The sequence below is a fragment of the Gossypium raimondii genome, chromosome 11 (assembly GCF_025698545.1).
Source record: "Gossypium raimondii isolate GPD5lz chromosome 11, ASM2569854v1, whole genome shotgun sequence".
Taxonomy (NCBI): Eukaryota; Viridiplantae; Streptophyta; class Magnoliopsida; order Malvales; family Malvaceae; genus Gossypium; species Gossypium raimondii.
This window is the reverse complement of record NC_068575.1, coordinates 1,361,894-1,417,458: the sequence shown is the minus strand read 5'-3', so window position 1 is coordinate 1,417,458 and position 55,565 is coordinate 1,361,894. Positions and strand designations below refer to the sequence as shown.

At 31.3% G+C, this 55,565-nt stretch overlaps 3 protein-coding genes across 3 annotated transcripts; 1 reads left to right on the top strand and 2 right to left on the bottom strand.

The window, feature by feature from the left end:
- Positions 1–3,045: 3,045 nt before the first annotated feature.
- LOC105761683 (uncharacterized) lies at positions 3,046–6,272 on the top strand. The gene is made up of 4 exons (XM_012579561.2): positions 3,046–3,664; positions 4,035–4,193; positions 4,285–4,953; positions 5,039–6,272. The coding sequence occupies exons 1-4, from the start codon at positions 3,329–3,331 to the stop codon at positions 6,137–6,139; spliced, it is 2,265 nt and encodes a 754-aa protein (XP_012435015.1). The 5' UTR covers positions 3,046–3,328; the 3' UTR covers positions 6,140–6,272.
- A 20,154-nt stretch (positions 6,273–26,426) lies between these two features.
- LOC105761684 (uncharacterized protein At3g28850) lies at positions 26,427–27,666 on the bottom strand. The gene has a single exon (XM_012579562.2). It carries the CDS (start codon positions 27,623–27,625, stop codon positions 26,681–26,683), a length of 945 nt encoding a protein of 314 aa, XP_012435016.1. The 5' UTR covers positions 27,626–27,666; the 3' UTR covers positions 26,427–26,680.
- A 6,412-nt stretch (positions 27,667–34,078) lies between these two features.
- LOC105801658 (RING-H2 finger protein ATL70) lies at positions 34,079–34,858 on the bottom strand. Its single transcript, XM_012632869.2, has one exon. It carries the CDS (start codon positions 34,782–34,784, stop codon positions 34,272–34,274), a length of 513 nt encoding a protein of 170 aa, XP_012488323.1. The 5' UTR covers positions 34,785–34,858; the 3' UTR covers positions 34,079–34,271.
- Positions 34,859–55,565: the final 20,707 nt, after the last annotated feature.

The window sequence follows — 55,565 nt, the reverse complement described above, 5'->3', positions numbered from 1 at the left end:
TCGTGATTAGAGTGAAGTAAAAAAAAATATTTAAGGGGGTGAAATTAAATTATGTATTTTTATAAGAGTTAAAATATAATTTCACCATTGTATTAATTAATATCTTTATAATTTTTAAAAGATTAAATTAAAATGTTATCATTTTTTGAGGGGCCAAAGTGCAATTTGCATATACTAACCTATAATTTTATACATTATAGGGAGTAAAAATTATAATTTTCTTATTTTAAGGGGCACCAAGGCTCTTGCCTGCATCCTTTGGTACTGTTACTGTTCATAGTTGTACTTCTTAATTATGTGTCTTACTATTACACCCAACCACTTGTTGGTATTACATTTATTATTCATAAAATTAAGTTTTTAAATTTAATATTATTATGCTATTTTTGTAGTAACTTGATTAATAAATAAAATCTGAACCGATAATCAAAGTATATCTTAAATGAGTTTACATGTGGTGAAATTTAAATCAAAATAAAATTTAAAAAAGAAAACCACATATGCATAAATACACATAATAATCAGGGGTAAGCCAAATTTTTTTTTAGAGGGGCCGAATTTAAATTGTATATTTTTATGATAGTAAAAATGTAAATTCACCATTTTAAAAGTCTACATTTTTATAATTTTTAAAGGATTAAATCAAATTTTTATCATTTTAGAGGATAAAAATATAATTTTACCTTTATTAATTTAAAATTTATAAATTTTAAAGGAAACTAAATATAAAAAATAATTATAGGAGGAGCAGGACTCTACCAGCCCCCGGGCTCCGCTTTGATAATAATACTCGAACTTCAGGGATCAAAATCCGAAAAATTTGATTTTTGTTGATATTACCAAAGTCTTATGCGCATTCAAAGAAGCATAATTTGAATAACTTATTTACTATTATTTTATTGTTTTCTAACGTAACGATTGATTAAAAATAAATAGAGTAATTAACATCATTCTAAAAGATTTTATATTTAAAAAAATATTATTTGGTATTTTTAAAAAAATTACAAGTAAGATTAAAAATCATTATACATCTTAGTTATTTTTTATTTATTTTAAAATATCAAACCTTAAATCAAATAATAATAAATAGAGAGAATTCAACTTAAATATAAAATCATAAATAATCTAAAAATTTACCCATACCATGTAATGCCACTTTAATTCAACAAAATAACAATTTTTTCTTTGAGAAAATGGAGAAGGATGAAATTATGCCAACCCACCCTATGAAGCAAAATAAATAAATAAATAAATAAACCCCATAGTGCCAATGAAAGTCAAAGGATGAAATTAAAAAAAATAATATTAATTTGAATAGTACTTTGTGGTGTGAAAGAGGCAAAAATTGGGTGCATCAACTTCAAACGTTGACTTGTAATTAAATAATACAAATATCCATATACTAAATACTATATGATCTTTTTGAATAATAGAGATATTTAGCCAATAGCTAACCACCCTCACATATTTAAATACTTATTGTTTATGCAATGTGATATATTTTCAAAGTTTGAAATATTTTAAAAAATATTTAAATTCAATTAAAATATTAATTAAAAATTACCTCGTCCACAATTGTGTATCAGTTCGATTGGCATAAGCATCGTTGCTAATATAAGAAAACATAGATTTGAGTGCGTTGAAACGCATTATCTGCCTATTTATGAGTTGGGATGAGCCTATGGATAATTAATCAAAATCTATAATAAGATTCCAATTTATTTTTTAAATCAAAGAATATTCTTTAATTAAAATATAAATTTACATGCAAATATTTTAAGGATATAAATAGTGTGATAATATGATGAAAATATTATGCAAAGTGCATGAACATTACATTAAGAAAATATAAAAAAATGGTATAGATAATAAATAAATATAATTTATCCAAAATTAATTGATTAGACAATGATGCAATGCCATCCATGTTCACATTTAGGATCAAAGTGTCCTCTTCAATAAATTTATGTTATACTATATGCATATAGTTCTATAATATTAGGCATACATATGTAACAAACAATATTAGGTGTATCTTTCCCTTTTTTTAAAAAGAAATATATGTATAATTCAAAAAAATTATATTTATGCTGATTGAGTATTAACTCGTTTGGTGTTGATATTGTTGTCAATGCAAGAGGATGTGGGTTCGAGCACGCTAAAGCGTATTTATCCTCTTATTTAAGGGTTGAGAGGGATTATGCGTATTTCTAAGTATTGTATAAAAAAATTATATATGTATAGTTGAGGATGGTTTCTTTTGATTCAAATTAGACTAAACCTGAAAATTAATTTCTAAAATTACTAAATAATTAAGTTGACTCATTAAAGTTATATATAGAAAATTATAAATTATTTTCAAAAGAGTGAGCGTGTTATGTATGTAACCACTTTCAAGAAAATTTAAAATAATATTTTGTTTCTTATTTAATAAATTATTTTCATGCAATTTACATCAACATAAAATATTAATTAGTTTAAGATTTTAAAATATTTTTTACTTTAATATTAAAATTAAGAGCTATTGTGAGTAAAAATCATAGGTTAAGGGCTTTAATTAAAAAATTGTACGGACTTATTTAAATAAAGTATAATAGTTTAAGGGCTTTTTAATATATTAACTTAAAAATATTATTTTAATTGCAAAACACTTTTAAAAAATTAATGATAATTAATAAATGCTTTAATGATGGAAACTATTAATTAATTATAAAGTCTTACTCAGGTACGAATTTGATATGGAGGCTTAATTGATTTTTTGTATTTTCTTAAGGGTTTTTTAGCAAATTAATTTTATCAGTGATTACAGTTCAACTTGAAATTTGAAATTGGACCGAAAAGTAAAAGGAGTTAATTCCTAAAAATAAAAATATAAATATAGGGACTAAATTTCAAAATTATGAAATATACATGGACTTAGGACAAATTTTAACCCACAATAAAAATATTAAAATTTATATAAAATGTAGTAAAACTCTCTCTTTCTTTGGATTATTTTCCCTTCCCCTTTTTGTTCCCTTGGAGTAGTTGTTAACCATTTAACCCCTATGGTCCCTTTTTTCTCTCCTTTTATTCTTCCATTTTTGTTCATCTTTCCAACGTTCACTCTGTTTTCTTCTTTCTCTCTCCCTTTATTCTATAAAAACATCCGTTCTTTTCTCTTTCACCAACTGGTTTTTCTTTAGCTCTTCAAAAATCAAATCAATTCCCTTCCTATCTGTTAAAAGAAATCTCCAATTTTGATCCTTTTTTAAACTACCCTCTTTGATTCAATAATCCCAAGTTGTTCTTTTGTAACCAATTCGAAAATTTTAAGTTTTTTTTTTAAATGGTGGTGAAGATGATGAGGTGGCGACCATGGCCGCCTCTATCATCGAAAAAATACGAGGTTAAGTTAATTGTAAGGAGGCTAGAAGGGTGGGATCCGGTGAGGGAAAGTACAGATAAGCCGGAGAAATTAACGGTGGAGATTCGATGGAAAGGTCCAAAGGCTTCCCTTAGTTCTTTAAGACGAACGGTCAAGAGGAATTTCACGAAAGAAGCCGACGCCGGTGACCAAAACGGCGTCGTTCTATGGGATGAAGAGTTCCAAACCCTTTGTAGCTTATCGGCTTATAAAGAAAACGTTTTTCATCCATGGGAGATCACTTTCTCTGTCTTGAATGTAAGTCCCAAAATTTAATATTCAAGAATTTTTGGTTATTTTTTTGGCATTTTCTTGTGTTTCTTTGATTGGTCTGAATGTTCTGTAAGAATTTCATCAGATTGGGTTTACTTTTAGATTTTAGAATCATTTTATACTGTTAAAACTGGTTGAATTGAATGAATCTTTTTTCAAGCTAATTAGATTGGTTTGTTGGAATTATTGCTAATTTTATTACATGTTTGTTGGACTAATTGTGTTCTGTCTTAGCTTTACATAAACATGACTATGTGTAGAAACTGGGGTTCATTAACTGATCATTTGAGGGATTAGGAATTAGGACATGGATGAAGCTTTTTCGAGCTAATAGGAACTGGTTTTCATGGTGCAGGGCTTGAATCAGGGAGCTAAGAACAAGTTTCCTTTGATCATCGGGACAGCATCGATGAATCTCGGTGAATATGCTTCTTCTTCGGAACAGAAAGGGTTCGAGTTAAATTTCCCACTCACAGTCTCCGCTGGTGCTACCAAGCCTGGTCTGCAACTTTGTGTATGTGTCTTTTGTGCGGAACTATGATTGATTCATCATTCTTTTGGTTTTTATGTTTTGTTCTAATTTTAGGGTCTTGTTGATTGTTTAGATATCGCTTAGTTTGTTGGAATTACGAGCTGCTCAAGAAACTGTTGAGCCGGTACAAAGAGCATTAGTACCCATTGTTGCATCGCCTCTCCCGGTCTCGATGGAAAAGGATGAGGTTTCGGCAATTAAAGCTGGTCTTAGAAAAGTGAAAATTTTTACAGAGTATGTTTCTACAAGGACAGCAAAAAAGGCTTGTCGTGACGATGAGGGAAGTGATGGAAGGTGTTCTGCTAGGAGTGATGATGGTGAGTATCCGTTGGACACAGATTCACTTGATGAATTCGACGAAGGAGAATCGGATGAGGGAAAGGATGATTCGGTTGTTCGGAAGTCATTTAGTTACGGTACTTTGGCGTATGCAAATTTTGCTGGAGGATCGTTTTACTCCAGTTTGAAGATCGAGGAAGGTGAGGATTGGGTTTACTACAGCAATTGTAAATCCGATGTTGGCTGCTCAAATGTTGAGGATTCTGCTACATCAGTGTTGGAGCCTTCATTGCTGCAGAGTTCGAAACGCAGCATTTTGCCTTGGAGAAAAAGGAAACTGAGTTTCAGATCCCCGAAAGCCAAAGGGGAGCCATTGTTGAAGAAATCATATGGAGAAGAAGGTGGAGATGACATCGATTTTGACCGCCGTCAACTTAGCTCGGATGAATCTCTTGCACTCGGGGTAAGAATCATTTTTCGATTTTTTTTCTCGTAAAGTTTAAATTGCATGTGTTTGTGTATCTGATTTGGGATTTTGATATTGGCAGTGGCACAAAGATGAAGATTCATCTGCTAATCGTTCTTCGGTTTCTGAATTCGGGGATGATAATTTTGCTGTTGGGACTTGGGAACAAAAAGAAGTGGTAAGCCGTGATGGACACATGAAGCTTCGAGCGCAAGTCTTCTTTGCTTCTATTGATCAACGAAACGAGCGAGCTGCCGGTGAAAGTGCATGTACGGCCCTTGTTGCTGTTATTGCCGATTGGTTTCAGAAGAATCGTGATCTGATGCCAATTAAGTCTCAACTTGATAGTTTGATCAGAGACGGCTCGCTGGAATGGAGGAATCTCTGTGAAAATGAGACTTATAGGGAGCGGTTCCCCGACAAGCACTTTGATCTCGAGACTGTTCTCCAAGCAAAAATACGTCCCCTTACTGTAGTTCCAAGAAAGTCCTTTATCGGGTTTTTCCATCCGGAGGGAATGGATGAGGAAAAGTTTGATTTTTTGCATGGTGCAATGTCTTTTGATAGCATTTGGGATGAGATCAATCGTGCCGGTGAAGAATGTCTAAAAAGTGGTGAATCGCATGTTTACATCGTTAGTTGGAACGACCATTTTTTTATCCTTAAGGTCGAACCGGAAGCTTACTACATCATCGACACATTAGGAGAGCGGCTTTATGAAGGATGCAATCAAGCTTACATTTTGAAATTCGACAACAATACCGTAATTCACAAGCTACCAAATGCAACTCAATCATCAGATGAGAAACCAACTGGTGATCAGCAGGTAGCACCAGCTACGACCGAACCGCAAATTTCACAGGCTCAACAAGTCAACAGTAAGGAAGACGGTTCTGTTTCAGGATCCGTATTAACCAAACCCGCAGAACCCGAGGAGGTTGTGTGTCAAGGAAAAGAGTCTTGCAAGGAATACATAAAGAGCTTCTTAGCTGCTATACCTATTAGGGAAATGCAAGCTGATATTAAGAAGGGTTTAATGGCATCAACACCGTTACATCACCGGTTACAAATCGAATTCCAATATACCGAGTTCTGGCAACCAAAACCTGAGACTTCTGCAACTCCGATGACAACAACAAAACCGCTGTTGGTCGAAGTTCCGTTAACTGAAGTTGCTGCATAGAGAAAACTTACTGTAAATTCTAGGAAGAAGTGTTATTTACCCTAACTTGTTTTAACAAAAGGGGAACTCGTTGTTATGTTATTTGAACTCGGGTGTATGTTTAAACATGGATTAGTTTTGATCTTTGTCAAAATGTTCTCGTGTAGTAAAAAGGTAAACTACAATAGTAGTCATCCAACTATTAGTAATTTTTTTGTCACTTAATTATAAAAAGTTACAAAATTATTACACAATTATTCAATCTTTTAAAAGTGATATAATAGCAACTTTAATATTTAACATTTAGACATTATGTCAATTTAGTCTTAATTCTAAAATCTAACTCTCAACATTTACACATTGTATAATTTAGTTTTTTGTACTTTAATTTTTCTTTGTGATCCTTTTACCTCATGAATTTGATTGAAAATGTTCAAAAATGAAAATGCTTAATAAGATAATAAATTTAATCTTTTCTTGTTCTTTTAAAAGATAAAATTACAAAAAAAACTTAAATTACATTATGTGTAAATGTTTGAGAGTTGAATTCTTTAAAATAGATTAAATTGACATAATTTATAAACATTAAGGGTTAAAATTGTCATTATGTCAATTTTAAAAGTTACGACAAAATTGAATAATTAAATGATAATAGTTTACCCATAAATAAAATCTAGAAACAGTTATTATGATATAACGGGTTCCAATTTCCCATATGATTTGCTGATGACTAATATGATTTTCTGACTAAAAACCCAGATTTTCTTTTCTTTCTCTGTGTATCCTGCAGAAGGTAAAGCTGAACTTTTTCATGGTTGGTGTTTGGATTCCGAGAAAAAAGAAGATTCTTTGGAACACATGGTCCATTTTATTTTTCAGGGGAAAAAAAGAGGAAACTTTCTTGTAAAGTTGCTTATTTTTTATTCTTTCAATCACTTTCTTATCTGCCAAAACCTCGTCAACAAGTTGAATTATTATACCAAACACGTTGTAGCTATGACCTTTTAGTTTCTGAATTATTCCTTTACTGTTATTCAAACATTCATTTTCTGGTTACCCTGCCGTTGGGACTTCGTTTACAAAATAATATAAAAGAATTGGATTAATTTCACTAGACATCCTCGAATTAGGTTTTAAAATTGTAAGTTGATTTTCAAATTTCAAAATGTTTTAATTGAGTATTTAAAGTATTGATATTGTATCAATTAGATCTTTCTGTCAACTTTGTTGTTGGTTTGAGTGTTAAATGTCAAACTTTTTAACATGCTAGATCCAAACTTGAATACAAGATGTGAACTTGAATACAAGCTAACTTAATCAAGCTTGAGCTTAGAAATTCATGTTCGATTGAGTTTGAACCAAGTATTAAGCCTTAAATTCTGAGTTAACTCTAGCTCAAGCATGCTACTACTCAAGTTTGACTCGATTAGATTACACCCCAATTTGAACTACCCGTTTAGCAGCCAAATTGAACACTAAGTTACCTTATTCTTGGGCTTGTTACAAAAGAATAAAAAAGAATAGATTAATTTCACTAGACATCCTTATTTAGGTTTCAAATTTTAAGTTGGTTTCCTTGTACCACACCATAAAGTTCATTTTAGTCCTTCTACTATTAAAAGAAACATTTTAGTCTTTGTACATTAGAAAATTTGGCATTTTAGTCCCTACACATTAACTTTGCTGTTGATAAAATGTCAAGGCTTTATAGTTGCTGACAAGACATTAAATCAAATATTAAATAAAATTAAAATAGCAAAAAATATTTTTGAAGAATGAGTAGAGGTAAGAAACTAATGTTGCTTTTACCCTTAAATTGTTTTCAAATCAATTTGTTTTCTTGTACGTAATTGTTGTGTTTAAATTATTTGTAGTTTGGTGCATGTCAGCCATTGATCTACCGTAATTTGACCTATTTATTTGTTGTTCCTTTGCACACATTTTAACATGTTTGAAGTAGAATCGAGTCATTTTAGAGTCAATTTGTGTTTTTATGTGTTTAAGTAGTAAAAGTGTGATTTTAAGCAATTTCTATGTTATTTTATGATTTTGATATCTAAATAAGGTTATGTAGTTATATAAGACCAATTGGGAACTAAAGAAGCACTTTGAGGAAGGAACTGTAGCCTAGGTCGCGGCCACAAGTCAAGGAAGTAGTGACATTGAGGACAAACACATTGGGACCAAAACAGATACCTTGTCGTGATGTGGAAACACTTGACGTTGCAACATTGCAACCTAATGTCGTGACGAGTAGTCGACGTCACAGTGTTTACAAAGGACGCTGACTTGCGTTTTTAAGGGCATTTTACAATCATTCTTTAATTAAAATCCCTAAACATTGTAAAAACATTAAGGGCATTTTAGTCTTTTAATTGTGTCCCATATAAACCAAAATTTATTCTCATTTTAGTAGATGGCTAGATGAGTAGGGTAGTGTAGAATTGGGTTAGACATTAGACAGGTTTTTATTCTTTTCTTTTCTTCTCATTTTTAGAGTGACTTTTCTCTTCTATTTTCTTTTTAGAATATATTTTATTTTATTTTTTATTTCTTAATTTTTAATTAAAAATTCTGTAAATGGAGATGGATCAATCTTTTGGGCTTCATGGGTTCTACATCTAAATAAACATTTCTTACCTTTACTTTTATATTTTGCTTACCAACTACTCGATGAAATATTTATTTGGTTGTTGAGCTTTATCATGTGCTAAATTGTTTTATTGGTTGATTGATGAGTTAGTTACTTAACTAAGTTATTATCTATGTTTTGATTATTTGTTTGTTCAATTCTATTGAATTGCATATTACACTAGAATTGATGCCTTTAGTGGAAGATTTAGATAGCCGAGACTGAGAGAAGACTCTATCGTGTAGGATTTTGATACTTTTATGCTAAATTGTGAGACCAAGAGGAGGTTTATATGCCTAAGTGAGACTGAGAGGAGAGCTTAGATGGTATCTTTTAGTTTAGGATGAGACTGAGAGGAGATTCCTAGTTAAGAGTGACAAACAATATAATCAACATAGATTTATTAGTTTAATTAGTGATTAACAAATCATTTGACTATCGGTTAAATCCATTTTTATCGTTTTTAGTAAAAAGGATGAAAATTAGTTAGTGTTCTTATTTGTTGATTTAGAATCAGTTTTAATACAATTTTCCATTTGGTTTGCACTAATAATTTCCAATTCAATTAGGCTAGTAATTACTTAACTTGTAATTAGCTTGAAGATTGCACTTATCAATTGACAATCCCTTAGGTTCGGTCATTGGAATACTTCGTGTTCCATTGTAACACATATAAATATTATAACTGACCTATCACACTTGCAATAAAAGCCACTTCTAATTCTTTATATTTTGTGCTAATTCTCTACTCAATGTTCGTACACTAGCGTGCAGTCAAGTTGTTGGTGTCATTGCAGGTATTGTAATAGTGTAAATGTGTTAGTTAAGTTAGTTGTTTGTGAGATAATATTACTCGAAAGATGAGGGAATTATATAGATTCTTATTTTCTTTTTATTAATTTAAATTTTTTGCCTTGTTGAAAACTATGTTTAATCATGTCTGACAATTGTTATAGGTGGACGAGTGACCAATTTGGATATGACGATTGGTCAAGTTCGACGAATTGAGATTCAATAGCCAATTGGAGCTATGATGGTGATTGTGGAGGCTAGCGGTATTAGGATGCCTATGCGTATGATTCGTATGGATATGTAAATGAGACGCATATATTAAAATTTTGAGTTAATTGAGTTGACGAATCCTATTTTATCATCCTAACTCGATTTGAAATTCTCTCTAATCGAGTTGAGTGAGATGAAATTCGAATCGAATCGAATCAAATATATTTGTTTGAGTTAAATTTTAAAAAATTGCTTTGGTGTTTATTTTTATGTAAACTTTTTTAAAAATATTTTTTTTACGGAGATGGTGAGGCATTTGCCTAACCTAAGAAAGCTCAATGAACTGATGAAGAAGAAGAAGAATGGAGGTAGGGATTTTGATTTGGGGGAGGGGGTTGAATGACCAAATGAGGAAGAAGAAGAATGGAGAGTTTAATTTAGGAATTTTTGAAGAAGAAGAATGGATTTGGGGGTTTAATTTGGGGAAAATTGGGAAAATGGTGGGCTGGCCGGTTGGGGGCAGACGGTTTTTGGGGGGAAACTGGGCTTTGGAATAATATAAATTTAAAATTTAATGTAATATAGTTTGATATTCAATTTATTCGAATTATTCAAATATTCGAATTCGAAAACACAACTCGACTAGAACCCGAAATTAAAAAAAAGATTCGAGTTGATTCAATTAACTCGATTTGAATAATTCAAAATTTGAATTTTTTTTTTCAATTTTTTGAGCCGAATCAAATTTTGCTCACCCGTACTTGTATGTGACAAACTATATTAGATCTTAATACTTATGGTAACTTTTTGGTTTAGAGAAACAATCATTCTCAATCCATAATGATCTGGCTAGAGTCTTGATTAATTAACCATAGTTAAGATTGAATGAGATATGTCTCCAATATCACTTGAAGTGGTGGGTTCTCTTTGGATTACTCATTCATTTTTTTGTTCAACAATAAGAATACATTATTTAATTTATTGACATGTATTAATTTATATAGACAATACATCATATACAAACTTGGTGGGTCATTGTATTATAAGTTGTTAACAATTAATCCCATTGTTATATAAGTGAACAATTTAATGTTGAAGAAAAGAGTTGAAATTGATAAACTACGATACCTATTAACATTGAAAAATACTATCTTGTCATCAGGGGAAAATTCTTATTTTTGTAAGGGGGTTGAAATTGTATTATAAATTTTTTTGTTGGGTTAAAGTGTAATTGTATTTTGTATTCACTTATGATTTCATCACTTTAAAAGGACTATATAGAAATCTTTTTATTTTGGGGGGCCAAAGTACAATTTTACCACACAATAACTTTTAATTCTATCACTTATTAGGGAACTAAAAAACAAATTTTCCATTTGAGGGGGGAAAAAGCCTTTTCTTACCCCTCTAAATTCACCTTTGCCTCTCATCCCTATATCGTTCCCAAAGGCACCAAATATATTGCTGCTTCTGATAGTACTCACATGAGGCAATCCTATTTTAATTGCACCACCACCAAAAGGATTAAAACCCATAGTTATTGCCCTATATCGGTGGTGGTTCCTTTTAAATCTCTATATAATGGCACCCCTACGTTGAATTTTCCACCAAGTGTACGTCCTGGCAGAAACCATAGGTTGTCTTGAGCCAAAATATCACCAAAAGTATTTTCATTGTTGTTTATCATATTGGTAAACCATTGAGCCAACATTAATGGCTTGTGTCTGCTGTCAACTGTTTGAGCTGTCGGGTCTCTGTGAGGGAGTAAATGAAAGAACTCGATACGTTTTCGCATCTCTTCCATCTTCTCCTCCACCAACCATATTAGCCCATGAAGTTCAGTACCATTGTCGAGCTCATCAACCCCTTTCCCTCGTTCAATTTGAAGTATCAAATGGCCCATTTCAACTTATTTGTTCCTCCTTTGTAACTTCCTTAGCTGCTTGATCTACCGTAATTTGATACATCAAATTAGGATCTCTAGTACACTTGAGAAGCTTATTCATAAGCAATTTACATATCTTTTACATGTTTTTCTTGATTTTTAGTTCTAAGCATTAATAAAATTTTTTGTTTAATTTTAACACCATTTTGAGACCCAAATTAGCGAATCGTACTATGGGAAACCTAACAATGTGATTGAGTGGTGTAATGAGTTGAAGATGACCTAAAATCGAAGAAATCACCTCTAGGAAAAGGGATATCACGACACTCAGGCAATAGAAGTCGTGATACCCCTGAAAGTGCTGAAATGAAGAGAATTCAGGCCAACTACAATGATATGGGGATACCTAGTAATGGTTATCGTGATGCCGACTCCCCAAGATCCCCAATCTTAAGAATTTTATGGGTATCGTGAAACCCAAGCCTGGGTAATGGTTATAGAAGAGAATTCAGGCCAACTACAATGATATGGGGATACCTAGTAATGTTATCATGATACCAACACCCTAAGATTCCCAATCTCAAGAATTTTGTGGGTATCGTGACACCCAAGCCTGAGTATCGCGATACCGTTGCATGACGGGTGAAAAACCTGCATAGGCAATTTTATATCCAACAAGCTTAAGTCTATTTTTCACTTTAGGGCAAAATGATTGATGTTAGCTTAGATGTTAGCAGGCTATAAATACAACTTTATAAGCCTATCATTTTAGATTTTTTTGGCTGATAGTTTTTTTTAGTTTTCTATTGTTTTAGGGTTAAGTTTTTTTTCATTTTTATATTAGATTTTCTCTTTTCTTTCTAGAGTAAATTTTTTTATTTCCTTTCTCCTTTCTTGTTAAAGACTTTTGTAAATGAAGATGAATCAAGCTCTTAGGTTCTCCGATTCGATTAGATTAGTAATTTTTTAATTTGTAATTAACTTGATAAACACATTTACCGGCAATTCTTTGGGTTCGATCCTTGGAATGCTCTAATGTTCCATTGACAGTACATATATTACAATTGGCACTATCCAATTACAGTTAAAATTGCACCTTTAAATTGTTTTTTTTCTATACATGTGCGCATGCAGTCACTGCTCATTGGCTTTGGTGATCCTTGCTTTGAGGTAGGTTTCCTGATTTACCATCTTCTTTAACCGATCTAACTCGGACGTCTTCTAGTACTCGTCGAGTTTTCCTTGCAACTCGGTGTGTGACGGCCACACCGTCAGCTCACTTTCATCAGGGCTATAGATTACAAGACAAGTACTATCAACACAAGGAATAGTCAAGTCATCATCTTTTTCATTAGCCCGAACCTCCTTTTCTTGAGACTACCTATTCTCACACTATCATTAGATATCATGCAAGTGTGACCTTTTTTTCTTCTCATTGTTTTAGGACTTGACAAAAACCCTAATTTCAATGAAGGATATATGGAAGAAGATAATTTTAGGGTTTGTTTCTGAGTGGAGCGGCCAATGACTTGTTTAAATAGCGAAGGGAATGAAGGTTTTGGAGGGAAATTTTTGGGTTGATTTTTTAGAAACATCTTACATATTAAGAAAGTCCACCTGTCAAGATTTTTTTGAAATAAATGAGGGGATATGGTTGGCAAGATTTTACAAGGGGCGACACGTAAGAGAATCCATGCCTTTCAAAATTTTATCTAGGAATCCCAAAACTTTTACAAATTCTAATTATGGAAATGATATAGTTGATTTTGATTTATTCAATTGATGAAATGGCATCTAATTATTTGTTCTTGAATTTATGAATTTTGAATATCATAAACACAAATAATATGAGATAAGTTGCAAAGCTAAAATTGATAGGTTGATCAAAATTATGTTTTCAAGTGATTCAAAAATTTCAATCTTGGGTGCAGGAAATTTGACAATTCTTCTTCATATAATTTCTTTACAAAGTCGAATATGATTCTAAGTTAGTATAAAAGTAAACTTACATTTTTACTCTCTCAAATTTATTCTTTAATTTTGGTCCTTCAAGAAAATTTTTGGATTTTGATACTCATGATAACTTCATAGTTTGGAGAAACAATTTTTTTCAATCCGTAATGATCTAGCTAGGGTCTCGATTAATTAACCATAGTTAAGATCAAGTTAGATATGTCTCCAATATCACTTGAACTGGTGGATTCTCTTTAGATCGCTCATTTTTTTTGTTCAACAATAAGAAGACATGATCTAATTTATTGATGTGTATTAATTTATATAGACAAAACATCAAATACAAACTTGGTGGATCATTGTATTATAAGTTGTCGAGCAATTAATCCCATTGTTATATAAGTGAACAATTTAATATTGAAGAAAAGAGTTGAAATTGATAAATTAACATAACTTTTAAAATTAAAAATATACTAACTTGTCATAAGGGAAATCCTAATTTTTTTAAGGGGGTCGAAATTGTATTATAAATTTTTGTGAGGTTAAAGTGTAATTTTATTTTATATTCACTTATGATTTCATCACTTTGAAAGGACTATATAGAAATTTTTTTATTGGGGGGGGGGGAGTACAATTTTACCACATAATAACTTTTAATTCTATCATTTACTAGGAGACTAAAAAACAAATTTTCCATTTGAGGAGGCCAAAGCTCTTGCCCGCCCCTCGAAATTCGCCGTTGCCTCCCATCCTTATATTGTTCCCAAAGGCACCAAATATAGTGCTGCTTCCGATAGTACTTCCACGAGGAAACCCATTTTCAATTGCACCACTACCAAAAGGCTTAAAACCCAATAGTTGCTGCCCCATATCGGTGGTGGTTCCTCTTAAATATCCATATAAAGGCACCCCCACGTCAGATTTGCCACCAAGTGTATGTCCTGGCAACAACCCTAGGTTGTCTTGAGCCACAATATCACCAATAGTATGTTCTATTAACAATATTGGTAAATCATTGATCCAACATCAGTGGCTTGTGTTTGCCGCCAATTGTTTGAGTTGTCAGGTCTCCGTGAGGGAGTCAATGAAAGAACTCGATATGTTTCTGTATCTCTTCCACCTTCTCCTCCACCAACCATATTAGCCCATTAAGTTCACTATTGTTAAACTCATCAAACCTTTTCCCTTGCTCAAATTGATACATCAAATGGTCCATTTCAACTTCATTGTTCCTCCTTTGTAGCTTCCTTAACTACTTTATCTGTCGTAATTTGATACATCAAATTAGGCTCTCTAATACACTTAAGTAGCTTACGCTTAAAAAGTTTACATTTCTTTTGTTAATTTTTAGTTCTAAGCATTAATAAACGTTTTAAATTAATTTTTACACCATTTTGAGACCCAGATTGGCCAATCGTGCCATGGGAAACCTAACAATGTAATTGAGTGGTTTAAGAAGTCGATGATGGCCCAAAATTGAAGAAATCACCTTTAGGAAGGGGGTATCATGACACTGAGGCCATTGAAGTTGTGATACCCTTGACAGTGCTAAAATGAAAAGAATTTAGGCCAACTATAGTGATATATATATTATGATACCGAATAATGGGTATTGCAATACCCTACTTGATGGGTGAAAAAACTACAGAGGCAATTTTATGTCCAGCAAGCTTAAGTCTATGATGCGGTCGTTGAAAGCACCAAAAATATCCTATCCCTAATAAATAATGAAAAAGAATAGTAAAAGGGAAGTAGGGTCAAATCCTCAGGGACTGGATTTTGCTTATTCTAGCAATAATTTAATCTAGGGTTTATATTTGGAAAAATACCCATATGTGAAATGTGTTTATTTTGATGTTTTATGGTAGAATATGAAGCTAGAAATTATGTTAAGCAACTTTTGCTAAGCGATTTTGAGTAAAAACGAGTAAAACGACAAAATCGATAAAAATACTAAAAGTTCATAAGTAAGTGTTAAAGTGGGAATTTGATGTTGCCATAGAAGGGAAAAATGTTCAGCATGCCATAATACATAAGAATAAGGGATTAAGTTTAATTTACGAGCTTTGGGGAAAAAGTGTAAATATGCAAAAGTTTAGGGGCAAAATTGTAATTTTGCCAAAGTTTGAGTCAAGGACTGTTTTGATAAATGTGAGTACTAAATAAGTCAAATGTGTTATTATAGATCAAGAAATAAGTGGAATCAACATTGACCGGAGAAAAGAAAAGATTAAAGACTAAATTGCTAAATTTTTATATTGTTGCATCAAAGTAAGTTATGTGTAAATAATAGTAATATACTTTTATAAATTGTGAATTTTATTTGATATGTGAATCAATATTGAATGTGGACGGAAAATTGTTCATGAATTATTCAAGTGATAAAGTGTTGAAAATAAAGTGTTAAGTGTAAATTCCCGGTTGAACTTAGGAATAGAAGTGGATACAAGTGACATGTCACTAGAGATCAGTGTTACAGTGTTACAGTGAGTCCTGGGTGCTGGGTGATCTAGCATGTGTTGCAGACACTTGACAACTTGTGTGAGCAGGCCCGTGGACATTTCCAGTGTTATTGATCAGTGGTAGCTTTGGCTACATTTCAGTGGTAGCTTCGGCTACATATCAGTGGTAGCTTCGGCTACATATCAGTGTGGCACTTATGTGCTAATTCTCTACGTGTCCGTGTATATTCCGAGTGTTCAATGGGAAATTGACTAAGTGAAAATACATGAGATCATGTAACGATTAAGTGTAATTGAATAATGAATATATGTGTGGAATTGAATTGAATATTGACTTGAAAATGGAAAAGTGAATTTTGAATTGAATAGTGATTAAAAGTGAAATTATGAAAAAGTAGAATTAGCAACAAAATAGTTTTGGATAGTAACAATAGTGTAACTTTGAAAAATCACCAAAAATGGTGGAAATTGAATTATAGAGTGAATAAGATATGAAATGAAAGATTAAGGAGTCTATTTTTACATAAAAGAAACAGAGAAAGCAAAAGAGTTATACATTTTGAGATATTTGAATTTTAGTGAGGCAAGGTCAGATTGATTTCGGAACCCCCTGTTCTGAATTTGGAAAATAATTAAAAATTTTAAAAAATTATTATGAGTTACAATTTATATGCTTAGAATTCTTAATGAGTCTATTTTCAAAGGGAACAAACGTAAATATCATCTGAGTTCTGTACAATGAGATAATTCATTTTTAGTGAAGAGAGGTCAGAGATGTTGAGCAGTGAAATAGGGGTGACTTTAAAGAATAAAATGTACTAATTGGCTAAGTAAAAAATTCTGAAAATTTTATGGTAAGAATATATGTGAGTATAGTTTCAAGGAAAATTAACAGATCTTAATTTAGAGCTCTGTAGCTTTGGATAAAAATGATTTAGTGACTCTGACTCAAATAGACAGCTTTGAATTTAAATATAAGTGAATAGTGAAATTATGTATAATGCTATTTAAGCATGTTTTATACATAAAGGATATGGAATGGAGAGGAGGAGGAGGACAATAAAATGTATGAAAGAATTGTGTATAATGGTCATATGCCCGATTATAATCGGTAAATGTTAAATTGAATGGTAAATACGTATTGGTACTGAAGGAACTATTGCGGTATTGAAAAGCAATTGATCAAATGTTTAAGAAATTTAGTCATGACATATATATATATATATGTGTGTGTGTGTGTGTGTGTGTGTGTGTGTGTGTGATAATAATGATATATGGATGATTATATCATTGAGTTGCATTGATTAATTCGGTCTATGTGATGGAAATGTCAAGAACATTTGTCTTTGATATGTGATGATCATGGTTTAAGCTCTTATGGGAAAATAAAGTTTCATAGTATGAGAGTGTGGTATTGAAATATATATATATTGGATTGAGAAATTGATTTGAATTGTGAACATGAAAGATTGTGAATTGAATAAAATGAAAATGGAGCTTTGAATTACATGAGTAAGTATCGGGTCTCGTAGGCCCTATTTGTTATGAATATAATATTTTGAGGATATGTTGTAAAGAATTATAAAAGCATGTTAAAAATTTGAAGAGTTTAAATTTGAATGAAATTTTGTAACTCGGTTTAATACGTTTACATGTGTAAGTGTTCTAGTAATGCCTCATACCCTATTCCGGAGTTGAATACGGGTAAGGGGTGTTACATATCGTGATACCGACTCCCCAAGATCCCCAATCTTAAGAATTTTATGGGTATCGTGAAACCCAAGCCTGGGTAATGGTTATAGAAGAGAATTCAGGCCAACTACAATGATATGGGGATACCTAGTAATGTTATCGTGATACCAACACCCTAAGATTCCCAATCTCAAGAATTTTGTGGTTATCGTGACACCCAAGCCTGAGTATCGTGATACCGTTGCATGACGGGTGAAAAACCTGCATAGGCAATTTTATATCCAACAAGCTTAAGTCTATTTTTCACTTTAGGGCAAAATGATTGATGTTAGGTTAAATGTTAGCAGGCTATAAATACAACTTTATAAGCCTATCATTTTAGATTTTTTTGGCTGATAGTTTCCTTTAGTTTTCCATTGTTTTAGGGTTAAGTTTTTTTTTTCATTTTTATATTAGATTTCTCTTTTCTTTTTAGAGTAAATTTTTTTATTTCCTTTCTCCTTTCTTGTTAAAGAATTTTGTAAATGAAGATGAATCAAGCTCTTAGGTTCTCCGATTCGATTAGATTAGTAATTTTTTAATTTGTAATTAACTTGATAAACACATTTACCGGCAATTCTTTGGGTTCGATCCTTGGAATGCTCTAATGTTCCATTGACAGTACATATATTACAATTGGCACTATCCAATTACAGTTAAAATCGCACCTTTAAATTGTTTTTTTTCTATACATGTGCGCATGCAGTCATTGCTCATTAGCTTTGGTGATCCTTGCTTTGAGGTAGGTTTCCTGATTTACCATCTTCTTTAACCAATCCAACTCGGACGTCTTCTAGTACTCGTCGAGTTTTCCTTGCACCTCGGTGTGTGACGGCCACACCATCAGCTCACTTTCATCAGGGCTATAGATTACAAGACAAGTACTATCAACACAAGGAATAGTCAAGTCATCATCTTTTTCATTAGCCCGAACCTCCTTTTCTTGAGACTACCTATTCTCGCACTATCATTTGATATCATGCAAGCGTGACCTTTTTTTCTTCTCATTGTTTTAGGACTCGACAAAAACCCTAATTTCAATGAAGGATATATGGAAGAAGATAATTTTAGGGTTTGTTTTTGAGTGGAGCGGCCGATGACTTGTTTAAATAGCGAAGGGAATGAAGGTTTTGGAGGGAAATTTTTGGGTTGATTTTTTAGAAACATCTTACATATTAAGAAAGTCAACCTGTCAAGATTTTTCTGAAATAAATGAGGGGATATGGTTGGCAAGATTTTACAAGGGGCGACACGTAAGAGAATCCATGCCTTTCAAAATTTTATCTAGGAATCCCAAAACTTTTACAAATTCTAATTAATGTTTAAAAAAATTGAAAAGTTTAATTAAGCCCTCTAAAATTACACTCATAAATTTTCTTAAAATTCTAATTAGATGCTCAAAATTTTTGAAAAATTTAATTAGACCCCTTAAACCTTAATGCCAAGTTTTGCCACTACAATGGTAAAAAAAGTACCATGCTTGAAAGGCTTAGATAAACATGTAAATCATGTTTAATAGATTGAAAAATTAAGTCGCAAAATATGTTTGGCATATTACTTAAAATTAAGTACAATATAAAATTAAATTGCTCGATACATATAAAATTTAAAATATACAAATTATTTTATATATTTATTCTTATTCTTTTAGAATATTTCACCTTATTTTTAAAAAAATCAAGATTTAAACGTAAATTATTTTAAGGACAATATAATATTCAAAGAAATAAATAAACTATAATAAATTAAAAAATATTAATGATCTTCTTATATTTCACTGTTTTCTTTATAAAGAAAATTATCAAATAGTTTTTGTTATGAATTATGATCAAACATGTTTAAAATCATTGTGATACTTATATTGTGATTAATCTTTTAGCGGAACAAAGTCCTCAATGTCCAATACGATGGAGCAATTATTGGGAGTTGTCTGACACCAAGTCGAGATGAAAGCTCTAGTTAATGAGTTAGTCGAGGATGATGTTCCCAGACCTGAGGAGTAGGTCCATTTTTCGTTGTTAAAAATGATGAATTGAACATGGATGTTCAACAAGAGTGTCACACCCCAGAATTGGGGTTAGAAGGATCAGGGTTTGTAGAATGAGTCTATGGGTGCGATTGGACTTTTAAGTTTGTTTTTATGTTCTAGAGACAAAATGAGCTTCCTGGTTCATCGGTGAGGAGTGAGCTTGTCCTATGGTTCAGGTCTTACACGGCCTTGTCTCCTCTGCTTATTATTGTGTAATTTTGACACACAGGCATAGAGAGTTACACGTTCTGCCCACACGGTCGTGTACCTCACCACATGGCGGTGTCTCACCACACACAATTGTGTACCCTCACACACTGTGCAAACCTTCCCACACTACCGCCACACAACTGTGTGGTCCTGCTTTTGCGCTTCTACTCCTTTTTCGTAAATTGATTCATTTTAGTCCATGAGTGATCACTTGCATGTTTAAGCCTCTGTAGGAGTGATTGGGACATTATTACAGTTGGTAGAATATTTTTTATAATTGTATTCGTAAGAATTGACGTTGTTGTCCGCATTGGTTACTTATATGACTTTGTAAAAAAACATGGTATATGTAAATGTTTGGATTTTTGTTAAACATGTGAAAAAGTTATTTTTGAAAAGCAATTAAGAAATTTGAACGGTGTTTCATTTTGGGCCATTCTGGTGGCAAATGTGACCTCCAGAATTTGGTCAAAACTTCTGGGCCGGGTTTTGGGGTGTTATATTTAGTGGCTAAATGATTTTCTCAAGCTATTTACGTGTCTTTTACATGTTTTTCTTGATTTTTACTTCTCAATAATTAAGTTAATAAACACATTTACCGGCAATCCTTTGGGTTCGATCCTTGGAATGCTCTAATGTTCCATTGACAGTACATATATTACAATTGGCACTATCCAATTACAGTTAAAATCACACCTTTAAATTGTTTGTTTTTCTGCGCATGTGCGCATGCAGTCACTACTATTTGGCTTTGGTGATCAATTCTTTAAGATAGGTTTCCTGATTTACCATCTTCTTCTACCGATCTAACTCGGGCTTCTTCTAGTACTCGTCGAATTGTCCTTGCTCCTGGGTGTGTGACGGCCACACCATCAGCTCACTTTCATCAGGGTTATAGATTACAAGACAAGTATTATCAACATAAGGAATGGTCAACTCATCATCTTTTTCCCTAACCTCCTTTTCTTGAGACTACCTTCTCGCACTATCATTTGATATCATGCAAGTGTGACCTTTTTTTCATCTCATTGTTTTAGGATTCGAGAAAAACCCTAATTTCAATGAAGGATATATAGAAGAAGATAATAGGGTTTGCTTTTGAATGGAGTAGCCGATGAGTTGTTTAAATAGCGAAGGGAATGAAGGTTTTAGAGGGAAATTTTTGGGTTAATTTTTTAGAAACATCTTACATATTAAGAAAGTCCACCTTTCAATATTTTTTTTTGAAATAAATGAGGGGATTACGGTTGGCGAGATTTTACAAGGGGTGACATGTAAGAGAATCCATGCCTTTCAAAATTTTATCTAGGAATCCCAAAACTTTTGCAAAAACTTTTGCAAATTCTAATTAATGTTTAAAAAAATTGAAAAGTTTAATTAAACCTCTAAAATTACACTCATAAATTTTCTTAAAATTTTAATTAGATGCTCAAAATTTTTGAAAAATTTAATTAGACCCCTTAAAACTTAATGCCAAGTTTCGCCACTACAATGGTAAAAAAAGTACCAAAGGCTTAGATAAATATGTAAATCATGTTTAATAGATTGAAAAATTAAGTCGCAAAATATGTTTGGCATATTTCTTGAAATTAAGTATAATATAAAATTAAATTACTGGATACATTTAAATTTTAAAATATACAAATTATTTTATATATTTAATCTTATTCTTTTTAGAATATTTCACCTTATTTTAAAAAAAATCAAAATTTAAATGTAAATTATTTTAAGGACAATATAATATTCAAATAAATAAATCAACTACAATAAATTAAAAAATATTAATGATCTTCTTATCTTTCACGGTTTTCTTTATAAAAAAAATACTTAAATTGTGATTAATCTTTTAGCGAAACAAAGTCCTCAATGTCCAATACGATGGAGCAATTATTGGAAGTTGTATGACACCAAGCCGAGATGAAAGCTCTAGTTTATGAGTTAGTCGAGGATGATGTTCCCGGAATCGAGGAGTAGGTCCATTTTTCGTTGTTAAAATTGATGAGTTGAACATGGATGTTCAACAAGAGTGTCACACCCCAGAATTGAGGTTAGAAGGATCAAGGTTTGTAGGATGAGTCTGTGAGTGCGATCGAACTTTTAAGTTTGTCTTTATGTTCTAGAGACAAAACGAGCCTCCTAGTTCATCGGCGAGGAGTGAGCTTGTCCAATGGTTCAGGTCTCACACGGTCGTGTCTCCCCTACTGATTATTGTGTAATTTTGACACACGGGCACAGAGAGTTACACGGTCTGCCCACACGGCCGTGTACCTCAGTCACATGGTAGTGTCTCTCAGCCACACGATCGTGTACCCCTATCACACGGTCTGAACCTTCCTTCACGGCTTGGCCACATAGCTGTGTGGTTCTGTTTTTGTAGTTTTTACTCTTTTTTCTCAAATTGATTCATTTTAGTCCCTGAGTGATCACTCGCAAGTTTAAGCCTTTGTAGGAGTAATTGAGACATTATTACTATTGGTAGAAGGTCTATGAAGGGCGCGTAATTGCTTGAATATTTTTTATAATTGTATTCATAAGAATGACTTTTTGTTCGCATTGGTTGCTTATATGACGTTGTATAGAAACATGGTATGTGTAAATGTCTAGATTTTTGTTAAACATGTGAAAAAGTGGTTTTTGAAAAGAAATTAAGAAATTTGAAAGGTGTTTTATTTTGGGCCATTCCGGTGGCAAATGCGACCTCCAGAATTTGGTCAAAACTTCTGGGTTGGATTTTGTGGTGTTACATTTAGTGGCTAAATGTTTTTCAAGCAATTTACATGTCTTTTATATATTTCTTTTTTTAAAACTTGGCTCTAGGTTTGTTAGTTTTTTTTAACTTAGTGAACTATGTAGCTTTGCTTTAGGATTACTTAAGTTATCTAAACATCAATTTTAAGTTGCATGTGAGATAAGTCTTGTACAACTTAAATATTCAATTGTCATGCTTCTTATTTTATGAAAATATCCTCTGTAATTAACATAATTTATATTTTCGAGGGTACTTTAGTTTTTTTAATTTAATATATTTTTTAATTTTAAGTAAAAATAAGCATATGGTGGGATTTGAACACATGCAATTGCATTAATAAAATTTTAGATTTACCACTTTGCTAAATCTTTATTTTACACATTTTATTACCTCCATCAATTGTGTGTGTGTGTATATATATATTATTTAAGCCCTTAATTGAGCTTGTGTCACCAGTCAAATGGGCACTAACTTGGTTAGGAAAATTACAAAAATATTATTTTGTATTTAAAATATATACTATTATTTAAGCCCCTGATTGAGTTTGCGTCACGAGTCAACTGGACCCCAGCTCGATTAGAGAAATTACAAAAATATCCGTTCATATTTGAAATAAATTATATTACTCGGGAGTACTTTAGTCTTTTTATTTAAAAAAACAATATAAAATATGGGATTTAAACCCACACCAATTACATTAATAAAACCTGAAATTTACCACTCAATCAAAATTTTATATTAATTTTTATATGTTTTAATTTTATTATGCATAAATTATTACCTCCATAATTATTTATTATATATTATTTCTAAACACACATATATGTTTTAAATATGTGATTTTCACATGTATACGCGTGCTATAAAATAATATTTTTTGAAATAATTCTTGTATGAATTATATTTGTTTGTGCAAGAATATTTTTTAAAGAAAAGATCAAAGTATTTAGGGATGGAAATCAAAACCTTACGTTTCAAATTTTGACTAGAAATTAATTTCAATTTATATAAAAATCGATGCTATTAGATTGTATTGAATAAATGAAAATTATATCATACTCTTATTATTACCGTAATCTGATTTCTACAAATGTTGATAATTAAGTTTCTTGTCGACCCAAAGATGGATGAAGGGAGTGAAGTAATTGGGATTTGAGTAAAAAATGGATTGAGTTTAGGCTAAAATAGCTGGTTGCCCTTAAATGCTAAAAGCCAAAGCTAAATTACTCAAAATGTGTGAGAATCATTGGCCAATGGCCCCTACGTGGGGGTTGCAATGCTTTGCCAAAAGCAAGCTAAAATTGAAAATTGCTACTATCGTCCTTAATTAGATGACATAAAGTTTTACAAAAGATTCCAAATTAATTTGTTTTCATCAATAACCCTGAATTTTAAGTTGGTCGTGTTGGTTTTAGATCGGATTAATTCGAGTTTTAAAAATTTTGAATTATGTTTTGTTCAAATCATTTCTAGTTTGAATTGTTTTGGGTTTGGGGTCATTTTGGGTTTTGTCATTTGGGATTACTTGTTCAAATTATTTCACGTTCAAGTCACATTCCAAGTTTGAATCATTTTAAATTTTGATCATTTTGAGTTTGAGTCATTTATAATTTCAGGATGTTGACTCTTTTTTTTTTTAATGAAATTGGATTGGATTAGGTATAATTTGAGTTAATCGAATTGGATTTTAGATTTGTATCAAAATTGATAGGTCTAATTTTAAGAGATTGTTAACCATTGCAAGTTTTGGTCATAATCCAAATTGATCTCATTAGATTTGGTTCAAAATAATCGAATTAGATTTAGAGTTTGCATCAAAACTGATAAGTTTAATTCTAAGAGATTGTTAACCTTTCTTTGGTGCGTATTTTTTTCATCTTCGGTCCGATTTACTTCAAATTTGGTTCGAATAAGCATTTTTGGTTTGGGTTTATTTTCCTATTTTTAATAAGGATAATTTATTTTGTAAGAGGTTATGAACTGGTTTTCAGAGTAAAATTTGCATGTCTTCATAACCTTGAGACTTTGTATTTGGAATTTGGATTAATTCGAATTATAATTTTTTACAAACAAACTTTTATGTCCAAGTTCATTTTCTCATGAACATTGGTCTTAAGATATTGTGAAACTACTTTAACTTTAGTTATTATCTATTTATTGAGTTTTAACTCGAATAGTATGTGCATTATTGTCAATGCAAAAAGGTATGAGTTCGAGTTTTTAGGTTGGGAGGGACTGGATAGTTCTAAGCATTGTGTCTAAAAAAAGAAGATCAAAACCTATAATAAAACTATTCAAAAAAAATTAATTACTATCTCGACAACTTAAGCACTTTTAATTTTAAATTCGAATTAATTCAAATCCAAACCAAAAATCATAAAAAAAAGTCCATCAAACTTATGTCATAAAATACCCAATTTCATAAATTAAAATTCAATCAATCATTCAAGTAATTACTCTTAAAATACCATCCAATAAGTCTGAAATTCAAATAAAATTGTTGGAGAAAATTATTTTTAAGATGACACCATTTTCCTTGCATTATTTATTTTTTTAAATTCCCCTCAATGACTTTATCTAAATCTTAAAGAAAGAGCCCATGTGCTTGCCTCCTTTTCACTACAAATAATGATATCAATGTCATCTCTAGACCATGACATAACAGTCACTTTGTCAACCTCCAACTTTTAACATGACCTTTTCCATGCTTCTCCAAATTGGTATATTTCCCATTACCAACCATTCAAAAAATGTTTGTTGTTTTCTGATATTTAGGTATTAAATTAATTAGGCTTCATTTGATAAATGATATTTTTTTTGATCTAAAAAATTCTCTTAACACAATGGTTAAAATTAGACATAGTTCCTCCTCAATTTATGAATAGGAGAATATTGCGTTTCAACATTTTTGAACTTACGTCCTTTTACATTGACAACAATACCCATGCCAATTGAGTTAAAACTCAATTAACTTTAAATTCGAATCTTAAATTAGATAAATTAAATAAACTAATTAAATTAAACTTTGGGTTTATGTTATTTTATTTTGGCTTTTGTTTTGAGAGTGAAAAGTGAATGGAATTGATTCGTAACAATCTTTTTATTGTTTGACTCTTCTAGAAAGTGAAAAGAAAGTTGTGTCTTAACCCTATTGATTGATATCAACTTTTTTAAAGCTTTACATCCTAAATTTGAGGAGAAACTTTAATTAATTTTTTGCTTTATTTGTTGATAATCATTAAAAGAAATTCAAAGATGCAAAAAAGGTAAAAGTAAAAAGAGAGAGTAAAAAGCCACAAACAAACTTAAAATCTAATTAAAGTGAGAATAAGAATAAAAATATTAACTTGACTATAACACATACAAAAAAGAGATTTCCATGAAAAGAATTATTAAAACCCCAAAATTTTGAATTGAATTAATTATTTTATTAAACAATTTGGTTTAGTATTTATAATGATTAATTTATATAAATATATCATAACACCAAAAAAAAAGATTTTCATAAAATAAAAAGAGAATTAAGAAAACCCAAAATCCAAAAAAAAAAAAAACACATACACAATGTTCAACAAAGTTATGTTTTAAGTATTTCCAATCACAATTATACAAGTTTCAAAGTCATAGGACATGAATTTAAATATGAAAATATTCATGATGGATATATAAATATTGGGATATAACTTTAAAGTATCATTTAAATATATGAAAATTTTAAAAATACAGACCTGAATTTAGATATAAACATATATCTAACACTTATGTCTAAATTCGAATAACATAAATTGGAAAAAGAAATTCTTACTAATGCACAAAACACTAAATTAGATAATAAAAAACAGAGTTCATCACTTTGTTCATCCACAAAACACTAAATTAGGACCCTTCTAAATGGGACTTAGATTTCTTTCAGCAGCAAAATGGGCATTTGACCAATCCATTTTCATTACAATCATTGCATTTCTTAATGCAAAACTCATTATCTTCTTTATGATGATGATGATCATCATCTTTTTCTTCATAAACCTTGCGGCTGCCATTGCAACTAGTGCAAATCAAGAACCTGAAATTGGCACAAGAATTGCACACATTATTGACGATGCCACCGTTCGATGGTACCTCTTCCAATAGCTTCTTTAGCTCGCCTCGTTCGTGTAGTCCGATGATTTCGTCGGCTCCACCGATGCACCGGCCTTTAACGAACACTTTTGGAGGTATAACTCGACCACCCAAGATTTCCCATAGCTCTTCCCTGTACCCCATATCCATTGAAACATCTCGTTCTTGGATTGTTATTTTGAAACTATTTAAAAGAAACCTTACATTGCTACAATCTTCAAATGTTTTACGAATACCTCTTAAGCTTGTTGTGTAGAAAATGACTGAATTTTCACCTCCTGGTGGACATTTCTCTTCGAAATCCGATAAAGATGGATGTTCTTCTGGGTCGAGGATGTCGGTTTCGGGTTCTTTGTGTTTTCGATCTTTAACGTACGGTGATTCCGGGACATTAAGGTGAAAGACTAAGCCTTTGATCTTTGTATTTGTAGGGTTGAATTTGAGTTTTTTTAGAAACCTTCTTCCTTGTTGCATGGCTTTCATTGCTTTGAAGGAGAGAAATGATAAGAGAGGTGATTGGGAAGAGAGAAAGTGAGGGAAAGTGAGATGGAAAATTTTAGGGTGTGATGAGATAAAGTGGTGAAGGAACTGAGAAAAAAGGGGAAATGTGTTGGGATTGCTTTTGAAAGTTGTGTTGATTGAATCACTGAAACCAGTGGGGTATGGTTTCACCATTGGAATCCACTGTCCCATGACCAACATTTTTGGTGCCTCATCATGGCATTCATGTATCATTCAGTCCCTAACCTGGCAATATGCATATTTTGTACTTTGTTTTTCACCCATTGATAATGTATAAGTTTATACATCGTCAGGAATATTTAAAGGAAAACATAAAGCAACGTTGAGTATTTGAAACTTTTTTCAATGACAACTTCTCAACTTTGTCATTGAGCTTTTTCTTTATCTATATTAATCTTAAAATTTGATAATTTTTCTTAATTTTAATTCATGTGATAACGTGACACTCTAATAGAGTGTCATAACCGCTCAAAAATTTATAATATTTTATAAAATTTATTTATAAAAATGATAACTTTCTCAAGTTAGAGTGTCGCACTATCACATGAACTAAAACTGAGAAAAATAGTCAAGTTCAGAGATTAATAATGTTGTTTGAACCGGATTGGACCAACAACCGACCAAGGTATAGTCCGGAGGGTGACTTTCAATTGGTTCGATCAAGAATTAGTATGGACTAGATTGAATTAGTATGGACTTTCAACGGTTGATCAATTGTTTTAATTTTTTAAATTCTTAATATTTTTTAATCAAATTGCTTGGATTGGTTAGACAAACGAATAGGTGGCCTGACCAGTTTCTTTTTAAAAATATTGGGGATTAATATGGATAAATTCAAGAACAAAATTTTAAAAATTGCTAAGTTTAGAGCCTAAAAGTTACCTTTAACCCTATTTAAAAACACTATCAATAAATTAATGAATAATATATTTATTAGATTTTTTTAATAGGTGGCATCTCACAGTTCACAATATATAAACTTATACTATAAACCAAATGATAATCATATGATCAAATTATTGTTTTAGCCCTCTAATAAAATCAAAATTGAGATTTAGTTTTTTTATTTTAGTTTGATTAATTTGATTCATCTAATTTTATAATGTATTAATTAATTTAAATATTTAATAATGCTGATGTAATTTTTTTTAAATGTTCATTTTAAAGGATGTTCTTATGAAAATCCATTTCACATTTTAATCATTTATAATATTAATTATTTTGGATTAATTAGTGGTACTATAAAAATAAAAGACTAAATTATGTCAAGTTAAAATACAAGAATTAAATCCTAAATTTTAACATAATCCAAACACCAAAATTGTAATTTTACCTAATGAAATCTAAAGTTTATAAATAACAAAAATTGATATTTTAATAATTTTATGGTACGAAAATGACAAACTTAAGGACAACAGTGTCCCTACTTCTATTAATATAATAACCATACCCCTTGAAATATGGGATGCATGCTATTCTATTAAGCTTAATTAAAAATAAAAAGTTAGAGGTGTACATGGTAAGTAAGAATGTTGTTAGAGAGTTTTTAATTTATTTTTTTTTCTAAAATTATTACAAATTATTATTGAATCGATTGTTTAATTGATTAAATCGAAATCTCTTAATTTAACCGGTTCAATAATTAATTTGTTTTTCTTTTAAAATAATATTGATAGATGTTGCTCGAGCTAAGGCATAGCTAGTGGGACAAGCATTGCATTGGCATTGGCTCCTTAGCTAAACGATAAATTATCGACTTTAGTCCTTTTCAGTTATAAAGTATTTAATTTAAGTCCCTTTTAAACCATTTTTTTTATCGTCAACTCCCAAACTTTTAATATTTTACTTTTATTCTCCAATACCGAATTCCTTCATTGATAACAAGATGCTAAAATATTGAATTAGTGCCAATAAATTATTGATTGAAGATAGAATCGAGTCCCAGAAAGGAGTTGAACTTTGTTCCTCTTTTTTGCATGATAGTGAAACTTGATGGTCCAATATTTATTGACATATCACATGGTGGTATGGAAGCCAGTGAATGAAGATGATAGGTTTGAAAAATTGAGCCTTGGCCAGCTGATAAAAGAGGTGATTATGTTGTAAATGGTCATATGATATATAGCAAGCGTGCAATGGTTGCATGCTAGGTGTCACCCTCTATCACCATTCACATTTAATTTAATTTTATATTAGAGATGACAAAATTCGATTATTGAAATGAATTTTACATCAATTATTGATTATTCTACCCTACTTTGATTCTCTTTTTAAAATATTATATGTATATAAGTAGGAGAATTATCTTAGTTTGGGGAGATCTTTTGGATTATATAAGTGGATTTAGGTGTAAATGCCCCTTATAGAGTATATTAAAAAAAGTAAATTTATAAATAAGTGCGACATTTGTCACTCTCAACTGGTCGTGGAGTTTAAAAACATTCTACAAGTTGTGGATCAAATAATTACTCTTAAATGTATATGCTAAAACCATATAAATAATTATTTAGTATACTGACTGTGAAAATTTTAACTCCCTAGCTCTCGAAGTGGGGAGTTAAAAATTTTCATCATTTGCATATGAAATAGTTACCCAAATCATATATATATATATATATATATACATATATATATATATATATATATAGGTACACTCTCAGTAGAGTTTTTAGACTCCACAAGTAGGGCCAGTGGTTGACAAGTGTCTTATAAGGGTATAGTAAAATATTAAAAATAATATTTTAAAAAAAGAGACACTTGTCAATTTTTCAATGATGTTTTTGAAATATAAAAAGTTTATTGCAAGTATACTAAATACTAACCCATATATATATAGTATTAATATTTGATACATTAATATTGAATTATTTTTACTCTACAAGTATTCCTAAGTATTGTCACATGTCCTATTTTTCAATACTTAATTTTTTTATTTTTTATTACACCTAAAATGAGACATGTATTGTGTTCTGAGTTTTGCTTATGGACAATGTATGAAATAATTTTTCGAATATTATATGGAATAATATTTAATACACTACCTGCAGGGGCGTAGTTAGGGGTTGGTCGAGGCCCAGGCCCCCTTAAAATAGAAAACTTTCTATTTAGGCTCTTTAAAAATTTTAAAATTTTAAATTAGTAAAGATAAAATTGCACTTTGGCCTCCCTAAAAATGATAAAGATTTAATTTAATCTTTTAAAAATTATAAAGATATAAGCTATTAAAATGGTAAAATTGCATTTTTATTATCGTAAAAATTACAATTTAATTTCGCCCCCTAAAGTTTTCTAGCTTCGCCCTGACTATCGGTGAAGTTTTTAGACTCCATAAGTAAGGTGAAGGGATTGGCGAGTTTCCTATAACGTTATAGTAAAATATTAAAAATATATTTTTAAAAAAGAAACACATGGCAATATTTTAAGACTGCTTGTGGAATAAAAAATACACTACTAATATACCAAATATTAACCCTTATTATATATATACTAGAGAATTATATTTACTAAAATTATATTTACAAATAAAATACAATATATACATCTACAATTTTAAATTGAAAGTAGTTAGTATAAAATAGGGTGGAGCTTGTGTAGTGCTGTTTTGTATATTACCAATATCAATGAAGATTTTTAGCATTCATATAAGAGTAAGGACCTTTTATCTTAGCCCTTATTGTTGGGTGAAAATATTGTTCAAGTCCTCTATTATAAAGATTGATTGATTTAAATTAATTTTTTTACTATTAAATGATTAATTTAGTCCTTATACCAATAAAAAAATCAAATAAGATTAAAATTTAATAGAACTAACAGTTACTGTTTAAAAATGAAATGAATTAGTACTTTTCATTTGAAATTAACTCCAAATAAAATATTACATTTATAGAACCATAAAGATTTTAAAATATTAATTTTATTAAATAATAAATGTTAAATCTATTAAATTTTGGTCTTATTAGATTCTTTTTATTAATACAATGACCAAAATTGATCCATTTAATATACTGAATTAATTTGAACTAATCCCTATAACAGTAAGAACGTGCCAAGTACTTTCACCCTTATCGTTGGTAGTAATTAAGATTTAAATAAGATAAAATTTTGCTATTGGTCTTTTTACTTTACTTGATTAGTCATCGTCCTTTAATTTAGTTAATTTTAGTCTTATTTTTCAATTGATTAATTTCAATCCTTGTATTTTTAAAATTTGAAATTTTAGTCCTCACCCAAACAGTAGTAGTTAAATTTGTTTAGTTGAATTCTATTATATATTGGTCTTGTACTATGCGTAATGTTGTAGATTTAGTTGATATTCTCCAATTGAATCATTCTTTTTCTTTCTATGGGCCAATTAGATCATTCTTAATCCCTATATTTTTTGAATTTTTAAATTTCGGCCTTGACACAAATTATAGTTGTTAAATCAATTAGTTGTTTTTGTGTGTGTGTGTGAGTAATATATGGAGATAATAAGTTGTCATGGCATTACACACCGACATGGTATTACATATGTGCTAATTAACATGTTTGCTACACCAAAATTTTAAAATAGCATAATTTAGCAACTAGAAGTGACGCCAGGGAGCTAGTAAGGGCCTTGGCCACCTAAAAATGAAAAATTTCAATTTAGCCCCTTTAGAAATAATAAAATTACAAGTTAATCCATGGCAAAATAACACATTGGCTCCCCCAAAATTTGAAAAAGATTTTGTTTAGTCCCTTAAAAAATGATGGAATTATAAATTAATACATGATAAAATTACATTTTGATATCTCAAAAATTTGATAATTCAGTTCCAGTCCGCTAAAATTTTTTTTGGCATCGCCCCTGTTAGTAACTGCCATTTAGTTAGGATTGAAATTTTAAAATTCAAAAAAGTATAAGGACTAAAATTGACTAAATCAAAGTACAAAAATTAAATCCGCAACTTACACATAGTACATAGACTAATAACATAATTTAACCTTTAAACAACCATCATAACTTGCAACTACAATTATTACTTTACAAATATAATTCTTTTCCATCATCGATATTTATCGAAATTGATGAATAGAATTAAGCATGCACAAAGGTGAAAAATTGACAAATAAATAGCTCAAAACAAATAAAAAATTAAGGTAGTATTTCCTTATTGTGGTGTGAAATTCTTTCACTACATCACACCTAAAACAATCCCAGTTGACCTCATTGCTCATCAATCAAACAAATAAAAGCAAGCTTGAGACTTCACAACAAAAAGTCATTCAAAGAAAAAGAAATTAAAGCAAATGCATATGAAGATGATAGAGGATCAGTTTGCAATTGGCACCAATATTTATGAGGCTGGTCTCTTTTTTATTAAAAAAAAAAAGACTTCGAGGGCAGAATTTTTTATATCAAAATACCCGTTTTACAATTTTATATAGTTTAATTAAAATTTTAATTTTAATAAATATTTTATAATAGGTATTTTGTTTAATTTTATGAAATTTAATATAATATTCAGTCTGATCATGTTGGAATCGGGGAGTTTTAGAATGTTAAATTTTAAATAATATCAAGATTATGGTGCACAGAGTTGAGATAAGAGACATAAAAGTTAAATCGAGGTTGATATGAGAAAAAACCATCTCATTTCATTACCATCCTTTTCCTCAATAAGCTATATTACCTAGATTTAATTTGAGTGTTGAATATAATTATATGTTTGATATATATATATATATATATATATATATATATATATATAACTTTTTTCTTTTTCGTGTATTTGAATATATCTTAATTCCATATTACCCACAAATTTTATTTTAGAGTTATTTGTGAAAATGATTGAGAAGGAGAGAAACTAGAAGTTCCATAAATGTTCTTCAATTGTATTCTTGTTGGGTAGCAAGAAAATCAAGTTGGATCTAACTGATAATCTAATCAAATACTACAACCCAACTCATATGCCCATTTGTATATGATTCTCATATGTACCATTAAAAAGGGTTGTCCCAAGCCTTTTTTGTTTTTTTGTTTTTCCTCGTCGAATACCCTTTGATACTCTTAAAGTCACATTAAATTTCAAATCAAGTTAAACCTCTGAATACGAAATAAAATTCCCTTAATATTATTTTCTCCATCCATAATATTCGAACTCAAAACTTTATTTAAGGGGCATAACCTCCTTACTACTCAACCCAACAAGGGTTAGAAATTTTTTCTTTATTTTCGATTTTCTTGCAATTTGTTCATATATATATATGGTTTCTAAAAAGTCTAAACTTATGGAGAAACTAGAAAGTTTCTAAATGGTTTCAGTTTCTACTAATTGAATAGTTTCATTGCTATGAAACTCATAAACTTGATTAACAATTCAATTTGAAGTAATCTAAGTAACACAATTACTTTTCAATTCGGCTGGTTGGGTTGATTTGAATTTGGTCTGGATTGAGTCAATTTAGATCTTAAAATTTTGGGTTATTTTGATTAGTTAATTTTGAGTTCGGATCATTTCAAATTATATTAATTTCGGATTCGAATCATTCAAATTTGAAGATTAACTTTTCATTTTGAACGATTACAGGATTGAACCGCTTTGAGTTCATGTCAATCCAAGCTCAAATTAGATAGATTCTGATTTTTGACATTTTATGATAAAATAAAGTTGGATGGAATTTAAATTCAAAATTATTGAATTGGAGTCAAAATGGACAGATTTATTTTTCATAAAAACGTTTGCTCTGTGTGTGTGGCAATCCAAAATTCAGATGTGTAGGAGAACGGTAAATAACTTTTTTACCATCCTCATGTTAACAGCAATTTTACACTTCATGAATGGCAATGAGAATTGAGGGAAAAAAAAGGTACGAAACAACACTATTCTTCATGTCAATCACCGGGCCTGCTCGGCAATGGAGCAACGTGATCATCGGCAGGTGGCATCGACAACGGTGTTAGGATTGGAGACGTCCGACAAACGGGACACGTGGATTGCAACCGCAACCAATGGTCGACACACTCAAGATGAAATAAATGTCCACAATTAGGCAACATGCTAAGACTATCACTACCCTTATAATCATTCAAGCATATAGAACAACACGTATCCGTAGAACCTTTCTTCAATAGCTTAGCCTCGGAGTACGTCAATTTCGGGTAGCTTTTAATTGTTTCCTCATCAAGACCACCACCGTCATCAACAAAGAAGCTCTCGGGATCGATCATGTCGCTATTTGATGGCGGGGCTTGCGGTGATTGAAAAGCCTTGCTACAAACGTAGGAAGCCAATGCGGTCACGACGATAATCAAGAGGATTATGGCGGAAACTCCGATCGCATACCCAAATCTGCTCACCTCTTTGGAGTCGACGAATCCCGAGTCGGAATCTAATGAAGCGCTCATTTTTCATGGAATAGTGAAAGGAGAAGAAGGGAGGGGATTAATGGGGGATCAAAAGAGTGGTTTGGTCAGCCATGGAAGTGGTTTCATGTTGTAAGGAAGCTAAAAGAAAACATTGAGAATAGAAGGGTAAAATCGACAATTCATTAGAATTAATTTATGTTTTGGATTATGGTTTATTAATTTGTCTGAAAGTTTTTGTAAGTCAAAGGTTCTGATTCTAATTTTAAAATACATACATCAATTCATACATTTTTATATTTTACCGTTTATATTCAAGATTCGTGATTGTTTTTTTCACGCAATCTGTCTTACCAATACACCCAATACTTGATTGATTAATTTTAATTTTTAATGATATATAATTGTATGATCCATTGATAGTATATAATTTTATGTATTATCAATATATTAAATGTAAACCCTCAATTTTATATGTTATTATTGAAAATATATATATATATATATTATTTTTTAATGCTAAGATTGTTTAATAGAAGACTTTGGATAAGGAAACTAAAATTTAATCGAAAAGTGGTTAGCAGTTAGTTTTCAACTACCGTTCATATTCTATTAATTCATTTAATTATGGAAATGATATAGTTGATTTTGATTTATTCAATTGATGAAATGGCATCTAATTATCTGTTCTTGAATTTATGAATTTTGAATATCATAAACACAAATAATATGAGATAAGCTGCAAAACTAAAATTGATAGGTTGATCAAAATTATGTTTTCAAGTGATTCAAAACTTTCAATCTTGGGTGCAGGAAATTCGACAATTCTTCTTCATATAATTTCTTTACCAAAGTCGAATATGATTCTAAGTTAGTATAAAGGTAAACTTACATTTTACTCTCTCAAATTTATTCTTTAATTTTGGTCCTTCAAGAAAATTTTATGGAGAACTTTTTAATTTGGAGAAACAATTTTTTCAATCCGTAATGATCTAGCTAGGGTCTCGATTAATTAACCATAGTTAAGATCAAGTGAGATATGTCTCCATTTTTTTGATCACTCATTTTTTTGTTCAACAATAAGAAGACAAGATCTAATTTATTGATGTGTATTAATTTATATAGAGAAAACATCAAATACAAACTTGGTGGATCATTGTATTAGAAGTTGTCGAGCAATTAATCCCATTGTTATATAAGTGAACAATTTAATATTGAAGAAAAGAGTTGAAATTGATAAATTAACAAAACTTTTAAAATTAAAAATATACTAACTTGTCATAAGGGGAAATCCTAATTTTTTTAAGCGGGTTGAAATTGTATTATAAATTTTTTGTGAGGTTAAAGTGTAATTTCATTTTATATTCACTTATGATTTCATCACTTTGAAAGGACTATATAGAAATCTTTTTATTTGGAGGGGGAGTACAATTTTACCACATAATAACTTTTAATTCTATCATTTACTAGGAGACTAAAAAACAAATTTTCCATTTGAGGAGGCCAAAGCTCTTGCCCGCCCCTCGAAATTCGCCGTTGCCTCCCATCCTTATATTGTTCCTAAAGGCACCAAATATAGTGCTGCTTCCGATAGTACTTCCACGAGGCAACCCATTTTCAATTGCACCACTACCAAAAGGCTTAAAACCCAATCTTTGCTGCCCCATATCGGTGGTGGTTCCTCTTAAATATCCATATAAAGGCACCCCCACGTCGGATTTGCCACCAAGTGTATGTCCTGGCAACAACCCTAGGTTGTCTTGAGCCACAATATCACCAATAGTATGTTCTGTTAACAATATTGGTAAATCATTGATCCAACATCAGTGGCTTGTGTTTGCCGCCAATTGTTTGAGTTGTCAGGTCTCCGTGAGGGAGTCAATGAAAGAACTCGATATGTTTCTGTATCTCTTCCATCTTCTCCTCCACCAACCATATTAGCCCATTAAGTTCACCATTGTTGAACTCATCAAACCCTTTCCCTTGCTCAAATTGATGCATCAAATGGTCCATTTCAACTTCATTGTTCCTCTTTTGTAGCTTCCTTAACTACTTTATCTGTCGTAATTTGATACGTCAAATTAGGCTCTCTAATACACTAAGTAGCTTACGCTTAAAAAGTTTACATGTCTTTTGTTAATTTTTAGTTCTAAGCATTAATAAACATTTTAAATTAATTTTTACACCATTTTGAGACCCAAATTGGCCAATCATGCCAAGGGGAACCTAACAATGTAATTGAGTGGTTTAAGAAGTCAATGATGGCCCAAAATTGAAGAAATCACCTTTAGGAAGGGGGTATCGTGACACTGAGGCCATTGAAGTTGTGATACTGTAATAGCCCGATTTTAGGCCTAGTCGGAACAGTAGTTTCGGGACCACAAATCCGACGAGAAAAAAAATGTAATAGCCTGAATTTTCAGAGGTGTCGAAACGGTGATTCGAGATCACTAAATTCGACAGATGGGTAGAAAATATTATTAATTTAGTAAGTATAAGTTAAATATGAAGTTAGGAAAATTTTTGAAATAGTGCATAGTGTACTAGAAATAAATATTAAAATAATTAGAATCGAAATGAGGTATCAAGACCTCGGAGATTTTAAACCGAGCCATAAATATTTTTATAAATATTTATGGAGTGTTAAAAAGTTAGTATTAAAGTTTCGTTAAGAAATTTTAAAGTTTCGATAATTAATTGAACAAAAAGGACTAAATTGTAACAAATGCAAAATTTTGAGAAATGATTAAATAGCTTAAATGATAAAAGGAAGAGGGGTTAAAAGGCAAATAGACCCAAGGTCTATTTGGGCTGGACGGCAAAGGCATGAAATCAGCAAGAAAGTAAGAAGAATTAAGGGCAAAATTGGAATATTGCAAAATTTGCTTAATAAAGTTAGGACCAAAGAGGAATTATCTAGATTTCTCTTCATTTTTCTGAATTCTCATCAGCTAAAACAACATGGAAGGGATTCTTCAAGCTGGTTCTTCATATTTTTATTACAAGTAAGTTCAATTCTTGACTATTTCTTGAAATTTTTGTATTTTTATGACTTTTACAACTAGACCCACTTGTTAAATTCATTAGTTTTGATTTTATGAAAGAAGTTGAAAGTTGATATGAATATGTGCTGGAATTATATGATGATTTATCATGAAATTAGAGCTTTAAATTGTTCATATGCTGATTTTATTGAAAGAATTGAATAGAAAGTGAATGTTTGGAACCTAATAGTAAAAGAGTTTGAAGATAGAGTTATATGTGGAAATTCTGAAATTCTGAATTTCAATAGTTGTGTAACAACTTATAATGTCTAGGTAAAATATTAATTGAGAAAATTAGATTAATTGAGGGGTTAATTGAGAAAGGACCAAATTGTATAAACTGTGAAATTTGGGGCAAAATGGAAATCAACATTTTGCACTAAAGCAGTTTTGGACAGCAGCAGTAGTGTAACTTTGAAAAATCACCAAAAATTTTAGAGATTGAATTAGAGGATGAATAAAATATGAAACTAAAGCTTATTGAGTCTAGTTTCTTATAAAAGAAACGATGTGAGTAATGGAGTTGTAAATCATGAGATATAATAGATTTTGTGAGACAAGGTCAGAATGAATTCGGGTTCCCCTGTTCTGACTTTGGAAAATCATTAAAAATTGTACAAAAATGATTATGAGTTATAGTTTATATGGTTAGAATCCTTAATGAGTCTATTTTTATAATAAACAAACAAAAACATCATCCGGATTCTGTACAATGAGATAATTAATTTTTAGTGAAGAGTGATCGGAACTATCAGACAGCGAAACAGGGGAAACTTTAAAGAATAAACTGTACTATTTGGCAGAACCAAAAATTCTGAAAATTTTATGGTATGAAGATATGTGAGTCTAGTTTCAGGGAAAATTAACAGATCTTAATTTGGAGCTCTGTAGCTCCGGATAAAAATAATTTAGTGACTCTGACTTGGATAAACAGTTTTGAATATACATGTGAGTGAATAGTAAAATTATAGCTAATGTTGTTTAAGTGTGTTATACACATTAAGGATGTGGAATGGAGAGGAGGAGGAGGAAAATTGGGAAATATATGAATGATTTGTGTATAATTGGTCATATGCTTGATTTTAATTGATAAACGATGAAATAGAAATGATGCTTATATTTGTGCATTATTGGTCATGGTTTAAGCTCATGTGTGAAAATAAAAGTTTCATAGTATGTGTGTATGGTATATTTGGTATATGATTTGGCATGAAATAACGTCATGAATGGTTTATGAATTAACACATGTTGGTAAGCCTGATACATGAATAAATGTTGTGCTCATCCATGCTTATAATGCTTATGCTATACGTGTATTTGGCTAACATATTTGGTGTATATGCTTAGACTTTGGCCAAGTAGTGGCTAGATTATGCCATGTTAAATTTATAAGTTATGCATTGAAATGGTTTATCGTGTGGTTAGTTCCAAAAAGAGTTATGTTTAAATACACTAGCTTGCAACTATGGTTGAATGATATGCTTATATCTTGTGTGATGTGCATAGAAACAAGTGTGGAAAGATAATGAAATAATAAGTTCATATGGCTGAAATTTAATGATTAAATGTTAATTTCATGAATTATATAATGTATGATGAAATGTATTTATTGTTGAAATGAGAGTAAAATAAAAATGCGAAAATCGAATAAATGATCAAATTAAGCGGAACGCCGGATTTGAGTACTTCTGATCAAGAGATAAAGTGATAAGTGGTAGCTTTAGCTACACTTATCTGATCAAATGAAAAAGTGATAAGTGCTATACTTATCTGATCAAGTGAAAAAGTGATAAGTGCTATACTTATCTGATCAAGTGACAAAGTGATAAGTGTTAGCCTTAGCTACACTTATCTGATCAAGTGAGAAAGTGATAAGTGGTAGCCTTAGCTACACTTATCTGATCAAGTGACAAAGTGATAAGTGGTAGCCTAGCTACACTTATCTGATCAGGGGCAAGTGATAAGTGATCATACGTAAGACCATAGTTATACTATGGCAAAGTGAAAGTGAAGTACTCAATTTTCCGTAACCGTTCCCTAATTTGATTAAGGATGGTAAGTGACAAATGGGCCCAAAAGAATTAAAGTAAATGGATAAGTGGTAGTGTATTTATATCAGGACGATGTTGTTATTCAAGCTAAAGTGATATTTTCATTGCAAAATTGAGAATTTCCTAAATGTGTTATTGAATGGTATAATCAATAAACATTGAGTTAAATGGTAAATACGTATTAGTGTTGAACTTGATGTCATTGAATTGTACGTGAATTAAATGGAAATTGCTAGTGATATGATCTAAATCGTGAGCATGAGAAATTGCAAATTGAAGGAAATGGAAATGAAGCATTGAATTGCACGAGTATGTATCGGGTCTCGTAAGCCCTAATTATTATGATTATAACATTTTGAGGATATACTGTGAAAAGTTATAGGAGCATGTTAATTATTTTGAAAGTTTTAATTTATATGAAATTTTATAACTCGGTTAAATACGTTTACAAGTGCATGTGTTTTGGTAATGCCTCGTACCCTATTCCGGTATTGAATACGGGTAAGGGGTGTTACAGATACCCTTGATAGTGCTAAAATGAAAAGAATTTAGGCCAACTATAGTGATATATATTGTGATACTGAATAATGGGTATTGCAATGCCCTACTTGATGGGTGAAAAAACTACAGAGGCAATTTTATGTCCAGCAAGCTTAAGTCTATTTTTCACTTAAGGGCAAAATGATCAATGTTGAGCTAAATGCTAGTAGGCTATAAATACAACTTTATAAGCCTTTCATTTCAAATTTTGTTGGTTGGTAGTTTCCTTTATTTTTCCATAGTTTTAGGGTTAGATTTCTTTTCTTTTTCTTTCATTTTTAGATCAAAATTTCTCTGTTCTTTTTAGATTAGATTTTATTTTTATTGTTTTATTTCTTCTTTATTGTTAAAGACTCTTGTAAATGAAGATGGATCAAATACTAGGGTGTCATTGGTTCCACATCTAAATAAGCGTTTTGTACCTTTCTCTTTTTATTGTACATAACAATTGTTTGATAAAATGTCTATTTGGGTGGTAACCTTTATCATGTGCTAAATTGTTTGATGGTTGGTTGATTGGTTATTTGTTAGTTTAAGTTAATGTTTATGCTTGATTAATTGGTTGTTTGATTATATTGAAATGCTTAATACACTAAAATTGACGTGTTTAGTGAAAAAACTAGATAAATAAGACCGAGATGAGAGTTTATGATTTGATAGTTCAATATAATTGTGCCAAATAATGAGACCGAAAGGAGATCTATATGCCTAGGTGAGACCGAGAGGAGATTTCTAGCTAAGAATGACAATCAATATAATTTATATAGGTTTATTACTTTAGTTAGCAATTAACAAATCAATCGACCATCCTTTGGGTTCGATAGTTTAAACAATTTTTTTTACACAATCGATAGTTTAAATTTAGTTTTTAAATAAATTTTTTTGGAATTTACACTAATAATTTCTGATTCGATGTGATTAGTAATTGTTTAATTTTTAATTAACTTGATAAACACATTTATCGACAATCCTTTGGCTTCGATCCTTGAAATGCTCTAGTGTTCCATTGAGAGTAAAAATATTACAACTGACACTGTCCGCTTCTAGTTAAAACCGTACATTTAAACTATTTTATAAATTTGTTTGTTTTTCTATGCACGAGTGCATGTGGTCACTGCTCTTTGGATTTAGTGATCCTTTCTTTGAGGTAGGTTTCCTAGTTTACCATCTTCTTCAACTGATCTAACTTGTGCGTCTTCCTATACTCATCGAGTTTTTGTTGCACCTCGTTGTGTGACGACCATAAAATTAGCTCACTTTCATCAGGACAATAGATTACATGATAAGTATTACCACCATAAAGAATGGTCAACTCACTCATCTTTTTCATTAAACCTAACCTCCTTTTCTTGAGACAGGCTCTTCTAGCACTATCATTTGGTATCCTTGTAAGCATGACCTTTTTTCTTCTCATTGTTTTAGGATTCAACAAAAACCCAAATTTCAATGGAGGATATATGGAAGAAGATATTGTAGGGTTTGCTTTTAAATGGAGTGCGGATGAGTTGTTTAAATAGAAAAGGGAATGAAGGTTTTGGAGGGAATTTTTGGGTTAATTTTTGAGAATGATGCATGCACTTCACATATTAAGAAAGTCCACTTGTCAAGATTTTTTGAAATAAATGTGGGGATATTGTTGGCGAGATTTTACAAGGGGCGACATGTAAGAGAATCCATGTCTTTCAAAATTTTATTTAGGTCTCCAAACTTTTTAGCAAATTCTAATTACTTTTTAATTTTTTAAAAGTTTAGTTAAACCCTCTAAAATTGTACCCATTAATTTTTTAAAAATTTTTAAAATTTTGATTCCCCAAAATTTTTTTTTATTTTTGGACCTCTAAGAAAATTTTATGTTTTCACCCTTGTGACAAGAGATATTAGATCTTAAGTAGTTTACATGTATTTTATTTTATTTTTCTATTTTTAGTTCTAAACATTAATAAATGTTTTTTTAGTTTTTACACTATTTTGAGACACAAATTAACCAATCGTGCCATGGTGAACCTAAAAATGTGATTGAGTTGTGTACAAAGTTGAGGATGACCTGAAACCAAAGAAATCACCTATAATAAGGGGTACCGCGGTATTGAGGCCATGGAAGTTGTGATACCCCTAGCAATGCTGAACTAAAGAGAATCGATGCCATGTACAGTAATATTGCGATACTGATACCCCTAAGACTATCAGTCTCAAGACTGTTGTCGATATTGCGATACTGCTTTGTGATAGGTGAAAAAAATACAGGGGAAATTTTATGTCAAACAAGCTAAAGTTTATTTTTCACTTAAGGGAAAACTAATTAATGTTAGGTTAAATGATAGTAGGCTATAAATTTAAATTTATAAGCCTCTCATTTCAGATTTTGTTGGTTGGTAGTTTCCTTTAGTTTTCCATAGTTTTAGGGTTAGATTTCTTTTCTTTTCATTTTTAGGTTAGATTTTTTCTTTTATTTTTATATTATATTATATTATATTATATTATATTATATCATATTTTGTTTTGTTTTGTTTCTTTTTTTTTTGTTAAAGACTCTTGGAAATGAAGATGGATCAAACCTTTGGGTGTCATTGGTTCCACATCTAAATCAGCATTTCGTACCCTTCTCTTTATATTGTGCATATCAATTGTTCGATGAAAAGTCCATTTGGGTGCTAAGTTTTATCACGTGCTAAATTCTTTGATGGTTGGTTGATTCGTTAGTTGTTGGTTTAAGTTAATGTTTATGCTTGATTAATTGGTTGTTTGAGTATATTGAAATGCTTAATAAACTAGAATTGATGCCTCTAATGAAAAATCTAGATAAATGAGACCGAGAAAGGAATTTATCATTAGATAGTTTGATATAATTGTGTCAAATAGTGAGACCGAAAGGAGATCCATATGCCTAGGTGATACCAAAAGGAGAGCTTATGAGGTATCTTTTAGTTTAAGATGAGACCAATAGGAGATTTCTAACTAAGAGTGACAATCACTATAATTGATATAAGTTTACAACCCTAGCTAGCAATTAACAAATCAACCAACCATCATTTATCATTTACATTGTCCAAAGCAATAGGGAAGAAAATTAGATTAGTTAGTTTAATCGATAGTTTAAATTTAGTTTTTAAATAAGTTTTTTTTTGGAATTTGCACTAATAATTTTTGATTCGGTTTAATTAGTAATTGCATAATTTTTAATTAGCTTGATAAACACATTTGCAGACAATCCTTTAGGTTCGATTATTGGAATGCTCTAGTGCTCCATTGAGAGTAAAAACATTACAACTGACACTGTCCGCTTCAAGTAAAAACTGCACATTTAAACTATTATATAATTCTTTATTTTTCTCTGCATGCATGCATGTGGTCACTGCACTTTGGCTTTAATGATCCTTTCTTTGAGGTAGGTTTCCTTGTTTACCATATTATTCAAATGGTCTAACTTGGGTGTCTTCCTGTACTCATCGAGTTTTTGTTGCACCTCGTCGTGTGAAGATCATATCATCGGCTCACTTTCATCATGTCTATAGACTACATGATAAACATGACCACCATAATGAATGATCAACTCACTCGTTTTTTCATTATCCCTAACCTCCTTTTCTTGAGACTAGCTCTTCTAGCATTATCATTCGATATCCCTGCAAGCATGACCTTTTTTTTTCTCATTGTTTTAGGATTAAGCAAAAACCTTAATTTCAATAGAGGACATATGGAAGAAGATATTGTACAATTTGCTTCTGAATGGAGTGGCTGATGAGTTGTTTAAATAGCGAAGGGAATGAAGGTTTTGGAGAGAATTTTTGGGTTAATTTTTTAGAAAGATGCGTGGACTTTACATATTAAGAAAGTCCAGTTGTCAAGATTTTTTTGAAATAAATGTGGGGATATGGTAGGTGAGATTTTACACGGGGCAACACGTAAGAGAACCCATGTCTTTTAAAATTTTATTTTGGCCTCCCAAATTTTTTGCAAATTCTAATTAATTTTTGTTTAAAAATTAAAAGTTTAGTTGAAGCCTCTAAACTTATACTCATTAATTTTCTTAAAATTTTTAAAAATTTAATTCTGTAAAATTTAATTTTTACTTTTTGGTCCTCCAAGAAAATTTTATGGTTTCATCTATGTATGTGACAAGCCATATTAGATCTTGATACTCATGGTAACTTTTTGGTTTGGAGAAAAATTCTTACTCAATCCATAATGATCTAGCTAGAGTCTGGATTAGTTAACCATAGTTAAGATCAAGTGAGATATGTCTCTAATATCTCTTGAAGTGGCAGATTCTCTTTGGATCACTCATACATTTTTTTTGTTCAATAATAAGAAGATATGATCGAATTTATTGATGTGTATCAATTCATATAGACAATATATCAAATACAAACTTGGTGGATCATTGTATTATAAGTTGTTGAGAAATTAATCCAAAATCTTTTTATTTTGAGTGCCAAAGTACAATTTTACCACATGGTAGCTTTTAATTCTATCATTTATTAAGAGACTAAAAATCAAATTTTCCATTTGAGGGGGCCAAAGCCCTTGCCTACCCCACAAAATTTGCCCTTGCCTCCCACCCATATATCGTTCCCAAAGGCACCAAATATATTGCTGCTTCCGATACTACTCACATGAGGCAATCCAATTTTAATTGCACCACCGCCAAAAGGCTTAAAACCCAACAGTTCAACTTTTTTGTTGAACTCATATTATCCGATGAACTTCACCATTTTCGAACTCATCAACTCCTTTCCCTTGCTCCATTTGTAGCATCAAATGGACCATTTCAACTTCTTTGTTCCTCCTTAGTTGCTTCTATAGTTGCTTGATCTACCGTAATTTGGTATGTCAAATTAGGCTCTCTAATACACTTGAGGAGCTTATTCTTAAGCAGTTTACATGTCTTTTATTTTTTTTTTTAGTTCTAAACATTAATAAAAGTTTTGTTTTAGTTGTTAGACCATTTTGAGACACAAATTAGTCAATCGTGCCATGCGGAACCGAACAATGTGTTTGAGTTGTATAGAGAGTCGAGGATGGCCCGAAACCGAAGAAATCACCTTTAGAAAGGGGGTACCGTGACAATGAGGCCATGGAAGTCATGATGCCCCTGACAGTGCTAAAATGAAGAGAATTGATGCCATCTATAGTAAAATCACGATACCGAGACCCTCAACACTCCCAATCTCAAGGCTATTGTGGGTATCGCGCTAACGTTGTTTGACGGCTGAAAAAATAGCAAGGAAAATTTTATATCCAACAAGCTTAAGTCTATTTTTCACTTTAGGGTAAAATAATAATTGTTAGGTTAAATGTTAGTAGGCTATAAATACAAATTTATAAGCCTTTCATTTTAGATTTTGTTGGCTGGTAGTTTCTTTTAGTTTTCCATAGTTTTAGGATTAGATGTCCTTTCTTTTCATTTTTAGATTAGATTTTCTCTTTTCTTATTAGACTACTTTTTTTTTCTTTTTTTTTTGTTAAAGAATCTTGTAAATGAAGATGGATTAAACCTTTGGGTGTCATTGGTTCCACATCTAAATGAGCATTTCATACCCTTCTCTTTATATTGTGCATATCAATTGTTCGATGAAATGCCTATTTGGGTGCTAAGTTTTATCAATGCAAAATTCTTTGATGGTTGGTTGATTTATTATTTGTTATTTTAAGTTAATGTTTATGCTTGATTAATTGGTTGTTTGATTATATTGAAATGCTTAATAAACTAGATTTGACGCCTTTAGTGAAAAATCTAGATAAATGAGACCGAGAGGAGAGTTTATCATTAGATAGTTCGATAAAATTATGCCAAATAGTGAAACCGAAAGGAGATCTATATGCCTACGTGATACCGAGAGGAGAGCTTAGGAGGTCTCTTTTAGTTTAAGATGAGACCAATAGGAGATTTCTAGGCTATAAATACAAATTTATAAGCCTTTCATTTTAGATTTTGTTGGCTGGTAGTTTCTTTTAGTTTTCCATAGTTTTAGGATTAGATGTCCTTTCTTTTCATTTTTAGATTAGATTTTCTCTTTTCTTATTAGACTACTTTTTTTTTCTTTTTTGTTAAAGAATCTTGTAAATGAAGATGGATTAAACCTTTGGGTGTCATTGGTTCCACATCTAAATGAGCATTTCATACCCTTCTCTTTATATTGTGCATATCAATTGTTCGATGAAATGCCTATTTTGGTGCTAAGTTTTATCAATGCTAAATTGTTTGATGGTTGGTTGATTTATTATTTATTATTTTAAGTTAATGTTTGTGCTTGATTAATTGGTTGTTTGATTACATTGAAATGCTTAATAAACTAGAATTGACGCCTTTAGTGAAAAATCTAGATAAATGAGACCGAGAGGAGAGTTTATCATTAGATAGTTCGATAAAATTGTGCCAAATAGTGAGACCGAAAGGAGATCTATATGCCTACGTGATACCGAGAGGAGAGCTTAGGAGGTATCTTTTAGTTTAAGATGAGACCAATAGGAGATTTCTAGCTAAAAGTGACAATCACTATAATTGATATAAGTTTATTACCTTAGCTGGCAATTAACGAATCAAACAACCATCATTTTATCATTTACATTGTCCAAAGCAATAGGGAAGAAAATTAGATTAGTTAGTTTAATCGATACTTCAAATTTAGTTTTTTAAATATTTTCTTTTAGAATTTGTACTAATAATTTGTGAGTCGGTTCGATTAGTAATTGCTTAATTTTTAATTAACTTGATAAACACATTTATAGACAGTCCTTTGGGTTCGATCCTTGGAATGCTCTAGTGTTCCATTGAGAGTACAAATATTACAATTGACACTGTCTGCTTACCGCACATTTAAACTATTTTATAATTTTTTTTTGTTTTTCTCTGTACACGTGCATGTGGTCACTACTCTTTCGCTTTGGTGATCCTTTCTTTGAGGTAGGTTTCCTAGTTTACCGTCTTCTTCGAACAATCTAACTTGGGCGTCTTCCTGTACTCATCGAGTATTAGTTGCACCTCGTCGTGTGATGACCATATCATCGGCTCACTTTCATCAGGTCTATAGATTACCTGATAAACATGACCACCATAATGAATGATCAACTCACTCGTTTTTTCATTATCCCTAACCTCCTTTTCTTGAGACTGGCTCTTCTAGCATTATCATTCGATATCTCTGCAAGCGTGACCTTTTTTCTTCTCATTGTTTTAGGATTCAGCAAAAACCCTAGTTTCAATAGAGGATATATGGAAGAAGATATTGTACAGTTTGCTTTTCCATTGAGCGGTCGATGTGTTGTTTAAATAGCAAAGGGAATGAAGGTTTTGGAGGGAATTTTTGGGTTAATTTTTTAGAAAGATGCATGCACTTTACATATTAAGAAAGTCCAGTTGTCAAGATTTTTTTGAAATAAATGTGGGGATATGGTAGGTGAGATTATACAAAGCGCAACACGTAAGAGAATCCATGTCTTTTAAAATTTTATTTTGGCCTCCCAAAAGTTTTGCAAATTCTAATTAATTTTTGTCAAAAAATTAAAAGTTTAGTTGAAGCCACTAAAATTATACTCATTAATTTTCTTAAAATTTTTAAAAATTTGATTCTGTAAAATTTAATTTTTACTTTTTGGTCCTCCAAGAAAATTTTATGGTTTCATCCATATATGTGACAAGCCATATTAGATCTTGATACTCATGGTAACTTTTTGGTTTGGAGAAAAATTCTTACTCAATCCATAATGATCTAGCTAGAGTCTGGATTAGTTAACCATAGTTAAGATCAAGTGAGATATGTCTCTAATATCACTTGAAGTGGCAGATTCTCTTTGGATCACTCATACATTTTTTTTGTTCAATAATAAGAAGATATGATCGAATTTATTGATGTGTATCAATTTATATAGACAATATATCAAATACAAACTTGGTGGATCATTGTATTATAAATTGTTGAGAAATTAATCCAAAATCTTTTTATTTTGGGTGCCAAAGTACAATTTTACCACATGGTAGCTTTTAATTCTATCATTTATTAGGAGACTAAAAATCAAATTTACCATCTGAGGGGGCCAAAGCCCTTGCCTACCCCGCTAAATTTGCCCTTGCTTCCCATCCATATATCGTTCCCGAAGGCACCAAATATATTGCTGCTTTCGATACTACTCACATGAGGCAACCCCATTTTAATTGCACCACAGCCAAAAGGCTTAAAACCCAACAATTCAACTTTTTTGTTGAACTTATATTATCCCATGAACTTCACCATTTTCGAACTTATCAACTCCTTTCCCTTGCTCCATTTGTAGCATCAAATGGACCATTTCAACTTCTTTGTTCCTTCTTAGTTGTTTCTATAGCTGCTTGATCTACCGTAATTTGGTACGTCAAATTAGGCTCTCTAATACACATGAGGTGCTTATTGTTAAGCAATTTACATGTCTTTTATTTTTTTTAGTTCTAAACATTAATAAAAGTTTTGTTTTAGTTGTTAGACCATTTTGAGACACAAATTAGTCAATCGTGCCATGCGGAACCAAACAATGTGATTGAGTTGTATAGAGAGTCGAGGATGGCCTGAAACTGAAGAAATCACCTCTAGGATGGGGATACCGTGACAATGAGGCCGTGGAAGTCATGATGCCCCGGAAAATGCTGAAATGAAGAGAATTGAAGCCATCTATAGTAAAATTACGATACCGAGACCCTCAAGACTCCCAATCTCAAGGCTATTGTGGGTATCGCACTACAGTTTTCTAACGGGTGAAAAAATAGCAAGGAAAATTTTATATCCAACAAGCTTAAGTCTATTTTTCACTTTAGGGCAAAATGATCAATGTTAGGTTAAATGTTAGTAGGCTATAAATACAAATTTATAAGCCTTTCATTTTAGATTTTGGTGGCTTGTTTCTTTTTTTTTTTGTGTTAAAGAATCTTGTAAATGAAGATGGATCAAACCTTTGGGTGTCATTGGTTCCACATCTAAATGAGCATTTCATACCCTTCTCTTTATATTGTGCATATCAATTTTTCGATGAAATGCCTATTTTGGTGCTAAGTTTTATCAATGCTAAATTGTTTGATGGTTGGTTGATTTATTATTTATTATTTTAAGTTAATGTTTGTGCTTGATTAATTGGTTGTTTGATTACATTGAAATGCTTAATAAACTAGAATTGACGCCTTTAGTGAAAAATCTAGATAAATGAGACCGAGAGGAGAGTTTATCATTAGATAGTTCGATAAAATTGTGCCAAATAGTAAGACCGAAAGGAGATCTATATGCCTACGTGATACCGAGAGGAGAGCTTAGGAGGTATCTTTTAGTTTAAGATGAGACCAATAGGAGATTTCTAGCTAAAAGTGGCAATCACTATAATTGATATAAGTTTATTACCTTAGTGGCAATTAACTAATCAAACAACCATCATTTTATCATTTACATTGTCCAAAGCAATAGGAAGAAAATTAGATTAGTTAGTTTAATCGATACTTCAAATTTAGTTTTTAAATATTTTCTTTTAGAATTTGTACTAATAATTTGTGAGTCGGTTCGATTAGTAATTGCTTAATTTTAATTAACTTGATAAACACATTTATAGACAGTCCTTTGGGTTCGATCCTTGGAATGCTCTAGTGTTCCATTGAGAGTACAAATATTACAATTGACACTGTCTGCTTACCGCACATTTAAACTATTTTATAATTTTTTTTTGTTTTTCTCTGCACACGTGCATGTGGTCACTACTCTTTCGCTTTGGTGATCCTTTCTTTGAGGTAGGTTTCCTAGTTTACCGTCTTCTTCGAACAATCTAACTTCGGCGTCTTCCTGTACTCATCGAGTATTAGTTGCACCTCGTCGTGTGATGACCATATCATCGGCTCACTTTCATCAGGTCTATAGATTACCTGATAAACATGACCACCATAATGAATGATCAACTCACTCGTTTTTTCATTATCCCTAACCTCCTTTTCTTGAGACTGGCTCTTCGAGCATTATCATTCGATATCCCTGCAAGCGTGACCTTTTTTCTTCTCATTGTTTTAGGATTCAGCAAAAACCCTAGTTTCAATAGAGGATATATGGAAGAAGATATTGTACGATTTGCTTTTCAATGGAGTGGTCGATGTGTTGTTTAAATAGCGAAGGGAATGAAGGTTTTGGAGGGAATTTTTGGGTTAATTTTTTAGAAAGATGCATGCACTTTACATATTAAGAAAGTCTAGTTGTCAAGATTTTTTTGAAATAAATGTGGGGATACGGTAGGTGAGATTATACAAAGCGCAACACGTAAGAGAATCCATGTCTGTTAAAATTTTATTTTGGCCTCCCAAAAGTTTTGCAAATTCTAATCAATTTTTATTAAAAAATTAAAAGTTTAGTTGAACCCTCTAAAATTATACTCATTAATTTTCTTAAAATTTTTAAAAATTTGATTCTGTAAAATTTGATTTTTACTTTTTGTTTCTCCTAGAAAATTTTATGGTTTCATCCATGTATGTGACAAGCCATATTAGATCTTGATACTCATGGTAACTTTTTGGTTTGGAGAAAAATTCTTACTCAATCCATAATAATCTAGCTAGAGTCTGGATTAGTTAACCATAGTTAAGATCAAGTGAGATATGTCTCCAATATCACTTGAAGTGGCGGATTCTCTTTGGATCACTCATACATTTTTTTTTGTTCAACAATAAGAAGACATGATCGAATTTATTGATATGTATTAATTTATATAGACAATATATCAAATACAAACTTGGTGGATCATTGTATTATAAATTGTTGAGAAATTAATCCAAAATCTTTTTATTTTGGGTGCCAAAGTACAATTTTACCAAATGGTAGCTTTTAATTCTATCAGTTATTCGGAGACTAAAAATCAAATTCTCCATTTGAGGGGGCCAAAGCCCTTGCCTACTCCGCTAAATTTGCCCTTGCTTCCCATCCATATATCGTTCCCAAAGGCATCAAATATATTGCTGCTTTCGATACTACATACAGGAGGCAACCCCATTTTAATTGCACCACAGCCAAAAGGCTTAAAACCCAACAGTTCAACTTTTTTGTTGAACTTATATTATCCCATGAACTTCACCATTTTCGAACTAATCAACTCCTTTCCCTTGCTCCATTTGTAGCATCAAATGGACCATTTCAACTTCTTTGTTCCTCTTTAGTTGCTTCTATCGCTGCTTGATCTACCGTAATTTGGTATGTCAAATTAGGCTCTCTAATACACTTGAGGTGCTTATTCTTAAGCAGTTTACATGTCTTTTATTCTTTTTAGTTCTAAACATTAATAAAAGTTTTGTTTTAGTTGTTAGACCATTTTGAGACACAAATTAGTCAATCGTGCCATGCGGAACCGAACAATGTGATTGAGTTGTATAGATAGTCGAGGATGGCCCGAAACTGAAGAAATCACCTCTAGGAAGGGGATACCGTGACAATGAGGCCATGGAAGTCATGATGCCCCGGACAATGCTGAAATGAAGAGAATTGAAGCCATCTATAGTAAAATTACGATACCGAGACCCGCAAGACTCCCAATCTCAAGGTTATTGTGGGTATCGCGCTACCGTTTTCTGACGGGTGAAAAAATAGCAAGGAAAATTTTATATCCAGCAAGCTTAAGTCTATTTTTCACTTTAGGGCAAAATGATCAATGTTAGGTTAAATGTTAGTAGGCTATAAATACAAATTTAGAAGCCTTTCATTTTAGATTTTGGTGGCTTGTTTCTTTTTTTGTTTTTTGTGTTAAAGAATCTTGTAAATGAAGATGGATCAAACCTTTGGGTGTCATTGGTTCCACATCTAAATGAGCATTTCATACCCTTCTCTTTATATTGTGCATATCAATTTTTCGATGAAATGCCGATTTGGGTGCTAAGTTTTATCAATGCTAAATTGTTTGATGGTTGGTTGATTTATTATTTATTATTTTAAGTTAATGTTTGTGCTTGATTAATTGGTTGTTTGATTATATTGAAATGCTTAATAAACTAGAATTGACGCCTTTAGTGAAAAATCTAGATAAATGAGACCGAGAGGAGAGTTTATCATTAGATAGTTCGATAAAATTGTGCCAAATAGTGAGATCGAAAGGAGATCAATATGCCTACGTGATACCGAGAGGAGAGCTTAGGAGGTATCTTTTAGTTTAAGATGAGACCAATAGGAGATTTCTAGCTAAAAGTGACAATCACTATAATTGATATAAGTTTATTACCTTAGCTGGCAATTAACGAATTAAACAACCATCATTTTATCATTTACATTGTCCAAAGCAATAGGGAAGAAAATTAGATTAGTTAGTTTAATCGATACTTCAAATTTAGTTTGTTAAATATTTTCTTTTAGAATTTGTACTAATAATTTGTGAGTCGGTTCGATTAGTAATTGCTTAATTTTTAATTAACTTGATAAACACATTTATAGACAGTCCTTTGGGTTCGATCCTTGGAATGCTCTAGTGTTCCATTGAGAGTACAAATATTACAATTGCCACTGTCTGCTTACCGCACATTTAAACTATTTTATAATTTTTTTTGTTTTTCTCTGCACACGTGCATGTGGTCACTACTTTTTCGCTTTGGTGATCCTTTCTTTGAGGTAGGTTTCCTAGTTTACTGTCTTCTTCGAATAATCTAACTTGGGCGTCTTCCTGTACTCATCGAGTATTAGTTGCACCTCGTCGTGTGATGACCATATCATCGGCTCACTTTCATCAGGTCTATAGATTACCTGATAAACATGACCACCATAATGAATGATCAACTCACAAGTTTTTTCATTATCCCTAACCTCCTTTTCTTGAGACTGGCTATTCTAGCATTATCATTCAATAACCCTGCAAGCGTGACCTTTTTTCTTCTCATTGTTTTAGGATTCAACAAAAACCCTAGTTTCAATAGAGGATATATGGAAGAAGATATTGTACGGTTTGCTTTTCAATGGAGTGGACGATGTGTTGTTTAAATAGCGAAGGGAATGAAGGTTTTGGTGGGAATTTTTGGGTTAATTTTTTAGAAAGATGCATGCACTTTACATATTAAGAAAGTCAAGTTGTCAAGATTTTTTTGAAATAAATGTGGGGATACGGTAGGTGAGATTATACAAAGCGCAACACGTCAGATAATCCATGTCTTTTAAAATTTTATTTTGGCCTCCCAAAATTTTTGCAAATTCTAATTAATTTTTGTTTAAAAATTAAAAGTTTAGTTGAAGCCTCTAAAATTATACTCATTAATTTTCTTAAAATTTTTAAAAATTTGATTCTGTAAAATTTAAGTTTTACTTTTTGGTTCTCCAAGAAAATTTTATGGTTTCATCCATGTATGTGACAAGCCATATTAGATCTTGATACTCATGGTAACTTTTTGGTTTGGAGAAAAATTTTTACTCAATCCATAATAATCTAGCTAGAGTCTGGATTAGTTAACCATAGTTAAGATCAAGTGAGATATGTCTCCAATATCACTTGAAGTGGCGAATTCTCTTTGGATCACTCATACATTTTTTTTGTTCAACAATAAGAAGACATGATCGAATTTATTGATATGTATCAATTTATATAGACAATATATCAAATACAAACTTGGCGGATCATTGTATTATAAATTGTTGAGGAATTAATCCAAAATCTTTTTATTTTTGGTGCCAAAGTACAATTTTACCAAATGGTAGCTTTTAATTCTATAATTTATTAGGAGACTAAAAATCAAATTTTCCATTTGAGGGGGCCAAAGCCCTTGCCTACCCCGCTAAATTTGCCTTTGCTTCCCATCCATATATCGTTCCCGAAGGCACCAAATATATTGCTGCTTCCGATACTACTCACATGAGGCAACCCCATTTTAATTGCACCACCGCCAAAAGGCTTAAAACCCAACCGTTCAACTTTTTTCTTGAACTTATATTATCCCATGAACTTCACCATTTTCGAACTTATCAACTCCTTTCCCTTGCTCCATTTGTAGCATCAAATGGACCATTTCAACTTCTTTGTTCCTTCTTAGTTGTTTCTATAGCTGCTTGATCTACCGTAATTTGGTACGTCAAATTAGGCTCTCTAATACACTTGAGGTGCTTATTCTTAAGCAATTTACATGTCTTTTATTTTTTTAGTTCTAAACATTAATAAAAGTTTTGTTTTAGTTTTTACACCATTTAGAGACACAAATTAGTCAATCGTGCCATGCGGAACCGAATAATGTGATTGAGTTGTATAGAGAGTCGAGGATGGCCCGTAACTGAAGAAATCACCTCTAGGAAGGGGATACCGTGACAATGAGGCCGTGGAAGTCATGATGCCCCGGACAATGCTGAAATGAAGAGAATTGAAGCCATCTATAGTAAAATTACAATACCGAGACCCTCAAGACTCCCAATCTCGAGGCTATTGTGGGTATCGCGCTACCGTTTTCTGACGAATGAGAAAATAGCAAGGAAAATTTTATATCCAACAAGCTTAAGTCTATTTTTCACTTTAGGGCAAAATGACCAATGTTAGGTTAAATGTTAGTAGGCTATAAATACAAATTTATAAGCCTTTCATTTTAGATTTTGTTGACTTGTTTCTTTTTCTTTTTTTTTTTGTTAAAGAATCTTGTAAATGAAGATGGATCAAACCTTTGGGTGTCGTTGGTTCCCCATCTAAATGAGCATTTCATACCCTTCTCATTATATTGTGCATATCAATTGTTCGATGAAATGCCTATTTGGGTGCTAAGTTTTATCAATGCTAAATTGTTTGATGGTTGGTTGATTTATTATTTGTTATTTTAAGTTAATGTTTGTGCTTGATTAATTGGTTGTTTGATTATATTGAAATGCTTAATAAACTAGATTTGACGCCTTTAGTGAAAAATCTAGATAAATGAGACCGAGAGGAGAGTTTATCATTAGATAGTTCGATAAAATTATGCCAAATAGTGAGACCGAAAGGAGATCTATATGCCTACGTGATATCGAGAGGAGAGCTTAGGAGGTATCCTTTAGTTTAAGTTGAGACCAATAGGAGATTTCTAGCTAAGAGTGACAATAACTATAATTGATATAAGTTTATTACCTTAGCTAGCAATTAACGAATCAAACAACCATCATTTTATCATTTACATTATCCAAAGCAATATGGAAGAAAATTAGATTAGTTAGTTTAATCGATACTTCAAATGTAGTTTTTTAAATATTTTCTTTTAGAATTTGTACTAATAATTT

Excerpts from the sequence above, each read along its gene's own strand:
- LOC105761683 (XM_012579561.2), top strand. The coding sequence starts at position 3,329 with ATGGTGGTGAAGATGATGAGGTGGCGACCATGGCCGCCTCTATCATCG. Across the intron at positions 3,665-4,034 it reads TCACTTTCTCTGTCTTGAAT|GGCTTGAATCAGGGAGCTAA; the intron begins GTAAGTCCCAAA and ends TTCATGGTGCAG. Across the intron at positions 4,954-5,038 it reads ATGAATCTCTTGCACTCGGG|TGGCACAAAGATGAAGATTC; the intron begins GTAAGAATCATT and ends TGATATTGGCAG.
- LOC105761684 (XM_012579562.2), bottom strand. The coding sequence starts at position 27,625 with ATGATACATGAATGCCATGATGAGGCACCAAAAATGTTGGTCATGGGA.
- LOC105801658 (XM_012632869.2), bottom strand. The coding sequence starts at position 34,784 with ATGAGCGCTTCATTAGATTCCGACTCGGGATTCGTCGACTCCAAAGAG.